This window comes from Scylla paramamosain, chromosome 8 (genome assembly GCF_035594125.1).
Source record: "Scylla paramamosain isolate STU-SP2022 chromosome 8, ASM3559412v1, whole genome shotgun sequence".
Taxonomy (NCBI): Eukaryota; Metazoa; Arthropoda; class Malacostraca; order Decapoda; family Portunidae; genus Scylla; species Scylla paramamosain.
The window spans coordinates 4,222,366-4,294,454 of NC_087158.1; the positions used below are offsets into that span (position 1 = coordinate 4,222,366).

At 40.4% G+C, this 72,089-nt stretch overlaps 1 protein-coding gene across 4 annotated transcripts; it reads right to left on the bottom strand.

The window, feature by feature from the left end:
• Window positions 1-3,328: 3,328 nt before the first annotated feature.
• LOC135102726 (protein sel-1 homolog 1-like) lies at window positions 3,329-43,006 on the bottom strand. Of its 4 annotated transcripts, none has more exons than XM_064008227.1 (14): window positions 42,847-42,989; window positions 39,670-39,793; window positions 36,070-36,150; window positions 34,763-35,210; window positions 33,524-33,747; window positions 33,140-33,335; window positions 31,137-31,291; window positions 28,213-28,338; window positions 25,092-25,320; window positions 12,930-13,078; window positions 12,476-12,718; window positions 11,454-11,627; window positions 11,241-11,363; window positions 3,329-4,057 (listed from the first exon to the last, which is right to left on the bottom strand). In XM_064008227.1, the coding sequence occupies exons 2-14, from the start codon at window positions 39,676-39,678 to the stop codon at window positions 3,923-3,925; spliced, it is 2,292 nt and encodes a 763-aa protein (XP_063864297.1). In that variant the 5' UTR covers window positions 39,679-39,793; window positions 42,847-42,989; the 3' UTR covers window positions 3,329-3,922. The 4 variants fall into 4 exon arrangements, with proteins under 4 accessions (XP_063864297.1, XP_063864296.1, XP_063864299.1 ...); XM_064008226.1 differs by having other exon boundaries at window positions 3,329-4,063; window positions 42,847-42,988; XM_064008229.1 differs by having other exon boundaries at window positions 3,329-4,063; window positions 39,660-39,793; window positions 42,847-42,988.
• Window positions 43,007-72,089: the final 29,083 nt, after the last annotated feature.

Sequence of the window (72,089 nt, forward strand, 5' to 3'; positions counted from 1 at the left end):
TTAGGAACCATGCATTCTATACAATTATATAGACAATGTGCACACATATACAGTATATATCTTATATACACAGTATGTACACATTTTCCAAAAGAACTTAATATATATGTAAATCATATACCTATAGCACAGAAAATATATATAAGATACATATAATAACACTGACATAGATAAAAATATATGTTGAAGTGCTGTTAAAAAAAAAAAAATGATTCATACTTTCCATCTTTTACTTTAGTGTTGGGTATTTCTATGGATAACTTAAGATACCAACAAGAGCTTCACATGCAGATACAGCTTGATCTTCAGTAAAAAAAAAAAAGAAAAAAAAAATCAGTGAAATGTTCTGCAGTATATTAAAATATTTGTAACATCCTAATTTCCATTTTCCATCTCATAATAGAAAAGAAAAAAATACATAAAATAAATAAAACTGATAAATAGATTAATAAATGAAAAATAAAATAAAAAAGTAAGAATAAATAAATACATATAAATACAGGGGCCAGTTTGACAAATTTATAGTCTGAGACAGAAAACCATTGGATACCTCTTTCAGAAGTTTCTTTAAATACACAAACCTTCCATGGCTTCATGGACTAGTTAAAAAAGAAAACACAAAGCATGAAAGCCCCACTTCGAGAACTTTCAACTTTCATGATTCCTCTCCTTTCTTTTTACCCTAATCATGATAAAAAGTTACATGAAATATCATTGAAAACCATACTGTATAACAAAGACTCCACCTCTTCCCATGTGCCATTTAACCTCTTGCCTGTAGATGCTGTTGATAATAATGTTGGTCTTCTCATCACTGTGGTCATGATTGAATAAGAAATAAAAAAAAGTTGCATAATATATATATATATATATATATATATATATATATATATATATATATATATATATATATATATATATATATATATATATATATATATATATATATATATATATATATATATATATATATATATATATATATATATATATATATATATATATATATATATATCTTAAATCATACATCAATTTTAATCACACACACTCACACAAGGCACACTAATGTGTGTCTTTACCTTGTTAACTAATTGTATTTACCTAGTTGTAGTGCAAAGGGCTTGAGCTGTTTGTATGGTTGTCTCTGTACACATGTTTGTCCAGTGTTTTCTTATAGTTGATGCACATTCCTTGACTTATCCCTTCAAATCTATTCCAGGTAGTATCTATATTTTTCTTTTCTTTTTTTCTTGAAGCAATTGAAACATGTCCATCCTCAATTTTTCCAAAGCATATATCCAGTCACTTTTCAACGGCATGCCCTTTTTGAGGCCACTTTCTAATATCAAAATTAGGCCTCTAACCTCTCTTCTTTCTTTAAGTGCTCATATTTCCATTTTTTTTAGGTTTGCATCACATTACGCTTTCTTATTCTGGAACTGTCTTAGCTGCTATTATCCTTTCCAGTCTCTTGATATAGATTTAATTCTATTTATTATTATGATCAATTTATCATTATAGTTATTTCATTTTTTCTTTTCTAAGTTGAAAAGACTGCACATTTCAGTTTTTGGCCCAATCAGTGAAGTGATTATGTACTTTCTTCACTTTTGTCCAGAAAATTAAGTCTACTTTAAGTTCAACACTCCATAAAAATCTCCAAATATCTTGTTTATATGTTTCTGTCTCATTCATCTACAGTTGTCTGCTGGTCAAGCAATCCGCTATTCCCCTACAAAAAGAGCTGAGCTCATACTGACTGATCTTTGGATAGGATTGAGACCACTCCCACACCATAAACTGGGACAGTGAGGTCACAACTCCTTGGGATACATCCTGTATCTACTTTCTGCTAAGTGAACAGGGGCTACACATTAAGAGGCTTGCCCATTTGCCTTGCTGTGCACAGGACTCAAACCTGGGGCCTACTCAGTTGTGAGCTGAGTGGGCTCACCACTACACTCCATGGTGTGTGTGTGTGTGTGTGTGTGTGTCACTTTGGTGGTAGATGTCCAGCATGTGGCAGTGTGACTGCAGCTCCCTGTCCCTGCCTCAGGAGGTGACTGTTAATGAGAGAGAGAGAGAGAGAGAGAGAGAGAGAGAGAGAGAGAGAGAGAGAGAGAGAGAGAGAGAGAGAGAGAGAGAGAGAGAGAGAGAGAGAGAGAGAGAGAGAGAGAGAGAGAGAGAGAGAGAGAGAGAGAGAGAGAGAGAGAGAGAGAGAGAGAGAGAGAGAGAGAGAGAGAGAGAGAGAGAGAGAGAGAGAGAGAGAGAGAGAGAGAGAGAGAGAGAGAGAGAGAGAGAGAGAGAGAGAGAGAGAGAGAGAGAGAGAGAGAGAGAGAGAGAGAGAGAGAGAGAGAGAGAGAGAGAGAGAGAGAGAGAGAGAGAGAGAGAGAGAGAGAGAGAGAGAGAGAGAGAGAGAGAGAGAGAGAGAGAGAGAGAGAGAGAGAGAGAGAGAGAGAGAGAGAGAGAGAGAGAGAGAGAGAGAGAGAGAGAGAGAGAGAGAGAGAGAGAGAGAGAGAGAGAGAGAGAGAGAGAGAGAGAGAGAGAGAGAGAGAGAGAGAGAGAGAGAGAGAGAGAGAGAAATTGAAGACTCAATCAACATTTGATTAAGAAAGCAGAATAAGTGGTATGATATAGTACATATACTTATTTTTTGAAACCTGGAGATGACACAGTATTATAATTCCATATTGTAATTGGACAAACTCTGTATTTACTAATTTACCCCATAACAGCATGGTCAATTACTGCAACTCTAAATCCTGAAAAGTAAAATGAAAAAAAAAAAATAAAAAATAATAATAAAATAAAATAAATAAATAAATAAATAAAAAAAAATTGAAATGGATCAAAACATGATGGCAAAAGGGAAGATATTAACAAATTAACCTGACATGCAGTTATCTGACCATCTCTCCCAAGGCAATGAAGCCTATTTCAGCACATTTATCTCAAAAATGACACTGAATTACTTTGTTAAAACTATTAAAACTATAAAGATTGTACTTATTGGATGAAATGATGAACTTTGAAAACAAACTGAACTGAAATATCATACCATTCTGTAATTGCATATTGTACTCCCAAAGGGAGAGAGAGAGAGAGAGAGAGAGAGAGAGAGAGAGAGAGAGAGAGAGAGAGAGAGAGAGAGAGAGAGAGAGAGAGAGAGAGAGAGAGAGAGAGAGAGAGAGAGAGAGAGAGAGAGAGAGAGAGAATTTTCACAATTTAAGTGTTTATTATTCCATATAAGGGTTATTTCTATCAACATATTTTCCTTAACAATATACAATAATTCTTGGATTGCATTATTAAGGATATGAGATCATGGTCAGAAAAATAACATTTTACTAAAAAGCTGTTCATTCAGGTCCCAAAGTGTAGGAGGTGCTGGGAGAACACATGCCATGGCCAGAATCACTAACCACGGCCTTTAAGCCAAAGGAGAGCAACTCTCTTATTTGCATAATTTTCAGTTACTTTCCATTAAATTTACTGAGTCAGTTTTTCCAGACTATCATGTCTTTCACAATACACACACAGCAAGATTATACATGGATATGTAATATGTATGGGGCTGTGGAACTGTTGGCCTGTTTACGAAACTGAGAGTTGCAGTAATTAATTTGTGAAATTTATACCTCATAAAACTGAAGACTCAACTGCTAAGTCTATGCACCACTTATCAATTTCTTTGATGACATGCATAAATAATCCATACTAAATTTTTAGTTATGATAAATCATGTGCTTTAACATGAACAATAAAAACCATAACCATCACCACAGATTGCTTGAATATTTGTGAAAACTGAAATGACCACAAGATATTGAGATGACATCTTCAGAAAATCAGAAAATACAAAACAGATTGATCCTTTTGACTATACAACCATCATACATTCTCTGTGTGCTAAGGCAATACTTTATATGGCTAGCCGAGGTGGAGGTCGGCGGAATAACATAAGAACAGCAATAAAAACAGAGAGGATAGCCATCAAGTAGATGTCCCAGTCTGGTCCTAGCAATTCCTCCAGGCTCCTCTCCTGAAGCTGAAGCCACTGAAACTTAGAATAAATGGCCATTAGTCTTCAAGTCATGCACTCTGATGCCTAATACACATCCATTAGTTTTGAATTACTAGTTTCTTCCTTTGTGAGTAATGTGATACCACAGAAAGAAAATTTAAGGAATACAATAATTTTTTTTCTTTTATCATGAAGAAAAAAATTACCATTCCTCCATCTTTTTTTTTCACCACCTTTAATAACAGAGAATAGTTGGGATGAAAGTGATGAAAATAGTGAAGGGGAATGCATGGCAGACTGGAAAAGGTTAAGAGGCAACATGCCAAAATAAAAGAAGAAATGCAAGGAGAGGATTATATAGAATGGAAAAGGGGAATGAAACAAAAACGAGAATTACAAAAGTGAATGAGGACCTTGAAAGATCAGTGAATTATAAGTATAGCTGGGTGTGATAAAAAAAAAAAAAAATCACAATAACAGATGAATCAATAATGATATCCTTATCAGCTATAACCGATAACTAATAACTGGTAACAAATTTATTGCCCAATAACCGACAACTGATAAATTAATAAAACCAAAATTCCAATACTAGCGATAATAATATTGATATTCTAAATAAAAAAAGTCAATAAATCCAAATCTTTATTTCTATCTTTATCTTAAAATTAGAAAAATCTTAGAAAAAATCATCAGATTCAATGATTATTCTGTTTCTTCACTAATGAAAAGTTCCATTTTAAGTAAAATAACTACATTTGATTTTGAAAATTTAAAACTTCAACATACTCACGTTCCAAAAACTAAAATTATTGATTATCACTAATTTGGAACCAAAAGTATCAGTGATACTGATGAATTGATAATGCAGGAAAAATAATTATTGGATAACCGATAATCTGATATTGTTATCGTGATGAATTACAGTAAAATCCCTCTTATCTGGCATCAACAGGACCGCCGACATGCCAGATACTTGAATATTGCCGGATACTTGAATAGAAGTGAAATTATGTCCACAATCACCACCCTACACTCACGCATCTTACCATAACAAAGATCAGCTGATCTGATCAGCTGCTTAAGTGTAAGCACAACACGCTTCCTCTTTTCTACAACTTTAGGCATGATGAAGGCGTCAGGTGATAAACAGTGCACACGCGGGACTGAGTCACTGAGTAAACACAGTGCAGTGGGCTGCGGGTGACACGAAGCAGTGTGCTCTGGTGGCGAGGGGACAAAGTATGCCTCGCGCGGGAATTTTAATCAATTTTATGAGTACACATTGATTTTTTATTGATTTTAAGGCTCGGGGAAAAATGTGCCGGATACTTGAAGCTGCCGGATACTCGAATGCCGGATGAGAGGGATTTTACTGTATTGTGATAATTTATCACAATAACACCCACCTATGATTATATGTATATCGTTATCAATGAGAGAGAGAGAGAGAGAGAGAGAGAGAGAGAGAGAGAGAGAGAGAGAGAGAGAGAGAGAGAGAGAGAGAGAGAGAGAGAGAGAGAGAGAGAGAGAGAGAGAGAGAGAGAGAGAGAGAGAAACACATATGGTGGCCAAGTGGAATCCCTAATTTCTTCTGTACAATAACTCATCACTGACTCATGTGACTGGAGCTTCCACTCTTCCCTCCTAGCTGCTCCAAGGTTGCCAAAATCACAAGGCTGCCAGACCACAGATGCTATGATGGTCTATACCAAACTGGCTATAATTTTTGGCAGAGTAAGGTTTGCACCAAGACTTTTTGCCAGTATTGTAGTCACGTCCAAGTTACATCTGACAGACGGGATCGCTTTGCCACCAAGTTACATTGTAACACAGAAACTCAAAACCCTGGTGTGAGCATGGGCCACAAGCCACAGAGAAGTTCATAACACAAGGCAGGGTAACAGTAACATTGGGGAAGAAAGTGGACCACCACCGCTGCCAACAAACTCTCCCTAGCCATCAGCAGTGATGCCTAACACTCTAATATTTACTTCCTTTACTGTAACATCCATATACAAGTTGAACAACCATGGTGATGCAACCTTTCTCTGATAGGGAAGAACTCATTCACACCATCACAACTCTCACACATGCCCTGCTGCTCACATAGAATCTCTTTACTTCTTCCAACAATCTACCTCACAACTCAGTATACTTTCAGAACATCCCATAGTCTTTTCCTGTCAATCTTATCATATGAGACACCCAGAGCCAGAGTGATGTACACAACCTCATGGCTGAAATTGTTATTTTATTGCATTGTCTTCCACTACCTTCCTACCGTGACAGGAGAGAGCGCAGATGTCAGAATGGAGCCCGCAATAGGGTTAAAAATCCATCAAGTAAAATTATCCATGGAACCTTCTTGTTGCACTTGAGGATAGTTATCAGTTGCTAGGGCCAGAGAGAAGTAACTCCCTTACCACAGCAGTGTGGAAGAGCCAGTCAATGACGACTCATGCTGCAAGTCACATGTCACACTGGGACACTTCCCAACCACCACAGCCACACACTTCACACTGTCCCTCCCTCCAGCCTGCTTGCTACCCTTAAATGACAAGCTGCTGCCTTGATTTTGCTTTTACACAACACGTAAACCTTTCATTATTATGGTGGACAACAATGTACCCCTGAGGAGCCAGAGGAAGAAAAATATCGCTAAAAGATGAAGAAGCATGGGGGAAGCCTATGTGAGCTTTGGAACCTTGGATGATTTTATTATTCCTATACATTCTATTATCCTTTATACTGGTATGTTTTCATAATGTTTATTAGTTTCTTTTGTTTTTGTTTAATTTTTTAAGCTTGTGTCATTCTCTTAGTATGTCATATCTTTGTATGTCACTGACATTTTTGCTTCATAAAATTGATAAATTCATTTAAAAAGAAGATCTTTCAGTACACAGAAAATAAAACAACTTGACAGAATAAAGGAAATAAACAATGTGTGGGCACTAGATACAATTTTAATATAGCTGTGTGATATCCTTAACAAAATCATATCAAAGAAAAACAGTCATTATTTATTTTCAATAAAGTAATTTAACTGTAATTTCATGGTGTAATTCAACTAAATAATTGAAGGGGCAAAACTTACTGAATATTTTGATACCAATCATTACTTTATCTCAATCCACTGAAGAGATATCACATTTTGAAACTTGCAAAACTTTGGCCGCGTTTTTCTCAATTTTTAAATTTCAGCACTTGCGTCACTCTGGCTCCTCATATACTTTCTCCAAGTCCATGAAAGCTCAAATGATTTCCTTCCCTTTTACAAAGAACTTCTTACACAACTGTCTTACTACAAAAATCTAGTCTACACAACTTTTTTTTTCTAAAGCTTTTTGGATGGTATTTTCTTTTTCTACTCTTAATCTCCTTACCACCAGCCTATCATACACCTTTACTACTACTACTACTACTACTACTACTATGATCCCTTTTTCCTTTATATAAGGAAATTACACATGCATTTGTTTAGTCTTCTGTCACCCTGCCAGCAATACAATACACATTTAGTAATCTTACCAGCCACAATATAATGCTCTCCCCACTACTCTTCAAATGCTACAGCACATCCATTCAAACTGCAACTTTTCCTTCTCTCATTTCCCTCACAGCCTCTCATACTTCTTTTCCCTTCAACAGTACACAGTTAAATTCTCTAATGCACTAACTATTTTCTCCACTAACTGTAACAATCACAGTTCTATCCTCTTTCTCTATATCTGACAATGCTTCCAAATTTCCTCCCCATTTTTTTGCAAACTGCATCCTTCTCACTCAGCACTGTCATATCATCTGCTTTCACATACTCTTCATTCCCAAATGTTTCTTTTCTTATCCTCTTCACTTCTTTCCAGAACATTTTCTTGTTTGCCTAAAGGTTTTCTGTCAACTTACTCTCACATCCCTCATCTGCCCTCATCTTTGCAGAGGATAAAAAACTTAGGTGGAAAAAAATGTTAAAGTAAAAATTTGAGCATTAGAACAAATGATGGGAGAGAAGTTGATAGAAAGGCATTATGAAAGGCTGTGAAGAGAAAATGAATGAAGGAAAAAAAAAAAAAAAAAAAAAAAAAAAAATATATATATATATATATATATATATATATATATATATATATATATATATATATATATATATATATATATATATATATATATATATATATACAAAAAAGTAAAAACAATGTATTAGAACATAAAAATGAGACAGTTGTGGTAAGCATGTGAATGATATGGAGTGGTAAGAAGATGCATGAACAAGAGATAATAAAAAACAAGTGATGAAAGCAAATGGAAATAAAAAAATAAAATAAAAACAGCAAAAAATAATGGGATTACAGCTGATATTTTAAAATATCAAAGAGAAACTTACTGAATAAATGTATAAGATATGTGGGACAGCATGAGAAAAAGGAGAAAATACCAGGAGATTGGATAATTACTGGGATTAATAATTCCAGTCTACATGGGATTGGGTACTAGAAGGTACTGTAGAGCTTCAAACCTCTTACATGCATATGAAAAAGACCTATGAAAAACTAATGAAACAATGCGGATCACTGATAGTAAAATTAGTAAAGAGCAGGAAAAATCTAGTAAGTTACAAAGTGTAAATAAGATTTTTATACTCATCAAATTTATATTATGTCTCGGAATATGTTCACATCTAAGAATGTATGATAAAACTTATGTTATTATTTAATAATAATTATCAGTAAGATACAGCTGTAATTAGTTGCATACTTGGTTTACAGTACCTGAAAAGGATATGATTTAAACTGCTGGCTAAGTAGAAACTATTAGGACGGACTAGTCTTTGTTCATTTGACACAGAATGTTTATATACTGAAATAAAAAAAATCAGACTGACTGTTCACTAGAAACTGAAGGCCAGGAATGTGCTTGGTTTATGTGAACATCTGTATTGGAAACACAGAACAAGCTATGACACACAACTGGCTATTAAAAAGTATATATATATATATATATATATATATATATATATATATATATATATATATATATATATATATATATATATATATATATATATATATACAAAAATCAATTTAAATAGGAAAAAAAATAAATTGGTGAGTATATAATATATATATATATATATATATACCGTATTTGATGGCTCATAAGACGCTACTTTTTTCTCAGAAAAAGGGTCAGTAAATTAGCCTGCGTCCAATGAGGCAAAGGTCCAACTTTGAGGCAGTAATAGGTTACAAGTCTACGGCAACAGAGGCTCTAAATTCAAACCACAGATGTCTTTGCACAACTAAATAAAGTCATGATTGGTAGTACGCCACAAAATGCTCTTTCTTTCAAGGTACCAATGTGTAGTATCTCATACTTACTGGTAATCCACATAGACTTTGACCAGTCAGGAAGAATTTGCTTAACCATGCACCACTTCTTCTTGGAGTTTTGTTGGGGCAGTGTAGGTTGTGATGTCACAGCCTTTGATGCCCCAAAGGTGAGGTATCCAATTATAATATTAGACTAGATGTGATGGAGCTGGTTGGATTTGTGGAGAAGGTTCTGGCAAGGTGGAGATGGTGCACCACGTTTTTCAAAACAAACGCGGTCGGTTGCGCTCCGACGTGACGTATTCGGTGACACCGAGTGTGACGCCGTTACTGATTGAGGTAAGACAATAGCCACACTTTCATACAATTAAAATTGAACCTATCTTTTTAACATTCTTGCTTTGCATACATATGAAAAAGATTGAAGCTAGAGAAACTTTTCTTTTATGAAAATAGACTAATACACCTTGAGAACGAATATTTCTTCTATAAAGGAATTGAGTGTCATGGGATAGGCTGGCTTGAGGTGATGATCTGCATAATATTCATGTAATAGCTTATGCAAGAGTGTTTAAAACTTCCAGATTTTATTACACAACATGATGGAGTAAAAAAAACGACACAATTACACAATTGCATACAAGCTACAAGTAATACAATATGCTAAGGAAAACGGCAACAGAGCTGCTGCTAGGCATTTTGGTCCACCTCCAACTGAGAAAATGATTCGTTTTTGGCGAAGAATTACATGTGAAAGATGCTAAAAAATAAAGTATGAAAAAATTTTATTATCACTGTAGTCCCTCAGTTAATGGTGCCGCCAAGAGCTAGGTGCAGTTAATGTTTACATTCAGCTGAACCGCATTAAGACTGAAACTCCCCTGCTTACCACACCTTTTGGGCACTAGAGGCTGTGACATCACAGTCTGCATGGCCCCAACTAAAATACCAATAAGAAGATTGTGTTTACACGTCAGCAGGATTGGTACAATCTTGTCTTTCAATACCCTCAACCGAACCATTACGTTCTGGCTTTCAAGGCCCGCAACCTTACCAAGATTTGACTCCAGAAATCCAACCAGCTCCACTGTATCTAGTCTGAAACACTACCTGTATACCACACCTTTGGGACGCCAGGCTGTGATGTCACGGCCATCACAGCCTCAACAAAACCCCAAAAAGAACAAGTAAGCTGCTAGCATAAATTAAACTTTTAAATGCTGAGTATTGGTATCTAATAGTGATCTAAATGCACGTGAGAGTCTTCAAATGTCGCTTGAATTCCTTGACTTCATATCGATAGCCTAAATCTGTTAATTTTTGTTTTTTTCTATTTCAATACATGCCAGAACTGGGTGCGTCTTATGAGCCCGTGCGTCTTATGAGCCATCAAATACGGTATATATATATATATATATATATATATATATATATATATATATATATATATATATATATATATATATATATTATTTTTTTTAACGTCTAGTTTTCCCTAGTCTGTTAGGGCTGAGACGGTGCCTCCTGATGAAGGACTTTTGGATTTGGCATTTGGGAACCGTTACCCCGAGTGGATGCCCTTCCTACCCTCGGACCGTAGCCAGGATTCGAACCCGTGCGCCTGATGACCACTTGGCCCCCAAAGCGCACGCGGGACCACTGTACCACGGCGGCTCCCATATATATATATATATATATATATATATATATATATATATATATATATATATATATATATATATATATATATATATATATATATATATATATATATATATATATATATATATATATATATATATATATATATATATATATATTAAAAAAAAAAAATGTAAGGAACAGATCCTCAAAATCCCACCTCACTGAGTTTGGAAACTTACATCTTCTAGATATTTGAAGGAGAAAAGAAAGGCCAGCTTAGCCAGTGCCAAAGCCACTGGAATCTGGGCATCCACATTTGCCTCGGCTGCCATGTCATAGAAACGCTTAGCCAAGTGCATATCCTGGTGAAGGGAGAGAAAGAAATATCAAAATAGAGCAATCACCCAAATAATACATAAAAAATTGGCAAAACTGCAATAATTCCTCCTTACTTGCTTGAGTCCCAGGCCCTGTTCATGCATGTACCCTAAGTTGAACATGGCCTGAGCATTATGCTGTTGCTCTGAAGCAAGTCGGTAGTGGGCTGCAGCTGTCTCGTAATCCACAGAGGTGCCGTAGCCATAATAATGGTAATCCCCCAACTTAACTCGTGCCACAGCATATCCCTGGTAAACATATTTGGAAACTTTAAGAATAATACAAGAAAATAATAATAATCATAATAATGACAATAATAACAATAATAATAATAATAATAATAATAATAATAATAATAATAACAACAATAATAATAACCACAATGACAATAAATTAATTAATAAATAAATTAATTGATCAAACAAATAAACAAACAGGTCAAAGCATCATCTATGTATTAAATATTATAACAATCTTCAATAACTAAAAAATTTTCACCATTTAAACAATAAACATTAACTCAGCTTTTTTTTTTTCTTTCTTAACAAATACAAAATAAATATGGCATGCAGTAACCCTTGTGTCCATCATTTTATGATGCAGTTAGTATGGATAATTAGCTATGTATCCAACTCTGAAGCATGGTATACAGGTTGTGTCTCTATTCTCTGCAGGTTATAGGAGAAACCAGAAGGGATAAGGGTGTAGGATTGTAGATTCATATCATAAACAAAGAACAAGGCAAAAGAATTATTTACATACATTCAATGGCTACAATGTTGCAAAGATCACAGTTTGACTCACTTCACAAGAAAACTTATGAAGTACATTTCTTGTTATGCTCAACATAAAAATGGCAGGGTTAATATGGTGGCATACATAATTTTCCATTTTATATATTTAATGTTACAAACTTTAAATCACAATATCATAATTACAATTTTAAGCCAATCTTTTAATAATGGGAAATTATGGCACTTCACCTATTGAGAATGACATAAAAATAATAAACAATGTGCAATTAAAATAAAACCAATGTATTAGTTTTACTTAGCAGAAGGTTAGGAAATAAACAAAAAAATCATTAAAAGCTTGCCTGTGAAGCAGCACGTCCCCAGTACATGAGGGCACGAGAGAAACCCTCACCACCCTGCCTAAACAGCTGAGTCTCATGACGATCAAGAATGAAGGCTGCATTGCTCTGTGCAACCTCATAACCAAGCTCTGCTAAAAGCATATAAGTGATGAGGGCCTGTGTATGACGGCCTGTCCTGTAAGCTGAGTGGGCTTCCATTAACCGTTCACCCCATCGACCACGCTCAGCAACATTTTTGAAGAGCTGCAGTGGGAAAAACAGTGAAATATACAAGAACTGGTGTACAAATCTCAAGTAAAATCTTTTAACACTGCTGAAGAACTGGTGTACAAATCTGAAGTAAAATCTTATACTACTGCAAGGTTCAAAAAGATTTGTCAGATACAATATTCAAATTTTTGACTAAAATGTTTGAGAAACTCATGCATACAATGAAGTGATCAGAATTATTTACCTCCACACTAGTATGGCATGAACGCACCATACCAGTTCCTGATGCTTGCATCTGAGCCAAGTTGTAGAATGCCAATACATGCCCTGACTGGGAGGCCAAGTTGAAGTACTTGATGGCCATTTTGTAATCCCGATGCACCCCCAAACCACCTGAAAAGTTGACCATTTGTCTTATGGTATTTCTCAAGCATATCACATATAAATAAAGTATGCAACATCTCATGTAATGAACTGTTTCCTAACTTTACTAAAGCAGAAGTCAGTGAAGTTGGGTGTGTGATATACTAGATAAATTTTTCTTATTCTCTGAAAACTTTCTCTTCAACTGTCTGTAGCAGAATAATTATACTTCTTCATATCTGGCAACTCATTCACAGACTGGGTTTTTATAAACAGGACCCTTTCAAGTTTCACACTTACTTTCTTTCACAGACATACCAGTAAACTTGAGAATCTGAAAACTTGGGATATTGAAAACACTGAAAAAAAAAAAAAAAAAAAAAAAAAAAAAATGCAAATTTGTTTCAGCTATATGGTCAAGAACTGTGTGTGTTTTGTCCTTACATCTGGTCTGATGCAGCAGAGCAGTGACACCAGATCTAAAACTGTGTGTGTGTGTGTGTGTGTGTGTGTGTGTGTGTGTCCTCACAACTGGCCTGATGCAGCAGCGTAGTGGCACCACATCTAGAACTGTTTGAGTGTGTGTTTTGTCCTCATATCTGGCCTGATGCAGCAGTTCAGTGGCACCACATCTAGAACTGTTTGAGTGTGTGTGTGTGTGTGTGTGTGTGTGTGTGTGTGTGTGTGTGTGTGTGTGTGTGTGTTTTGTCCTCACATCCAGCCTGATGCAGTAGTGCTGTACAGACATGGGCATGCTTATGAATACTAATCAAAAAACCATATTCCACAGCTCTGATTACATTATCATAGTCAAATCATAATAAAAAAAGTAGATAACTCATGTAATCATAATCAAATCATAATCATACTTTTCTTGTTAATAATCAATGATTAAAATGTGATTATTATGATTATTTCTTTGCAATTTCCATAAAGCACTTTGCTTTCAAGTCCAAGTATGTTTTGAAAGCTTAGCACTATCTCATGTTTTTACTTACTTGTCTCTCATGATATACAAGTATCAGTCAAATGCACACAAAGTCTACACATGTTTCAGCAGACTTGAAATGCAGTACTGGTAAAAATTATTACCGCCAGTCTGGTGTGGGAATGCACAGCCACAGTGTTACATATGAAACATGTTGTCTGTGTAATCACTGTAATGTGTGTATCAATCATGGAACTGTCTATCACTGTGTGAGTGACTGTGTGCGTGTGTGTGTGTGTGTGTGTGTGTGTGTGTGTGTGTGTGTGTGTGTGTGTGTGTGTGTGTGTGTGTGTGTGTGTGTGTGTGTGTGTGTGTGTTGTAGTACTGTATCACCCAACACCTTTGTACATGCACATGCTGCTGGCTATATAAGCCAAACAACATGTTTGTACGTGCACACACTGCTGGGGCGTGTGAAGAAGCATTGCCTGTATCAGGAGTCACTGGAAAAGACTCACGTCTAGTATCACACATTTGTCATTCTGCACTGGCATCTGACATTCTTGAAGGTGAATGCAGACCTCAGGCCAAAAATGCAACCCGATGGAACAGCAGTAACAAGATGCTTTGCTCCCTTCTGAGTACTGATCCAGCCAAGCTTGATCAGCTAAACTGTCCAGTAAAGCTAACCAAATATGAACTTAATCTCATCAATGAAATAACAGACATCTTGACACCATTTGAAGTAGCAACTCTAGAGTTTCAGGGAAAGAATGTTGTAATGTCAAGCAAAGTAATTCCATGCATTCGTAGACTGAAAGCTGAGCCTGAACAACTGTCGCAGACATACAAGTCAAAGATGATTACTACTCTCAAAAGCTCAATCAAGAAAAGATTGAAATCTATGAAGGCATGGAGATGTTTCAGCTGGCTTCACTCCTAGGTCCATGCTTTAAGATGGACTGGTGCTTACCAGAAGAAGTCATGTTCATGAAATCCCTACTGAAGTCTAAAGTAGATGAAATTATGTCTACAACCACTGAAGAAAAGGGTTCCCTTCAAGAAAATAAGGAGACCCCTACAAAGAAGTGCAAGCTGTTCAGACTCATGACACTATCAGCAACAACAAGCTCTTCCCTCTGTACATTAACATCAATTTTATCACAAGTAGAGTCAGCCAACAACAAAGGATAACAGTGATCCCCTTCTCTTCTGGGAGCAGAATCAGTCAACATTACCCCAACTAACTATACTGACTCTCCAATATCTGTGTATCCCAGCATCATCAGCTCCAGTTGAGATACTTTTCTCTACTGCTGGGAAAGTCCTTTGTCCTGAATGATGCAGAATGACTGATGTTCATTTTGAGGAGTTGATGTTTCTCAAGTGTAACCAACACATAGTAAATTAGACATTACATGAGAAATAGTCTAGCCTATAAGAAATCATGTGCATAAAAAGTTCTATATTTTTCAAAGAGAAATACTTTGTTTAATGTACTGTAAAGCAAAAACAAATAAAACCTCTAACACACAATGTATGTTTTTAATACCATTATTTAGTAAGTGACTCAAATGGTTATATTACTATGCTCAAATATGGAACAGTGCATCTAATAGGTGTAGTTTGCTACCTATTTAGGCATGGTACTTAATCACCACTAATCATTATCTTTTTATAAATAATCACAGTGAAATGTGATTATAATCATAATCTAATCCTCATCATGCGCAAAAAAAAAATAAATAAATAAAAAAAAAAAAAAAAAAAAATCATAATTAAAAAAAGCAAAACTAAAGTAATCATAATTTAATCACAATAAAAAAAGTATTCCAGACCATAATCAAAATCAAATCATAATAATTTTTATAATCATGCCCATGTCTGGTGCTGTGGTATGGCACTGCTGCTTTTGGAACTGTGGGTGTATTATTTGTCCTCACATCTGGTGTGATGTGGCAGTGTGGTACTACTGCAGCATGATGCAGTGCTTGTAGTGAATGAAGCAGAGCTGCAGTAATGAGATGCCTCTCATTTGCTTGCGAGTTGTTTTTACAATGAGGCAGAGCTGTGACCATGTAGTGTGACACTGGCCTTTCTCTCCTCCTTTCTTGTATGCAAGCTGGCATGACTAGTGTTGTGGCAGCATGGGTGATGCCAATGGTAGGAAGACATGACTCACACACAACAAAAACATAAAAACTAGGAGATAATGCTCTAACTAAAGTCTAAAGTCGTGATGTTAAGAATTTAGGACTCACTGCAAAACTCGAGCATCATGAAATTTGGACAGTGTGAAACTTGGGAGGGTACTGTAGTTTGGGTGTGGAAGATCAGTGTTCATTGAAGCGTGATAGGTGCAGAAACACATTTTGCTGTCCACATAGAATTTTTGTTAAAATTGACCATTAGATTGTGAGACATGGTTTCACTAATGTCATGATGGTAAATGAACCACAATCTATAAAAAGATCACACTTATCAATATCCCATAAAAGGTTGATAATAGCATGAAACAAATTGTAAGGATGAGAAGTGTCTGAATGAAGTGTTGTGTATAGGTTGAAATGAACACACTGCATGTCCAGTAATCACACATCATCTCATTTGATAAGGCCTGTTATTCAAAATGATGTTACTCAAAAGCCCTTACAGACTAAAGATCACTGGCTGCAAGTTATAACCCACTCCCTTAGCTTACAATCTGCATGGGTTTGTGGATAACTTTGAGTACCAGGCCCTATGACATTAAATGATATGTGCTCTTTGGGTGCAGAGCATATCTTCATTCTTCAGTCATGAGACAGCAATCTATGAATCCTGGTGGTGTCCTATGAAGTAATCATAGGCAACTGCCTCGTTTCCTTTAGGAAGGTATAGGTAAGGCAAATCATTGCAGACTGTTGTGAGCAGAAGCATGGGCACTGCAGTAGGAAGTGTTCTATGGTCTCCTGTATGTTTCTGCACCAGAGGCAGTGAGGGTCAAGGGCCAGACACAGGCAATGCAGTTGAGTGGCCAATGTTGTGTGGTCCAGGTAGAGGTGGGTGAGAGCAACATCCTGCACCTCACCCACAGCTGCAAGGAGTCTCTGCGGTAATACCCCATAGCAGTGATGCGGAGGGCGTTGCTGAGTGTGCTGTCCCAGGTGAACTTACTCACATGAGAGATGAAGTGTCTTGCAGTGAAGAGAGGGAGCTGTGTGATGTTACCTGACAAGACAATCTTGGTGGCTGTGTTGGTGATTTCATTGCCCTTGATGTCAGAGTGGGAGAGCACTCATAAGAAAATGATATTCAAGCCTGCTATGATGAAGTGAAGGAGAATCTTTTGAATGCTGTGAACCAGCACTGTCAAGGAAAGCAGGTTACAGGAGAGAAGATGTAGGGAAGACAGAATCCATGTAGATGATGGCTTTTTTTTTTTAATTGGTGGTATGATAGAATATTAAGGCTTGGTGGAGGGTGTAGTCTAGCTGTCATCACATGTTTCTTGGGAAGCCTCCATGTCTTAGTGACAGGGTTGTATATGACTGCAGCTGTGGAGAAAGCTGAGGGAGAGTGGGAGCCATCTGAGTATGTTTTCAAGTGGTGGTGGTACAGTGACCTGTCCAACTGCAGGTGTGCTGCTGCCATGGTGCCACAGGTCAGCTTGTGGAGAAGGCTGGGGATGTACAGCCTAAACCTGTGAGAGATGTCCACTCAGGGTGGTAGGGTAGCATGTATTTACCTAGTTGTGACACATGGGAGAGGAGTTAAGCTTATACTGTTCCATCTCCATAACTGTTTTTATCCAACTTTTCCTTAAAGTCATGAATATTTGTAGCACACACCACTTCCCCTTTCAGTCCACATTCCATGTCTCTATGCTTCTATGAAGGAACCTAAACTTTTTTATGTCCCTTCTGCAGGTGGTTACTTTTAGTTTTCTTCCATGTCCTCTTGTTTCTCTTTCGTTCATTATAAAGATATGTTCTGTATCTAGTTTTTCCATCCCTCTCAGCAATCTGCACAATGCAATCAAGTCACCTCTCTCTTGTTTCTTTTCCAAGGTTGGAAATTGCACTCTTGCTAGTTGCTCCTCATATGACAAATCTTGCAATTCTGTTATCATCTTTGTTGCTGCTCTCTGTATTCCTTCCAACTTTTTTTTATGTGCTTTTTTTTCATGTGGTGGCCAAATTACCGCTGCATATTCTAATCTTGGACGTATCATTGTGGTGATTATTTTCCTCATCATTTCTAATTCTAGATAAGCAAAGGCAACTCTTATGTTTCTTAGTAGGCTGAGAGTTTCACTTGTTATCTTGTTAATAAGTTTTTCAAGTGATAAATTCTCTGAGAAAATCACTCCTAGATCTTTTTTCTCTTGTCTTATTTATTGTTTCATTCCCCATCTTATAGTTATAGCTACACTTTGTTACTTTTTCCAAATTCCATCTTTTTACACACCAGAGTTAAATTCCATTTGCCATCTGTTGCTCCACTCCCACACCTTGTCCATATCTCTGTAATTCTTCACAATCTTCTGTTCCCTTCACTCTTCTCATAAGTTTTGCATCGTCAGCAAAAAGACTCACATAGCTGGATACATTCTTCACCATATCATTTATATACACTGCAAACATTATTGGTGCCAACACTGATCCTTGGGGGACCCCACTTAATTCTGGGCTCCACACTGATGTCTGGTCCCTAATTACTGTTCACATCTCTGTTTTTAAGGAAATTGTCCATCCATTTCAGCATTTTTTCATTTACACCACCTATCTTTTCCAGCTTCCACAGCAGTATATTATGTGGCACTTTATCAAAAGCTTTTCTTAAATCTAGATAAATACAGTCTGCCCAACCATCTTTCTCCTGTATGATATCAATCACTCTTGAATAATAACAATAAATTAGTGACACAAGATCTCCCTTTTCTAAAGCCAAACTGACAAGTTGTGAATATCCTTATCTTCCAAAAACTTGGTCCATTTGTTCTTTATTATCCTTTCACATATTTTTGCAACCACACTCGTCTATAATTTAGTGGATCTTGTGTGTTCCCTCCTTTAAATATGGGTACGATGTTTGCTCTTTTCCAATCCTGAGGAACTATTCCTTCATTAATAGAGGTATATATGATGGCATGTAATTTATCACTAAGCTGGTTACTGCATTCTTTTATTACCCATCCTGACACTCCATCCAGTCCTGTGGCCTTTCTCACATCTAACGTTTTGATGATTTCATCAATTTGCTTTTCTGTTACTTGAAATTCCTCTATTTTTCCATTTTCAGGTGTGCACAATGGCCTTATAAATTCCTTTTCCTTTGTAAAAACTTCCTTGAAGCTCTTATTCATCACTTCTGCCATCTCTTTTGGTTCTTCATAAACCACTCCATCTACCATTAGCTTTCCTATACTCACTTTGCTTTTCAGTTTACTATTCACGTATCTATAGAAGAGTTTGGGCTCATGTTTATACCTGTTATATCTTTTTCAAACTGTCTTTGTTCATCCTTCAGGATCTTTACATAATCATTTCTTGCTAGTTTGTAATTATTCCATAAGTTAATTCTTTTACTTTTCCTCCATTTTTTTCATGTATCCTCTTTCTTCCTTCCTGCTGCTTCACATCTTTTATCAAACCACTCTTTTTTACCAGCTATTACTGTCTGCATTTTAGGCACAAACTTTTTTTCACCTTTCTTATATATTTTAAGAAATTCATCCCACTTCTCTTGGACTCCTGTAGCCTTATGGAATCTATCCCATCTCTCCTCTTGAAAAAACTTCATGTTATCAAAGTCTGCCTTATAGTAGTTTAATCCCCCAGCATGGTATTCTTCATTCCTTTGATTCTCTATTTCCTCATTTATATTGAATTCTATGGTAGCGTGGTCACTTTTGGCTAATGGACACCCTATGTGAACATTCTCACTTCCTTCTGGTTCCTTACTAAATAACAGATCTAGTCTTGATGTTTCTCCATCTTTTCCAAATCTTGTATCACCTTTTATCCATTGAGTCAATATATTATCCATTGCCAGCTGCAATAACTTATTTCCCCAAGATGATTCTGTTCCCTCCATGTACCACTGTTCCCAGCACACCTCCTTACAGTTAAAGTCTCCCATCATGATCAATTTATCACCACTTAGCACTTTCTCTGTCCAGCTCACTGTGTCTTTTATCATTATTTCATATTCTTCATTTGACCAGACATTGGCTTTTGGTGGTACATACATCACTATGTATTGCCTCTTTTTGCCTTGTGTATTTTCCACTCCAATTTTTATTGCCTCAGCTAATCTGTTGCCATATTCTATTTCATCCACCTTTAAGCTTTTCTTAACTAGAAACATCACTCCTCCTCCTTTCTTGTATGTTCTACTTCTTTTCCATAAATTGTATTGATTTTGCCCAATGTTCTTTACCTCTAACCCACCATATAATTTTGTTTCTGTGAGGCCCATCATATCTGGACTTTCCTCATTTAAATAAACGTTTAATCCCCTTAATCCCGAGATGAGTCCATTAATGCTAGTGTAAGCTACCTTCAAAATGCCCTTTTTTCTCCTTAGCTTGTTTCCCTGTTCTCCCTCCTGTTCAGGTACCACTTCCTCACTTTCATGTCCAACACCCTCCAATAGAATATCTCCTTCTGCTCTTCTAATCTCTCCTCGTTTTTTGCCTTTACTTCCTCCCTCATTTCAATTAGCTCTTTTCTTTCCTTTTCATTTAAGTCTCTTCTCAGCCATGTTTTTTGTTACCTCATCTTTAGCTAATCTCCAGGTCCCTGTCAGAGCCTCCTCAGCTTCCTTCTGTGATTTATATATTATTCTTATGAGTCTGTGCACTTCACTTGTAAATTTCCCAACTCTGTGGTATTTCCACTTTATCAACCAGACATCTTCCCTCCTCTTGTACCTTTCCCACCACTTTGTTTACTATCTCTTTCAGCTCTTTCTTACTGCTTTGTTGATTTCCTTAATTTCCTTAGTCTCAAAGACAATTATACATTTCTTTTTGTCAACTGTCTCTCTTACAAGAGACTCATTTGTCTTAATAAAATTTACCACCTTTTGCGTTATTTTGGCCATATTTCATTGTTCTTCTATTATTTTCTCAAAGTTTACCGCCTCTCCTTGTATGATCTCTTGCTCACTCATTTGTTTCTCCAACTTACCAACTTTCCTCTCAAACTTTACCTTATCTCCTTGGAGCTTTTTCTATGCATCTTGCCTTTCACTTAATTGCACTACAGTTTTGGCACTTCCTTCCACTTTCTTACTGCATTCCTTAATTTCTATCTCCAAAGTGTTACATTGATTTCTCAGCTCTTATGTTTTCGGCTCTCAATCTCTTCAATTCTTTAATTTGGCTTACCTGGGTCTCTTCCATAGCTCTGAGTCTCTCCATCAGTTTCTCCAAAACTGATGGGCCAAAACTCTTCTTTGCCATAGTTTTGTGCTAAACTCACTGTCACTGGTGCAAAACCACGAGAAGTTGTTTTCTCCCACTGCCGACTCTTTGCTTGGTATAAACATACCTTTGATTCGGCTCCATTTTTCTCATTTCATTATGGAGACGGAAAAAGTACTGCTCCAAACTCCCTACACCACAACTGGCTTATCTTGCTGATCGCAGAGCTGCTACCTGTGCGTACTTCCAGCTTGGCTGTGTGTGTGTGTGTGTGTGTGTGTGTGTGTGTGTGTGTGTGTGTGTGTGTGTATGGACTAATGGGTTGTGCTGGTGGTGGAGTTAGGTTGAGGGTGCTGTGGGGAAGTTAGGCGTCTCACTAATAGGGGCTGCTGTGATCCTGAAAGCCAGACTGATGCTTATTGGTTCACAATGAAGTTAAAATAAAAGGTGGTGAGTGGATGGGTTGGTGGCAGGCATCTGACACAATGGTAATGATGGCATATCACCTCTACTGTGAGTAGCTAGGGATGGGATGCCATTCTCAGCATGAAGGGCCAAAACTGGAGGGGATCTAATTGTTCCATAGAGATCCTTAGAGCTGCATTTTGTATAATATCAAGCTTTGCAAGGGTGAAAGGGACAGCTGGTCCATAAATACTACTGCTAGACATTAGTTTATCCCTGATGGTGGCATGATACTATTAGAGGAGTAGGTCTCTATTTGGCTCCAGTGAATACCAGCTATCCCCTTGATGATATCAAGGCATTTGTTGCAGACAGTCCACAGGTGTTCTATGTACCTAGCCCAAGAGAGGCATGGGCTGTCCAGGTAATACTCTGTAGAGTAAGGGACAGCCATCCTGCAGTGTCATTGGGAGTGGGGCCTGAAGGTATTTTAAAGTGAAATACATGAGAGTGCTTTTCTGTGTGTTGCTTTTGAGGCACCATCTGCAGTATGGTGACAATCAGGAAAGACCCCTTTCATTTTGAGATGAATTTACCTCTCAGTGGCAGTCAGTTGGAAATCCTGGCAATGTCCAGTACCTCACCAACATCTAGGAATCTTAAACACTTTCAGATCTCTTCTGTGTTGGAGTCCCCATCCCTCTCAGCTCAGTAACAGATCACTTCCCAATCCCCCCAGGAGGAAGGGACATTTTTTCCAGAACTTCTAAATTGGGAATATTGTGGTATCAGGAAGTGTCTGAAAGTCTGTGAAAGTACGTGGGGTCTTTTTTCAACATTCTGTTGTAGGGAAAGGCACTCTCTCTCACTTTCCAGTGATGGTGGCAGTGAGATCTGAGAAGTTGGCATCCATATTGGAGACCTCAGTTTCACATTTCCCTGCCATGGCAGGGGAAAGAGAAAGTTACTGTGAGTCAGCCATTCAGCTGGTCTTCAGTGTTGGAGGGCAATTTGTTTATTCATTTGGTACTCATGAGTTGCACTATGGGGGGGAATAAACTTGCAGCACACCCACAAACTGCTGTCTGAGAGAAAAAACATAGCATCTTTACTCAGGAACAGTCAGCAAACGTCCCTACAATATGAGCACCAGGAGCCAAATCCCTCAAAGCATGTCTATTTCAACCATTATACAACAGTTCATTATAATACTCTTCAAATCCTTAGAGTTTGTTTTATGTTATTATCATCCATGTGTGAGGTGTGGATAAGGGTGATCTTTCTTTTAAGTTGTGGCTCATACACCACAACCTGCAGGATTGTAAAACTATGTCTCACTATCTAAGGCTTAATTTTGATAAAAATCACATGCAGATGGCAAAATGTGCCATCATATCTGTCACATTCCATTTAATACTTATCCTCTCACTTAAACCAAAGCAAAGCCCAGTCTGTGAGTGAGTAGCTAGATTTGAAAATAAAATGACTTCACCAAAGATAATGGAGAAGGCTGTTTTTTTGAGAAGAGAGAAAAAACTATCCAGTTCATCAGATCATGAATTTCATTGATTTCTACTACAGATACCATGAATGCATTAGTTATTGATTCTAAATTACAAATCCATTCATCCATGTTCCTTGGAGGAACTGGTATTGCACTGCACAATGGATAATTAATTTACATCCATTATTACTGGTGCACAGCCTTTTCATCACTTCAGTCTCAAGGTGTTGTATCTCACAGATCATCTCCACAATTCATTCACCACCACCATCATTAATCTTTAATCATCCATTCCATGACAAAGACTACCAAACTTTGTGTTAAGTGCCTTTCTATTCCAGGCTACCACAGAAAACTTCCAACATCATCCCTCCATCTAGTTCACTGTCTGCCCAGACTTCCTTTACAATCCCTATGTTGACATTTTGCTACTCCAGTTATCTTTTTTGGTGCATGACTTGTTCTATCCATATACATGTTTTATTATTTATCAATCCCAAAAAAGTCTTGAATTTGTGATATCCTCTTTTTATCTTATATTATCTATATACATATACCAGACTGACAATCCCAGATGGAATACCCCAGACAAAGCACCACACACACACACACACACATCATTCACAATCTTAGCCCCATCAGACACTGTTGGAAAGGGCTTAGTGAAGAACCCTACCACACTCTATGAGCTTAGGTATTGTGCAGCTGGCTACATATTTCCACATCAAGACCTGATAGCATATACTGATTTATCTCTGCCCCTTGATAGTGAGACTATTCTCTAACATCCTAACAGGATCCCTATGCCAATGGGACATGCCAAACATGCCCACATTCTGTCCCAAGTATCAACAAGATTGCATCATTCAGTTCTCTCTTCACACAGTTCATCCAATCCAGGTGTGGCCTTCCTCTTAACTTTTCATTGCATATATGACTTTATTATCCTTTTTACTAATTTTCTGTACACCACTCTCACCACATGCCCATACCATCTTAACACACTGACCTTCCATGTTACTCCACACATACTCCTAAAACACTTTGTTTCCACTGTATTCAACTGTTTCTTGTCCACTACTCCTATGTTTCATGTTTCAGCACCATACAACATTATAGACAACACTACCCCCTCATATAACTTTCTCTTTGCACTCACATCTTGTGTCCTATGTCTAAAGATCTTTCTCAGTCCACCAAGTACTTTTCCTACTTCTTTCACTCAGCACTTTACCTGTACCAAGTCTTCTGCCTACTGTAACTGCTATTCCCAAATACTTAAAACAATCCACCTCTTCCAGCTGTTCTCCATTCAATCTTACATCCATCCTTTCACCACCTGTTTCTCTCAAGCATTTCATTACTTTACTTTTACCAACATTCACTTTCAGCTTCCTCCTCCCAAACTTCAGCCATCAGAGTTGTATTATCAGCAGAGTGTAGCTGACTCATATCCCATATGCTTTCTTCCCCACTGATCAAACTTAAGCCTAAAACCCTCGTATTCACTTTCTTTACTATGCTATCCATGTACAAGTTGAACAATGACGGTGACATTATACAACCCTCAAACAAACCTATTCTGACAAGGAAGAACTCTCACATACTCCCTGTTATTCACATGGAATCTGTTCACTCCTGCCAGCAACCTGCCTCCAACTCTGTATACTTTCATATTATCCATATTATGTAAACTATTATTCTCTCCATCCTTCTTTGGATACTTTTAAGTTTTCATTCCAAGACATTCATGCAAATTTCTGATCCAAATACTGGTGGAGAAGGAGTTACTCACTGAAATACATGTTGCCCAATTGGAGTTGGCCATCCACCCAGCCCTGCTCAGCTGCTAGGGTGAAATACTTGAGGGCCAGCTTGTGGTCCTGAGGCACCCCTCGCCCATGTAGGTACATAAGCCCCAGTCCACTCTGACCCACAGCATTACTCTGTTCTGCTGCTCTCCTAAAATACTTGAGTGCTGTGTCATTGCTCTGCTTCACAACAGAGCTACCCTCAAGATACATCTGAGAAGATATAAAATACATCAATATATATGATAATGTCTTTACTCTTTTGTAAACAATAATGATACATATTAACACTTTCAAGCTTGTCCTTCTATCCATTAACTGAAATTACATCAAAATAGTCTACTCATTCATTCATAGCAATCTACATTAAAACAATCCATTTATTCTCCCTCACAACTTTCATGGTTCATGAAAACCACACAAGGTTTGTTTACTGCAGCAACTTGCTTCAAGAAAAAGGGAATTAACTAATAACAAGGGTAAGAAAGATGAAGACCAAAGGAGACAAGTGAATAAATTACAAAGACTGTATATAGAAAACGAAGATCAGATAATTGGTGAGCTTTCTGGCAACTGTCATTGAAACCAAAGAAATATTAATTTTTGTAAAAAAAAAGAAAAAAAATGACTTGAGAAACAAAAGACCAGATCAGACTGCAAAAAGAAACTGTAAACAAGACCACATCAGGGAGTTGCTGCTGCAAAGGCTTAACCTCCCAACCTTCAGCAAGAACCAGAACCAGAACCAGCAGTCCTCCCTAGCACAATGCCATATCATAAGCAGTAATCATTACTGTGTAGGTTATGCCAGGTCTGGTCTGACCTGACTCAGTTTAATTAACACAGTGCTGACTTACAAAAATTTTGCAAAAATCACCTTATTGGGCTTTATTTCATTTAATATTTTGTTACCTTGCTGATTTGTGCAGAATTCCAGCTTACAGAATGCCAAATTATGGAGGTTTTACTGTATTCATATTTGTATTCAAGTCAACAATACCTGTGTGTATTTGTAGGAATCTAAAATGTCTGCATTTATATTTGAATACACAACATAGCACCCCTGTCACTTGCAAGTACAGTTGAGAATCCCTTATCTGAAATTTCTGGGACCAGAAGTGTTGCGGATTTTGTATTTTTCCAGTTTTCAGAATATTTTTAATTAATTTGTAAAATGGGACAGCTTGGGAATGGCTTCCAAGTCTAAATGCAATATCCACTTACATTTTATAATATAACTTGTACATATATCCTGAGTGCAGTTTTACAATGGCTGCAAAAAATATTGACAAAGTGTAAACATGACAGTGTGCCCACAGAGCAAAGCTTCGATGCTTGATTTACAGCCATGGGAGGCATCAAACAGTAGCAAATTGTCACACATGGCAACTTACATGCTACTGTCACATATGCATGCAAATTGACACACATGGCAACTTAAGAAGCTACACTCAGTTTTTGAATCACAGAGAATGAGAATTTAGATTTTAGATTGTGCTCCCCTGCCCTTTTCCACCTTGCCACAACCTTCTCATTCTATCACTCACATTTAATTTTCCTTATATTATAATGGATCCTGATGACAAGTGTTTTGATTGTCTGTTTGAGAGGGATTCAGTAATTGTGAGACTGGAAGGAAGATAGGAAGAACAGAGACAGCCATGATACAGGTGGTGAAGGCTGTACTGGCGCTGGGAATAGCTGTCACTCCCAAGAGAAAGAAAGGCTCTGGGTGAAGAAGGAAGGAATAGTAGGTTGATGGGATGTACACCTTACAGAAACTGAGTTGCTGTGCCCTCTTCCTCACAGTAAAAAGAGGCTTGTGAGCTGCAAGGTGACAGGGAGTGACAGCTGTTCCATGTGCTAGCGTGGACTTTACCACCTGTGTGACAACTGCTTCTGATCTTCCTATCTTCCTTTCACTCAGACAATTACTGAGCCCCTCTTGAACAAATGCCATCACAACACTCTTTTCTTCATTGTTAACCTTGCTGGGACCCATTATAAAGTAAGAAGTATTAAATGTGAGTGATGAAATGAGAAGGTTGCAGCAAGGGGGAATGGGCAGGGAAGTGTCAGAGACATCTCCCACTGTGCCTAACAGAGTTGCCATGGGTGATAATTTGCTGTTTCTGACACTTCTATAGCAGTAAATTGAGCATAGGAGCTATGGTTTACGGGCATGCTGTCATGTTCACAATTCATAATTTTTTTGCAGAGTAAATCTTTCCACCACTTTTTGGAATTTTCCACTTATGACATGTCATGAACCCATTAAAAAACTTTCAGATTTAGGAGGATTTTGGATTTTTGAATTTTGGATAAAAGATTTTTAACTGTATTCTCTCACATCTCAACCTCTGTTGGGTGAAGACTAATCCTCAGGTGCAAAGCATACCTAGGTCTCCTACCATTATGGTATGACAGCTGTAATGGTTTATCCATGCTGTGCCATAACTGGCTCATTCCTACCAAACATCTGATCAGCTAAATGGGCCACATGTAGGCAACTTCCCACTGTCTTCCCACCAAACCCTTTCAGCCTGCATCACTATCTGTATATTCACAACTATTCTTTATGCATCCATACCATGCACAACCCCACTCCCTTATCCCACAAAAATCCCTCTTGCATCTAAAGGTTATGAAAAAGATAATTAAATATTTCAAACTGTAATGGGATGTATAAAAGTTTGAATGTATTCATGCATTCTTCTTTCTTCTTGAATGCTATTCCACTCATTTAGGACAAGACTAGAAAAAAGTTCCATGTGACCAGCCAGGAAAGGTTGAATTAAGCATTCATATTGTCTGGTAAAGATAATCAGGAGTCCATACACAGATATTGCAAGGAAACAATTTAAAAATCATACTATATGAGTCAGTGCTAGTTTTTTCTATCTTTTGCACAAACATTTTCTTTAACAAACTTGCTCTTATGATGAACAGCAAATTTTCTGTAACTAAATAATTTTTGTGTATATAGCAGATCCACAACAATACCTTTATTTAAAGCATTGTAAGAGCAAAAACCTTTGTACAATACCATCATATCTAATTTTATTTTCACTTGTAATCTTGTCAGATGAAATACCCAAATCTCACCTTTCCGAGAAAGGCCATGGCATTGGCACTGCCTGCCTCAGCAGCCTGCATGAAGTAATTGAGAGCACGCTGGTGGTCTTGTTCCACACCACGACCACCTTGGTAGTGAAGTTGACCCAATCCAACCTAAAAACATACATAAAACTTTATTAATGAGACACCAATGAACATTTTTTGGCTGTCACCTTATTATCCCATGATGTGGTCACAAACAATTCTTCATTCCACCTTGTCCCTTATGACTTACTGAGCATATCTATCATCATTCACTCATTTCCCACTTTATTCACTTCATTCCAGTCTTCCTCTTCCTCTTCCTCCTCCATTGCTCATTTAACTATAGTACACTTTTCTTACCTATCTTTCATCATCTGCTCTCATAATGAAGACCAAACCATATTACAGTATCCTTTCTCATAAAAAAAGAATAAAAAAACGTTCTCAATAACACCATCCTGCTTACATAAATCCATGTTCTTTACTTTACTTTTGTATAACATTGTATACACCCATCAGATAACTTGCATCTCTCTCTCTCTCTCTTGGTTTTTAGGTTGTATCTACCAAACAACATATCCCCCAGTTAAAAGTTGTAATCACAAAGCTATCATACAGGAATTTTTTACTTCACTATCAACTCTTCAGTTCCTTCTCACTGCCTTACAATTATGAGGCATACAGTGTAGAGGAGGCAACCTGCTATTTTCATAGTTTTGATAAAATCAAGTTTAAAGAAGTTTTCAAAATTATCTGTAACTCTGCTATTCACAGGTGAATTTTAGTGTTTTTGTGTTAATAAAAACCTTGAAACAAAACCCAATGGACTACATAAAAAGTGACCATGATAGGAATAATTACCCTTCATTCCTAGGTGAAAACATAAGATTGTTGAAGCTACACGTTCAGATATTGCAAGTTTGGGGGCATTCTCTTTTTTTTTTTATTATTGTTATTTACAGATTGGTTTTGATGTTTTTATTCACTAAAGATGACTTTTACCAAGGAACATTTGACTACGCAAAAGAAAAATAATCCAAACCTCATTTTCAGAGACCACCCAGTATACTATATATCTTTTCCTGCATAGTTTATAGACCACATTATAGTAATGCACTGTGTATTTAATAGTACACAACATTGTGGCAAAACAACCACAGTTACAAGGGAGGCCTATACTCTTGGCAGTGACATGCTGCTTTTTAAACTTGCTCTAGCACTCCTGGCCACAATTCCTCGTCTCTTTTGCAACATTCCATGGCCACTGTTCAGGATGCTTTGCTTGCTTCCTGTTGGGTCTGGGTTCATCAATGAATGAATCATTGTCATCGTCATTCATTATGCAGGTCTATGGCTGTATTAAATCTGTGTAAAAAAGGGAGTGATGCTACTAAAACCAATCTGCATCATGGGCTTATGTGAGGTGGAGGTTAAGCCTACTGAAAAGAAAGGGATTCCCAAGTACCAGCTCACACCCCCACTAGCTGACTGCATGCTGTCACAGTGATGTGAGTAGGGAATGACCACTCCTTTGGCTAAACTACAAGTCTCTTTTACAGGAACCACCATGGTCTACAGAACCTCTGTCGACCAACTTTGACAGAAAAATCATGCAACTTTAGGCTTATGAATCACCCACTATAAGGTTGGCTTTTCGACAGCTTGCTCCACCACATAATCCAGATGGAATTCAGTTACCAGATGCTGCCAAAACTCAGCACTGTCCAATCCCATTACATTAGGTTGCTCCTTTTACACTATACACCTCATATGTCCTCTTTCTGCTCTCTTCTATTATTGGGTGCCCTCTCTCACTCTCTGTATATTTCACCATCCTTCCAAAATACTTATATGTTCTCATACTCTCTTTTCCTGGTCATTTAACCTGAATCTGCACTCAGTATTTGAGGTTCCTTTAAATAACAATATCTTACTTTTTATTTTGATGCACCTTCAAATTACATTTCTTACAGAAGTTTTCAAATTCATTCAAATCTCCTGCTGCTCCCACTCATCCTTGCTCAGTATGATTATTATCTGCAACAAAAGCGCAACAGTTCCTCCTACTATGTGCAATCTTAATGTGTCTTTTCTTATTACACACTGCCCATGTGAAACTTCATTGTTACTGATTTTCAACAATTCTAAAGAGATTTTCTACAATGCATGCAAATTCCTCTCAAACTGCAGAAGTGCAATCGAGTGGCCCACTCCTAAGGAATGAGTTATCTACAATCCATAATGGCCTTTAGACAACCAAATACAACTAAGCAAATATGAGGCAACTTGCAAATTTGTGTTTGTGGTGCCTAGCTATGTTCACAACACATCTCATCAAAAGATGTAATGAACACAATCACTATGCTTTCTGAATCCATCACATTCCCCTCTCACCCACAGGTCCTCTTTGGTCTCCCTCATTATTTCATTACATATCCTAATGTAGAGAGAGAGAGAGAGAGAGAGAGAGAGAGAGAGAGAGAGAGAGAGAGAGAGAGAGAGAGAGAGAGAGAGAGAGAGAGAGAGAGAGAGAGAGAGAGAGAGAGAGAGAGAGAGAGAGAGAGAGAGAGAGAGAGAGAGAGAACCTTACCCATGATACTCAGAACATTATTTTGTATATCAGTGGTGTCTCCCTCCCCCTCTGGGGACTTTCCACAAGAGGATGGTCATGGCAGAAAAGTCTCTTATCTTTCTCCCATTCCAATGCTTACTCAATGCACTGTGATGGCTTGGCCTGTCATTTCTCTTTCTATCTCACTTTGTAATGAAACTCTTCCTAACTCTGTGATACACATGCTTCATTAATTCTTTCTAAGAACTCTTTCTGGTGGAATGGTTATAATTCAGCCCTCACATATTTCTTGAACCTTTCACATAACTTATTCATATGCATTCACAAGACTCAAGAGATCCTTGAACCGGAATACCTGAGCCTGGACATCTCCTTTCTTAGCCAGGAACTGATAGTACTGTATGAGGTCATCATCTAGCAGAGCTGAAGTTGAGCCAGGATTGTCCACTTCATCCAGCAGCCTCACTCTCTGCACAACCCAGTTCCCATTCAATGACACCTCATCTGCCACTGAATGTGAAAAAATTACTTGGTTAATTACTCAGAGTGATGTTAATTTTGTTGTCACATACATAATAGAGTGAGGCAGTTTAGCATTACAACCATCAAGAATTCTTCAATCAATGATTATATCAGGTTAAAATTTCAAACAATTTCTTGTCTTCAATTATTCTCATGAACTAAATATCACCTGATTCTTTCTTCATTGCTAGAAAATACTTCACCTTAGTTAACAAAAATTGAACATGGTTGATGAATTCCAGCTGGACATTAGCTATCATAATTTTAATACCTACCACCTTTCTAGAAATACAGGAAGATATTATTCATTCAAGTAGGTAGCTTACAAATGGGGGAGTTGGATAAGGTGAATGAATGATGTCCCCATCATTGTCATCCTCTATCAGAACTACTTCTCTCAACATCCTTTCCAGCATCTATGTGGGCTCAATATTTTAAACAGCTATTCTCCACCAAGCCTAGTCATATGCAGTCATTTGACAGTTGTTCTCTCATGTCCTTCCTCATATAGTCCAATCATCCCTGCTTTGGCCTTCCTTTTCTCTTGCACTGCACCTCCACCTCCATCACTCTTCTTCCCATGTATGCCTCTACCCTTCTCTTTATACAGCCAAACCACATCAGTCTGCCATCCTCCACAACAACTCTTTCACCATAATGAAGTGTATCCGGTAGCTTCAAGTATCCGGCACATTTTTCCCCGAGCCTTAAAATCAATAAAAAATCAATGTGTACTCATAAAATCAATTAAAATTCCCGCGCGAGACATACTTTGTCCCCTCGCCACCAGAGCGCACCGCTTCGTGCCATCCGCGGCCCACTGCACTGTGTTTACTCAGTGACTCAGTCCCACGTGTGCACTGTTTATTGCCTGACGCCTTCATCATGCCTAAAGTTGTAGAAAAGAGGAAGCGTGTTGTGCTTACACCAGCTGATCAGATCAGTTGGTGATTAAGATCAGCTGATCTTTGTTATGGTAAGATGCATGAGTGTAGGGTGGTGATTGTGGACATAATTTCACTTCTATTCAAGTATCCGGCATGTCAGCGGTCCCGTTGATGCCGGATAAGAGGGATTTTACTGTAGTTGTGAGAACTACTTAAAATTGTCAAAGCAATGAGAATCACACAAGTATACATTTACAAAAACATTATAAATATTACTCAAAAATTACCATAATATAACATTTGCCTGGCTAATGCATTTAGAATTTTTCAGAGGACAAGCAGACATCAAATGAAGTAATGAAAACTGAGGTATTAAGATGGACATGTACATTAGACAAAGGTTTGGTCAGTTGCCAGAGAGAGGTTTGCCTGGTGGACTTAAGGAAATGGAGCACATGGGTTTACCAGTGCCCTGTAATGGCAGACATAAAGTCTGATCCAGGTAGCTATATTGGATTTGAATTTTTTTTTATTTACTTATTACCCATGACTTGAGATTCATCCTAATACTTCCCTCTCCTATTTCTGAACTGATTATGAGTACACTCTCCAATAATAATAATTTTGGTGTGTATACCATGACATCTGACAATGCTGCTTTCCAACACTGCCACAGTGACCAGCCAGAGCTATGCACCACTATATATAGTCAGGTGGAGGCAGGTGACCAAGATCACTTCCTCTCTGGTCACCAATAATGGAAACTTACCCTCCCATGCCTGCCACACACCCTCCAGTGCTTCACTCACAAGAAGGAATATATATATATATATATATATATATATATATATATATATATATATATATATATATATATATATATATATATATATATATATATATATATATATATATAAATATAATCAGTTTTTACCTTGGCAGCACCTACCTGTGTGAGAGACTTTCCGGTAGTAAGTGAGAGCAGTTTCACAGTTGGAAGCCACACTGATTCCAGACCAGTATCGATAGGCTAAAGCCATTTGGGCAAGCTGGCTACCCCCTAGAGCCCCAAACGTGTAGTGAACCAGAGCTTTGGCCTGACTAGAGTTTTTACCAATGCCAGTGGCAAACATGAAGCCAAGGCCCTGTACAAAAAGAAAAAAAAAGGAGCAATTTCAAGATTTTATCTGAAAGGCAAGTTTGCATATAATCTCATGTAAACTCTTTTTTTCCTACACTGACACTAAATTTTCCTTTTCAAATTGTACCTACAGTATAAAAAATAGGCTAAAAACTGAACACTAAAAAAGTTTAAAACAGTAAAGTTACCTACCATCTGGGCATCAGCATGACCTGCCATGGCTAGCTTCTCAAAGATCTCAGATGCTCTGCTGACATTGGGGGAAAGGTGGTTGCCCAAAAGATGGGCCCATGCCACCTTCTGAAGGGCAAGGGGATGACCAAGTTCAGCTGCAGATTGTAGCAAAGTGTATGCCTGAGTGCTGTCTTGTTTGGTTTCATTGAGGAGGGTCATGGCTGCTTCATACAAATCCCTCCCTGGGAATGAAAAAGAAGAAAATGACTCAGAGGCCACGCTAAACTAAGCTCAAACAGTCATTTTACATCATTGATAATAAATGCTAACCTACATTTAATACAATGCTATGATATGAACATGTATATATGTATGGTACTAATTTAGAAAAGAATGCATGGAAGATCTGGTATATCTATTAAGGGTTAAGGAATGAATTATGTAGCAATGGAAGCGACACTAACACAATGATTTCTAGTGGTCTAGGCACTTCAGGACTGTAGGAAGAACAAACTACAAGAATGATATACAACAAAATTACAAGAACCATATACAAAAATGGAATGGCTGTTATTGGTGAAAGGAAAAAGTAATGAATTAAAATGTAAGGACAGTATTGAAATACTTGAACAAAGAATAGGAAATAGAGAGGGACAGAGAGTAGAAGAGAGGATGGGTAGATGTAAATAAGTTGTCTTCAGTGGTGGCCACTTCCTTGACGGAGTTTTAAGTAAGAGGCATCAGAAAAGACTAAATTAGATTATATGTTAAAGTGTAATAAACAACAAAGTATATATGATGTGAAAAAAAAAAATCTTCAACAATCTATGATCTTGATAAATAATGCCCAAGATAAGGCAAACCCCATTCAAATTTGGATGATAGAAGGAAAATGCATTATATTTCATTTACACAAAGCTATACATGAGTATAAAGAGGCAGTGTAACAAACCTGCCCACTAGTTTTCATTTTCTTCATTTTCATTTCCAGATGAGATCTTAGATTTTGGTAATGTATACCAATATAATAAGACAAAAGAAAATGTGATGGTAATATAATCCTTATGAGATGCATAACCAATAACACTTTAAATCATTGTAAAATTATATTAAATGACATATGGATACACAAATGCTAAGAAAGAGAATAGTTGCAATACTATAAGAAAACAGTAAGAGAAACTAGACTTTCAGTAGGAGGTGAGACAGAATTGTGCAGGAACTGTGATGACTGATGAGTATATTTTGCCAACTCACCTTGTATTTCCCCAGGGGAGGGCATTGGCTTGGCCTGACCTTCTTCAGTAAATTTCTCCTCTTTGCTCTCCCACTTGCTATCCACATCTGCACCACTCACTCCTGACTGGCTCTCTGCTTCCACTATGATGATGTGACCTGTGCTGCTGCTCTGGCTCTCCTCTGTATTGTCTCCATCACCAAGGGTCTCCAAGGTTTTGTCATTCTCTGTGCTATAATGACTTTCTTCTGTTGTGGTTTCCCCACTGCTTCCTTGACTTTCCTCAACAATATCTGCAAGATTCTGGCTGTCCTCTACATCTGTGACATCTATGGTCCTGTGGTCACTTTTACTGTTCTCATAGTCATTTGTGTCAGCTTGTCTCTCTTCTTTATCTGTGGACCTTCCTTCAGGAGCACTTCCTAAGTTGCTTGTTGGGTCTCTGTTTGTGTTGTCTTTCTCTGTATCCTTGATGGTCAGGGAACATTTATTAGAGTAAAAGTTTAGTTTTGTAAGAATTCAACAATAATGAACAAAAAATATCGTTGGTTTTCATTTTTTCAGACTAAAAGGGTGAAAGTTGTTCAAAAAGATCTGGATCAATAAATGTAGACAAAAAATATATATAAATAGATAAATAAGTATATATATATATATATATATATATATATATATATATATATATATATATATATATATATATATATATATATATATATATATATATACATATTGTGTATATAAATAAGGAAAAATTTTACCATTTTATAAACAAGTTTACAATAAAATAATACTGTATGGAAAAAAAAAAGCATGATAAGCAATGTAAATCTGTCAAGCATCCACAGTATGTAAAAAATGTCTAAGTGAAACTGGTAGTTTATGCAAATTTCATTTTTTTCCATATTTTCCATAGTTTTCAGTATCTAGGATATGGCAGAATGGGCAATCAAGGGACCAATGCATTAAAAAGCAAACCAAGCAACTTCTAACAGTTGTTTTCAAGTTAACTAGAGAGCATACAAAAGTTATTTTTGTATACTCTGAACACAATACAATATAATGAATCATGTACTGTTTAGAGAATAGGGAAAAGCACCAGAACTTCCCCTTCATGTTTTTTTCTTCTTTTCATGGCCATCACAGGCAGGAATGATTTCTTATACTCAACTGACAGGTGATTTACATCCTCCTCTATCTATCTAATAATCATCTAAATTATAATCCACCCAATGATGAAGCTATGCAGACTCTAGGAAAACAGTTGTCTTGCAGACACTGAAAGGTATGAGAAATGGAGTGAGAAACAAAGATGATTATGACTTACCAGGGTGAAACAGAGGGTGACACACAGAAAGAGGGTCCCCACCCATACCAAGCTTTGAAGGATTTTCATTTTCATTCCAATCTGAAAAAAAAAAATCTAAGTATATCAATAAGTTAAAAATTATTTTCAAATAAAATAAATTAATAAATAAATTAATTCACAATCTGAAATAAACCTAAAACTCAAGTAATGCCCTGAAAAGGAGTGACATAGAAATACTGCAAAATTAATCTAAGTAAAGGTTAGCAATGAGATGGAATGGCTGGACATCAACCTCTGGCAGAGAAAGCATGGTAATATGAATTTCAGAAGTTACTGATCACAAAGTAATCACTCGGGTCTAAGGGGATGTTGGTTGCCCTTGATTGCTTCACTAATAAATTTATACACATGTATAAAACAAAGATGGGAATACACATTGTGACAACATACTAATAGAAATCTTGAAAATAATCTATAGGTAATCATGAGTGACTGAATAATTACAGAAAGTTGCTTGATACTCAAAACCTTGGCAAGACTATGGCCATCAGAAGCAGCAGTCAATCTATCCTCGGCAATACTTAGGAGGCTATTTTACTGTGATGGCACACTCAACACAGGACAAATATTCTCTGGTGGCTGATGAAAATATATATATATATATATATATATATATATATATATATATATATATATATATATATATATATATATATATATATATATATATATATATATATATATATATATATATATATATATATATATATATATATATATATATATATATATATATATATATATAAATAAAATAAAAGAGGCAATTCTATCCTATAAAATCTTTAGTATCCCAGTGTCAGAAGAGGTCATTTAACTCTGATTTCTTGTCTCCTCTAAGGTCATCCCTTAGGGAGATGGCCAAAGCAGAAAAGTCTCCACCTCTTATCTTAATACTCCCTCTTAGATTATTTGAGTGCTCTGCCTCAACATGCACCTCTTTCACAAATACACTGCTTCACCCTATCTCACAAATATACTGTTTCACACTATCTGTTCATCTTTAAAGTGACTTTCTTCTCCTATTAAAACCTCACCCACCAAAGCTGTATTATTAGCCAATAGTAGCAGACTCAGATCCCAAAGGGGTTCCTTATCAACTGTGTCATAAGCTTTCTCTGGATCCAGGAGCACAGCATACAACTTCCTGAGTACTCTTCTGTTATCATTTTTACTATTGCTTTCTATACCTCCTTCCTACCAATTCCTCTTAGTATAAAGTCACCCTTCATCTGCTTCTATATCCATACTAAAGAGACAAACTGATGGTAAATACAATTTAATGTTAACAAATGAAAAGTACTTAGCATAGAAGAAATCCACACAGTAGGTACACAATAAACAATACAGCTCTGATAAGTTCAGGGAAAGAAAAGATCTAATAGTTATTGTTAGCTATGATCACCATCTAAGAAAACAATGCATAGAGGTCAGAAATAGGGGAAACTGCATATTAGGATTAATTTTTAGGAGTGTTAAAAGTGTAAGTCCAGAAGTAATATTGAAGTTGCATTTGGCGCTGGTCCCCGTATTACATGGAGGGTATAGGTCTATTAAAATCTGAACAAAGGAGAATGACCAAAAGGATACAGGGGATAAGGAGTATTTCTCATGAAATGAGACTGAAGCTATTACATTTACTTTCCTTAAAGAACGTAGGTTAAGAGGGGACCTGAAAGAACTCTTTAAGTGGTATATAGATTATAACAAAGGGGACGTAAACAAAATTCTCAGGATCAGTAATCAGAATAGAACAAGAAATAATGGGTTCAAGCTTGAAAAAATTTAGGTTCAAGAAAGAGATAGAAAGGAACTGGCTCCCAAATAGAGTGGTAGATGAATGGGATGGACTCAGTAGTCAGGTTGTTAGTGCTGAGTCATTTGGGAGCTTTAAAAGAAGATTAGACCAATTCATGGATGGAAATGATAGGTGGAAATAGGTACCGTAGGTATGTTTCATACAGGGACAGCCATGTGTAGGCCTAATGGCTTCTTGCAACTTTCCTTATGTTCTTATGCTTACTTTCCCTTCTGTCTTCCCATTCATTTATCTATCAGAATGCCTTTTCCACACACCTTTCCCTTCCTCTTTGTTGCCTATGAGAATTCCATCCTCTTTCTTCAATCCCACATTCTTACATTCCTTCCATACCATCTCTTTTAACTTTCTTCCAAAAGAATTTATTCTCAGTAAACTTTTCATTCATCTTCCTAACAAACTCTTCATCTACTATCCTTCTATTTTACCTGTTCTTTCACTTTCCTAGATTCATACTCAGTTCTCTCTTTAGTTTCCTTTGGCATACAATGTATTCTATAGCATTTTCTCATATGCTCTCTTCTCTTCCCTTTTATGGCCTTTTCAATTTCAGCTGTCCACTCATTCTACCTCTAAGCCTCCTATACATTACCACTTCTGCTACACTACTCTAAACACCTCCTTTACACTTGATTCCTTTCTAACTATTGCCTTTATCTTTCCCAGTCCCTTTCATATCCTATCTCTATTTCTCCTTGTGAAGTCTTTTCATTAGCCAGCAATATAATCACCTTTCTTCCAATGCCATTCCTACCATGCCGCTATCTATCACTTATCTTCATCTCAAATGCCACAACATAGTTACCTGAACATTTGAATATCCCTCTCACTACCTTGGCATTTTAACACATTTCTAGATTTCTCATTCACTGCTACATAATCAATAAGACTTCTGTTCACCATTCTCATCTTGTAATCCTCCAATCAGTGTGCATTGGGTGCTTTTGTTACATCACTACCACAACTACTGCTGCTCTTCCTGTAGCACTAGTAACCTGCCTCAAGTAACTCAGTACTCTTGTACTGCAAGAATTCATAATCACTGAACCTAGCCATGTCACCAGAGTTAATAAAACCAGGTGCTACAACAGGAGCATCATCACATGTTGCCAAGCCTTACTGTTCCTTTGTTTACACTGGTTTGTTTACACTAGTGGTGTAACTCTGCTGCCTGCAACAAATAAACAGCTGCAAAAAAACATGGCTAAAATAACTGTATAGATATTCAACAGGGTAAAGTGTAAATTTAATTCTAGGAAAGTTAATATATACTATCAACTCTTCCACGAAGTAGATAATACTTCAAGGCATGTTTTTTTTTTTTGTGTGTGTGAGTAGATATTAATTCAAGGCATGTTTTTGGGGATCTGAGTTAGTAGCTTTTGTGGCAGTAGCAGTAAAGGTACAATATACTAGAAAGAAGCCATTCACTAAGCCATTTTTAATGTTTCCTAACTAAAAGAGCTTTATTTTACTTTGGTGAAAATAAATTCAATACAATGAATATTAATAACAGGTCATCACATTCACTGATCAGTGTCTCATAGAAATTTGTGTGCAGACAACACCCAAGAAAAAAAGTGATTTCTAATGTACAAATAAAAGGTCATGTACAGTACCTTTATAAGGAACAAAAAATCATAACATAAGAAGTGTTGATGCTGCCACCATTGCAATAGTAACTACTCACTTGTCTAAGCAAAATACAGCAAAACACTTCTTAAAAACTAACTTGTTAATACCTCCTGCATACGTTCTTCATTGCATCATTAAGATCTGTGTCCTTGGGGGCTGAATATGTAGTACAAAGGGGATGCCACTACTCATGCAACATTGCTTCTGTTGATGGCTATGATGATGTGTAGGCTGGAGGAATGAGTTGGGATGAGCTGTGTTATAAGGTGAGTGAATCTAAACCCTTCCCTGTTCTGTGTGTCAGTCATAAATTTAATTTTTCATGTGACCTTCACTGGCAGGCATTTTGAGCATTTCCATACATATTTTTAAGTATAATGCTCATAGCAGAGTGACTATTAATCATAAAGAGCTCAATTAGATTTTATTTCAAAGGCTAATAACTGTACTATATAAAAAATGAAAAATCAGCAAAGTAAACAGAAATGCAAGAAGAATTCAACTGACATGCAATTTTTTTTTTATGTAGGATAGGCACAGGCAAGGGGCAATGAGAGAAAAAAAAAAAAAAAAAAAAAAAAAAAAAAAAAAAAAAGAGGCCCACTGAGGTGCTGGTATCCAAACACAGTAAAAAAGAGTTGTCAAAGACTAAAGGATCATAAGTGTCTTGAAATCTCCTGCTTGAAAGAGTTCAAGCCATAGAAAGGAGGAAATAAAGAAGCAGGGATGATTGATTGAGAATATTGGTTAACTCTTACATTAGAGAGGTGGGGAGGTTTGCACTTCATACTCAGAAAATTTCTTAAAAAAATAATAAATAAATAAATACATAAAAAAATATAATGTTTTTGTTTTCACCATGATGTAGATGAACAGGTTTTCTTTCCAATGATGTATAATTTGTTGCATCTTAATAGAAAAGAAAACAAAAAATTCTGAAAGATATCACACAAACCAATCCAACCACTACAATAGCAACTAAATAATAGTCTTTGTTTACCAATAATGAGGTACAAAGCATATTCACTGCATTCATATGTGGTCAGAAAATAGCAACTACTATCAAAACTACTTGTCATCCAAACTTTGATGATATGAATGATATTTCTTTTCTTAATATTCATCATTATTTTTTTCAATATGTGAAAAGGCATCATACTGACATCTGTCATGAAAAATCCCATGAAGTGCAACACTTTCAACAAAACATGAAGGAATCAATCATTATTTTCGGTAAAATTGCAGTTTAACGTGATACACCCTATCTTGTTTTACTCTTCCCCTATCCCTTACAAGCTTGGGGACCTTGTGGGAAAGCAGGGTTTTTGGATGGGGAAAGCCAAAATGAGGCATTTTTGACATTACACTCATGCCTCGGAACTATGGACTAAATGAGGGAACATCAGTCTGATGTAGTGCGTGGGACTTTCAAATTGGGTCGGCTGCTCCAGATTTTGTCTGCTGCTTTTAAAACCCATTAAAGTGAGGTCCGTGGGACCAAGGTATGAGCATACTGAAAAAAAACTAAGGGTGAGAAACAGCATAACTTGAAAATGGGAAATTTCTAGACTATCCTAATCTAACCTAACCAACCTAACCAAACCTAAACTAGCTGGGGGGGCTTTGCCTTCCCTGGACTTAACCTAACATTACCTAACTTAACCAAACCTAACATTACCTAACCTAACCTAACCTAAGCTAGCCTGGGGGATTAGCCCCCCTGGACCCCGCTTATGGATGCTAATCTAATCTAATATTACACCAGCACACTACATTAACAAGAATGTACAGATATCTGGGTTTCCCACTGTAGCATGGGAAAACAAGTAGATCCAAATTGCAATCCATATACCTGTCTGACACTTGATGAAAGCAGAACTGACGTGGCAGCTTCTCTGCTGCCTTTCATTCCTTTGTGGAGGACTGCACACGGACTAATTCCAAACTACACAGGCCATCTGAATTAGTGACACTACATGCAGTACAAATGTGTCACGCATAAAGCCCTATCAGATTACATATTAATATGACAATTAATTTTCTGTCAGTTCAACAAAAATATCAGTTAATAATACAATGGTGAATAAAATACCTGTGGAAAAAATGGAAAATCCAAAGGTAGTAGACATAGCGAATTTTCAACATGTGTGAGATGTGTGTTACCTAGTCCCCACACATGTTAAGGATCTATTGTAATATGACAATTAAGAAATTGTTATCTGACAGTTACAGATAACCTACACACGACATTATGAGACTATAATATAGCATTAAGGAGACAGTTGTGCGGCAGCTGTATTTCACTGTGTTGCATTTGGGAAAATCTTATGTGATCGTTGCCACTACCACAATTTTCTCTTTTGGGGTTGGAAGGCTTATGAGTCTCTCCCACCTTTTACAGCCATAGATGATCATCCTTCTCATCAGTCTTCCCAATGATCTAACTACCTCAACACCAGACACCCTTTTGAGCATATGGCCTTCCTCCATCCACCTGACATACCTGACCAGCTCAATCTCCACCCCCTTAGCACATCCATCACATCCTCCACTTCACACCTACTCATCATCTCAATAGACACCTCGTCTCCCCAACTCACTGACCCAGGTATCTCAAGATCCTGCACCTGAAAAGCCTAAATTCCCCACAGGCCCCAGTGTTTTTGCTGGGGTTATGGATATCTTGGATTGTATGAATTTGCAGTGAAAAATGACAAAATAATATGAATTGGATTAAAGTTTTCATGAAGTCTTGTAAAGCGGCAAACATTTATGAATTATGTAAACACAATTTCTAGTTTTGCCTTTTTGATAATGACTATCAAGGAACACTGGAGAATGATCAACATGGGGACCCTGCATTGATATCACACACAAATGCATCGACCAAAATGAGGAATACAAGGCCGTTGTATCACCAGTGTACTTGCCGACGTTGAACTGATCTTTTCTTTTCCTGCTGCAAACTAACAATTCTAGTGACGAGCATAAAAAAAATAACTTTGCCGGGTGAGTTGACCGAGTTAATTATACTTGCTTGTTTTTAATGAAAGGAAATGTTGTGGGAACATGACAGAGAAAGGAAATGTTGTGGGAACATGACAGAGTAGTATATGACGGTGTTATATGAATTAAATAATTAACGTACAACGAGAATACAGTGATAAGGCCACGTCAGATGGCACGACGCTGGTCACAAACCCAGTGCAGGTCATAGAGAGGTCACCTGGTGATAATACAACGATCTCCTTCGTTCTGCTTAATCCAGATATTTCTCCCATTACCTGCCGAGGACGAAGGATCACAAATATCGAAGTGGTGAGCGAACTCCACCACCACAGATCACATCATTCAGGCGGACGAGGAGCGGCAGCCACGTAGTGTTGACTTGCTAACTACTATAGCAAGGATCACTGTGCAGTGTACACCATCAAATCCATGTAATACCAACATTATCAAGTCACTCAGAATAACATACATATCTACAACAGATTAATTTTAAACGATGAAGTGATACATTATAAATCAGTTGCATATCAGATATTATATTTTGAAAAAAATTCCCTGGATCTAACATTATTTATCTTATGTAATATAGTATATTTTACTATAAATAAATAAATAAATAAATAAATAAATAAATAAATAAATAAATAAATAAATAAATAAATATATATATATATATATATATATATATATATATATATATATATATATATATATATATATATATATATATATATATATATATATATATATATATATATATATATATATATATATATATATATATATATATATATATATATATATATATATATATATATGAGGAGGCAATAGACACCTGCCGAAACGATAATTACTCTCAGTGAGGTCTAAAGCACTGTTCAGGGGATGCTGTGAACTTATCATTAAACCCAGCTGTGACCTCACTGAACGTTTCCCTTTGTGTCTCACAACACAAGGGGGCAGTCACAGCCTCCCCTCTAAAGACAACTCTCTTCCTCCACACAAAACTACAAGCACCTAATAACACACACACCCTTCACTCAAAAATTTTAAAATCATCATGGCGACTCCTACACCAGCCTTGGAGTCCCCATCTGGGGAGGGGACCATAAATGTCCCCAGGTCGGACTGCCTTTCTGTTGACGACCCTAAGTGTCTTGACACCCCCCTCAACTTTTTCTTCATTAACTTCTGCAACATTCGCGGTCTAAGATCTAATTTTCAATCTGTAGAACACCACCTCTCCTCTTCTAAACCTCATCTTCTTTTCCTCACTGAAACTCAGGTGTCTGAGGCAACTGACAGTAGCCCCTTTTCTGTTCCCTCCTACTTTCTCTATCCTCATTTTCGATCCAAAGCTGGATGCTGCGTTTATGTGCGCAATGACTTAACCTGCTCTCGTGCCCACGCTCTTGAATCTTCCGAGTTTTCCACCATCTGGCTACGACTACAGAGTCACTCTCATACTAAATTTATCTGTGCTGTATACCTCTCACCTAACTCCTCTGATTATAAGAAATTCTTTGACTACTTAACTTCCAAAGTGGAGCACATTCTGACTCTCTTCCCTTTTGCAGAGATCTCCATTCTTAGAGACTTCAATGTTCACCACCAGCTTTGGCTTTCCTCTCCCTTCACAGACCATCCTGGTGAACTAGCCTACAACTTTGCTATCCTCCATGACCTAGAGCAATGTGGTGCAACACCCTACTCGTATTCCTGACCGTCTTGGAGATACACCCAACATTCTTGACCTTTTCCTGACCTCTAATCCTTCTGCTTATGCTGTCACCCTTTCTTCTCCGTTGGGCTCCTCCGATCACAATCTCATATCTTTATCTTGTCCTATCACTCCAATCCCTCCTCAGGATCCCCCTAAGCGAAGGTGCCTCTGGTGTTTTGCCTCTGCTAGCTGGGGGCACCTGAGGAGGTATTTTGCTGATTTTCCTTGGAATGACTACTGCTTCCATGTCAGAGACCCGTCTTTGTGTGCTGAGCGCATAACAGAGGTGATAGTGTCTGGCATGGAGGCATACATTCCTCACTCTTTTTCTCGTCCTAAACCTTCTAAACCTTGGTTTAACACAGCTTGTTCTCGTGCTATACATGATAGAGAGGTGGCCCACAAAAGGTACTTAAGCCTTCCATCACCAGAATCTCATGCACTTTATATTTCTACCCGGAACCATGCCAAGTCTGTTCTCCAACTAGCCAAAAACTCCTTCATTAACAGAAAATGTCAAAACCTTTCAAGATCTAACTCCCCTCGTGATCTCTGGCATCTAGCCAAAAATATCTCCAATAACTTTGCTTCTTCTTCTTTCCCTCCTCTATTTCAACCAGATGGCACCACTGCTATCACATCTATTTCTAAAGCTGAAGTCTTTGCTCAAAACTTTGTTAATAACTCTACCTTGGACGATTCTGGGCTTGTTCCTCCCTCTCCTCCACCCTCTGACTACTTCATGCCACGTATTGAAATTCTTCGCAATGATGTTTTCCATGCCCTCGCTGGCCTAAACCCTTGGAAAGCTTATGGACCTGATGGGGTCCCTCCTATTGTTCTCCGAAACTGTGCCTCCGTGCTTGCACCCTACCTAGTCAAACTCTTTCAGCTCTGTCTGTCAACATCTACCTTTCCTTCTTGCTGGAAGTTTGCCTACATTCAACCTGTTCCTAAAAAGGGTGACCGTTCTAATCCCTCAAACTACCGTCCTATTGCTTTAATTTCCTGCCTATCTAAAGTTTTTGAATCTATCCTCAACAGGAAGATTCTTAAACATCTATCACTTCACAACCTTCTATCTGATCGCCAGTATGGGTTCCGTCAAGGTGATCTTCTGGCTTTCCTTACTGAGTCTTGGTCATCCTCTTTTAGAGATTCTGGTGAAACTTTTGCTGTTGCCTTGGACATATCAAAAGCTTTTGATAGAGTCTGGCACAAAGCTTTGATTTCCAAACTACCCTCCTACGGTTTCTATCCTTCTCTCTGTAACTTCATCTCAAGTTTCCTTTCTGACCGTTCTATTGCTGCTGTGGTAGACGGTCACTGTTCTTCTCCTAAATCTGTTAACAGTGGTGTTCCTCAGGTTTCTGTCCTGTCACCCACTCTTTTCTTATTATTCATTAATGATCTTCTAAACCAAACTTCTTGTCCTATCCATTACTACGCTGATGATACCACCCTGCACTTTTCTACGTCTTTTCATAGACGTCCAACCCTTCAGGAGGTAAACATATCACGCAGGGAAGCCACAGAACGCCTGACTTCTGATCTTTCTAAAATTTCTGATTGGGGCAGAGCAAACTTGGTATTGTTCAATGCCTCAAAAACTCAATTCCTCCATCTATCAACTCGACACAACCTTCCAGACAACTATCTCCTCTTCTTCAATGACACTCAACTGTCTCCCTCTTCTATACTGAACATCCTCGGTCTGTCCTTTACTTATAATCTGAACTGGAAACTTCACATCTCATCTCTAGCTAAAACAGCTTCTATGAAGTTAGGTGTTCTGAGACGTCTCCGCCAGTTTTTCTCACTCCCCCAGCTGCTAACTCTGTACAAGGGCCTTATCCGTCCATGTATGGAATATGCTTCACATGTCTGGGGGGGGTTCCACTCTTACTGCTCTTCTAGACAGGGTGGAATCAAAACCTTTTCGTCTCATCAACTCCTGTCCTCTAACTGACTGTCTTCAGCCTCTCTCTCACCGCCGCAATGTTGCATATCTAGCTGTCTTCTACCGCTATTTTCATGCTAACTGCTCTTCTGATCTTGCTAACTGCATGCCTCCCCTCCTTCCGCGGCCTCGCTGCACAAGACTTTCTTCTTTCTCTCACCCCTATTCTGTCCACCTCTCTAATGCAAGAGTTAACCAGTATTCTCAATCATTCATCCCTTTCTCTGGTAAACTCTGGAATTCCCTGCCTGCTTCTGTATTTCCACCTTCCTATGACTTGAATTCCTTCAAGAGGGAGGTGTCAAGACACTTATCCATCAATTTTTGACCACTGCTTTGACCCTTTTATGGGACTGGCATTTCAGTGGGCATTTTTTTTATTAGATTTTTGTTGCCTTTGGCCAGTGTCCTTCCTACATAAAAAAAAATAAATAAAAAAAAAAATATATATATATATATATATATATATATATATATATATATATATATATATATATATATATATATATATATATATATATATATATATATATATATATATATATATATATATATATATATATATATATATATATATATATATATATATACACACTCCCCTCCCAAGTTTCGAGCTTGCTTTCTTCTCAAGGTATAATGCTAATCGAGGTATAATGCTAACACGAGGTATTGAAAACACTGAAAAAGCGCTTATTCATTCCGGCCCGTGAAGATGACTTTTTTTTTTTTTTTTTCCGCCCCCTCGTTCTAAGCCCTTATCTCAAAATGCAGTACATGTGTGTGTGTTGTCCTCCCATCGCAACACTATGGCCGTGCACTACAATACCATCACATCTATAACAGTATGCGTGTGTGTGTGTGTGTGTGTGTGTGTGTGTGTGTTCTCTCTCTCTCTCTCTCTCTCTCTCTCTCTCTCTCTCTCTCTCTCTCTCTCTCTCTCTCTCTCTCTCTCTCTCTCTCTCTCTCTCTCTGAGAGAGAGAGAGAGAGAGAGAGAGAGAGAGAGAGAGAGAGAGAGAGAGAGAGAGAGAGAGAGAGAGAGAGAGAGAGAGAGAGTTACATAGTGTTACATAGAAATAGAGCTTGTGGTCCTCTCGAGGTGACCTGTTCTAAGACTACTAAGATGATAGTAGAAGAAAAGGACAGCAAAGCATAAGGCTCTCTCCCCGCCCTTCACTCCCTCCGGAAACTGGTCGAAAACAAATATCTTACAGGATTAAAGAAGTAAAAACTCAAAGGAAATTTTTATAGGAAAAAATGAAAATAGATGAAATAAGGTGCCACCATTTCCTGGAGGCAAGGAGTTTTTATTTCTAACAAACAAATGCTGTTAACTGCGGATTTGAAGCAAAATATTTCGCTTTTAGGTTATTCGATATTGTTACTCCTAAATCAATTTCACTGTCTATATTTTTAAATTGGGTACCATTCAAATTATACTTAGATTTTTTTTTTTTTTTTTTTTGATACCCTATATGCAACACTTATCTTCATTAAAACTCATTTGTCAGGTTTGTCCCCACTCTGACAACTTGTCTAGATTGTTCTGTATTTGTTTTAGTTGTTCATTTGAGACTATGGTGTTTGCTATTTTGGTGTCATCAACAAACTTCAATATTATACCAGTAACACCCTCATCTATGTCGTTTATATAAACAAGGAAGAGAATAGGTTATAAGAACATAACATAAGAAATAAGAGAAGCTACAAGAAGCCATCTGGCCTACAGGTGGCAGTCCCTGCCACGTGTAGGCCAGATATACATTCTTATTTCCACTTATCATCCCCATCCATAAATCAGTCTAATCTTCTCTTAAAGCTCCCTAATGACTTATTATTAACAACTTGATTACTGAGCCCGTTCCATTCATATTTATTAAGACGGCGTTTAAAATTCTCTACTGTACTGTAGTTTACCACGTCTGGAGGAAACCTACTCCATAGACTGACAACGCTCTATATGAAAACCAGTTCCTTTCTATCTCTTTTTAAAACCTAAAATTTTCAAGCTTGAACCCGTTATTTCTTGTTCTATCCTGGTAACTGATCCTAAGAATTTTGCTTGTCTCCCTTGTTATAACCCTTATACCACTTAAAGACTTCTATCAGGTCTCTTAATAACCCACATCTCTCTAAAGAATGTAAATTAACAGCTTCAATCTCGCTTTGTAAGGAATATCTCTCATTCCCTGTATTCTTTTAGTCATTCTCCTTTGTACTGATTCTAATAGACCTACATCCTTCCTGTAATATGGGGACCAGTGGCAGGACTGCACAGCGTAGTCTAGATGAGGTCTGACCAGCGCCAAATATAACTTTAATATTACTTCAGGGGTTCTACTTTTAATACTCCTAAATATAATCCTAATACCCTGTTTGCTCTATTTCTGCCCTCTATGCATTGCTTTCTTAGATGGAGTTCAGAGTTAATTATAACTCCTAAATCTTTTTCGTACTCTGAACCTACTAGAGCTTTGTTGTTTATTGTGTACTTACTCTGTGGGCTTCCTCTACCTACGCAAAGTACTTTGCATTTGTTGATATTAAACTACATTTACCATCTGTCTGTCCAATCGTTCATCCTATCTAAATCTGCCTGCGGGAGAATCGCACAAAGGGAAATGACAGGAACGATTTACCGGTACCGTGGACCTTCAAGGAGCTGAGAGAATCTCTCGTGAGGGAGTCTCTCAGGGAAGGGAAGAAATGTTTTAACAATCTGGCCTTCAGCTCCTTGAAGGCCTGTGGTACCGATAAACCGTTCCTGTCCCTTCCCTTCGTGCGATTCTCCCGCAGTAAGGTTGGTATGTCGGAAGGGAGTCCTGTGGGCGCATGGGGTGTCCCCACACTGCCTCGGGACGAGGGAGGGACAAAGAAGGGACAGGGAGATGATGTATGGCGGCCCACCACGCTCTCGCACTTTCCACAAGCTACTAGTTTGGTAGAAATAAAATGATTGATTATTTTCTAAAATTCACTAGGATAACACTACAAAGGCTAGCTGGGAACCGACTATGCCATCGTCATGGGCAACTCTATGGCTAATTAGTGTGAGACTGAAACTGAATGAACAACTAGAAGTAGGGTTAATAAATATGAATATGAATGACTGCGTGGATAGTTATACTAACTTGCTGTGGGCTAGTCTACTAGTCTAACCGCCAGAGATGTGTCAAATTCTCATCCCCAACCTGTCTCTCTTCTTTTTCTCCCTCCCATCTCTCTCTTCGCACACTCATTTCTCATTCAAATTACGCCCTGCATAACACACACACACACACACACAATATATATATATATATATATATATATATATATATATATATATATATATATATATATATATATATATATATATATATATATATATATATATATATATATATATATATATATATATATATATATATATATATATATATATATATATATATATATATATATATATATATATATATATATATATATATATATATATATATATATATATATATATATATATATATATATATATATATATATATATATATATATATATATATACGAGTATATATATATTCATACATACATAGTTGATTGAAATTTAAATATGTATGTTTATGGTATACCAGTAACCGTAGCAGTGATGTTGTGCAAGCCCCTTCCAGTTTCCAGGGACCTTCAGGTACACACTTACCATTGCAGCAGCCCAGGGTAGTCAGCACACACAACATGGATCCACAACTGCTATCGTTGTCGGATTCGCTTGGCTAGTGGGGGCGAGGCACTCACACACAGCACCTGTATGAACTCATCAGTCTACTGAGAGGGGGGTATGGGCAACAAAACAGTGTCTCACTGGCACTCCTATCTTTATTGCCCACACAGAGCAGTACCACACAGAGCAGTACCACAGGACACGAGGCACACTAATACGCTACAGTAAAGGATTGCACCACTGGCCTCGCTTAACAAAGCATCTACATCGTTGGGTGGCGTGTCCCACCTCACAGTACAGCAGCACACCACAGTCACAGCTCGCCAACAGCGTCGCAAAGCTGTCTCCTCCGGTGGTCCACGCCTTAACAGACCACACAGGTGTCACACACACGCCTTAGTGTCAAGTACTCACTGTCTTAAACTGCCATGGCACACAATCCTCACGGCATGCCCTGCGGCGCAGTCATATAGTGGCAACGGCGTCACATAAGGGGAGCACATTGCAGACTGTTGGTACAGGTGTTACGTAGGAGAGAAATGGGCTCTCTCTCTCTCTTGGGCTTCACTTCTATCTGGTGTTGCAGTGTGGCATAGGCGGGGAGCGGGCTCTCTCTCTCTCTCTCTCTCTCTCTCTCTCTCTCAGGGACTGCCACAACTCCTCATATAATGTCAGTCCCTTCGTGATTGGCCAGCACGCTGCTGCTCCCCTGACCAATCACCTTCCATGCCACTTCTGGTCTCTCCAGGCTGCCTCAGCTAGCAGCTGCTGCATTAATGCCAATGACTATCTTCACTACCTGGCGGCACAGTGCTACCGACGACACACCCAGAGTAGACGCCGTCACGTCTATAAGGGATCAGGATGACAAACGACCCAGTCGTTAACGCTTTAATGCGTTAACCTGTAGTGACAATTAATTTGACATCAGCACGAGTATTGAAATACAAGAAAACGTCCGCATGCACATAAGGCACATAAGCATCATAAAGAAGTAATATTCTATCATAACACTACCAGGAGGAGGCAGTAGACACCTGCCGAAACGATAATTACTCCCAGTGAGGTCTAATGCACTGTTCAGGGGGTGATGTGAACTTATCATTAAACCCAGCTGTGACCTCACTGAACGTTTCCCTTTGTGTCTCACAACACAAGGGGGCAGTCACAGCCTGCCCTCTAAAGACAACTCTCTTCCTCCACACAAAACTACAAGCACCTAATAACACACACACCCTTCACTCAAAAATTTTTAAATCATCATGGCGACTCCTACACCAGCCTCGGAGTCCCCATCTGGGGAGGGGACCATAAATGTCCCCAGGTCGGACTGCCTTTCTGTTGACGACCCTAAGTGTCTTGACACCCCCCTCAACTTTTTCTTCATTAACTTCTGCAACATTCGCGGTCTAAGATCTAATTTTCAATCTGTAGAACACCACCTCTCCTCTTCTAAACCTCATCTTCTTTTCCTCACTGAAACTCAGGTGTCTGAGGCAACTGACAGTAGCCCCTTTTCTGTTCCCTCCTACTTTCTCTATCCTCATTTTCGATCCAAAGCTGGATGCTGCGTTTATGTGCGCAATGACTTAACCTGCTCTCGTGCCCACGCTCTTGAATCTTCCGAGTTTTCCACCATCTGGCTACGACTACAGAGTCACTCTCATACTAAATTTATCTGTGCTGTATACCTCTCACCTAACTCCTCTGACTATAAAAAATTCTTTGACTACTTAACTTCCAAAGTGGAGCACATTCTGACCCTCTTCCCTTTTGCAGAGATCTCCATTCTTGGAGACTTCAATGTTCACCACCAGCTTTGGCTTTCCTCTCCCTTCACAGACCATCCTGGTGAACTAGCCTACAACTTTGCTATTCTCCATGACCTAGAGCAATGTGGTGCAACACCCTACTCGTATTCCTGACCGTCTTGGAGATACACCCAACATTCTTGACCTTTTTCCTGACCTCTAATCCTTCTGCTTATGCTGTCACCCTTTCTTCTCCGTTGGGCTCCTCCGATCACAATCTCATATCTTTATCTTGTCCTATCACTCCAATCCCTCCTCAGGATCCCCCTAAGCGAAGGTGCCTCTGGCGTTTTGCCTCCGCTAGTTGGGGGGACCTGAGGAGGTATTTTGCTGATTTTCCTTGGAATGACTACTGCTTCCGTATCAGAGACCCGTCTTTGTGTGCTGAGCGCATAACAGAGGTGATAGTGTCTGGCATGGAGGCGTACATTCCTCACTCTTTTTCTCGTCCTAAACCTTCTAAACCTTGGTTTAACACAGCTTGTTCTCGTGCTATACATGATAGAGAGGTGGCCCACAAAAGGTACTTAAGCCTTCCATCACCAGAATCTCATGCACTTTATATTTCTGCCCGGAACCATGCCAAGTCTGTTCTCCAACTAGCCAAAAACTCCTTCATTAACAGAAAATGTCAAAACCTTTCAAAATCTAACTCCCCTCGTGATTTCTGGCATCTAGCCAAAAATATCTCCAATAACTTTGCTTCTTCATCTTTCCCTCCTCTATTTCAACCAGATGGCACCACTGCTATCACATCTATTTCTAAAGCTTTTTTTTTTTTTTTTTTATGTAGGAAGGATACTGGCCAAGGGCAACAAAAATCTAATAAAAAAAAAATGCCCACTGAAATGCCAGTCCCTTAAAAGGGTCAAAGCAGTGGTCAAAAATTGGTGGATAAGTGTCTTGAAACCTCCCTCTTGAAGGAATTCAAGTCATAGGAAGGTGGAAATACAGAAGCAGGCAAGGAGTTCCAGAGTTTACCAGAGAAAGGGATGAATGATTGAGAATACTGGTTAACTCTTGCGTTAGAGAGGTGGACAGAATAGGAGTGAGAGAAAGAAGAAAGTCTTGTGCAGCGAGGCCGCGGAAGGAGGGGAGGCATGCAGTTAGCAAGATCAGAAGAGCAGTTAGCATGAAAATAGCGGTAGAAGACAGCTAGAGATGCAACATTGCGGCGGTGAGAGAGAGGCTGAAGACAGTCAGTTAGAGGAGAGGAGTTGATGAGACGAAAAGCTTTTGATTCCACCCTGTCTAGAACAGCAGTATGAGTGAAACCCCCCCCAGACATGTGAAGCATACTCCATACATGGACGGATAAGGCCCTTGTACAGAGTTAGCAGCTGGGGGGGTGAGAAAAACTGGTGGAGACGTCTCAGAACACCTAACTTCATAGAAGCTGTTTTAGCTAGAGATGAGATGTGAAGTTTCCAGTTCAGATTATAAGTAAAGGACAGACCGAGGATGTTCAGTGTAGAAGAGGGGGACAGTTGAGTGTCATTGAAGAAGAGGGGATAGTTGTCTGGAAGATTGTGTCGAGTTGATAGATGGAGGAATTGAGTTTTTGAGGCATTGAACAATACCAAGTTTGCTCTGCCCCAATCAGAAATTTTAGAAAGATCAGAAGTCAGGCGTTCTGTGGCTTCCCTGCGTGATATGTTTACCTCCTGAAGGGTTGGACGTCTATGAAAAGACGTGGAAAAGTGCAGGGTGGTATCATCAGCATAGGAGTGGATAGGACAAGAAGTTTGGTTTAGAAGATCATTAATGAATAATAAGAAGAGAGTGGGTGACAGGACAGAACCCTGAGGAACACCACTGTTAATAGATTTAGGAGAAGAACAGTGACCGTCTACCACAGCAGCAATAGAACGGTCAGAAAGGAAACTTGAGATGAAGTTACAGAGAGAAGGATAGAAACCGTAGGAGGGTAGTTTGGAAATCAAAGCTTTGTGCCAGACTCTATCAAAGGCTTTTGATATGTCCAAGGCAACAGCAAAAGTTTCACCAAAGTCTCTAAAAGAGGATGACCAAGACTCAGTAAGGAAAGCCAGAAGATCACCAGTAGAGCGGCCTTGACGGAACCCATACTGGCGATCAGATAGAAGGTTGTGAAGTGATAGATGTTTAAGAATCTTCCTGTTGAGGATAGATTCAAAAACTTTAGATAAGCAGGAAATTAAAGCAATAGGACGGTAGTTTGAGGGATTAGAGCGGTCACCCTTTTTAGGAACAGGTTGAATGTAGGCAAACTTCCAGCAAGAAGGAAAGGTAGATGTTGACAGACAGAGCTGAAAGAGTTTGACTAGGCAAGGTGCAAGCACGGAGGCACAGTTTCGGAGAACAATAGGAGGGACCCCATCAGGTCCATAAGCCTTCTGAAGGTTTAGGCCAGCGAGGGCATGGAAAACATCATTACGAAGAATTTTAATACGAGGCATGAAGTAGTCAGAGGGTGGAGGAGAGGGAGGAACAAGCCCAGAATCGTCCAAGGTAGAATTTTTAGCAAAGGTTTGAGCAAAGAGTTCAGCTTTAGAAATAGATGTGATAGCAGTGGTGCCATCTGGTTGAAGATCTGGCTCAAAACTTCGTTAATAACTCTACCTTGGACGATTCTGGGCTTGTTCCTCCCTCTCCTCCACCCTCTGACTACTTCATGCCATCTATTAAAATTGTTCGCAATGATGTTTTCCATGCCCTCGCTGGCCTAAACCCTCGGAAGGCTTATGGACCTGATGGGGTCCCTCCTATTGTTCTCCGAAACTGTGCCTCCGTGCTTGCTCCTTGCCTAGTCAAACTCTTTCAGCTCTGTCTGTCAACATCTACCTTTCCTTCTTGCTGGAAGTTTGCCTACATTCAACCTGTTCCTAAAAAGGGTGACCGTTCTAATCCCTCAAACTACCGTCCTATTGCTTTAATTTCCTGCCTATCTAAAGTTTTTGAATCAATCCTCAACAGGAAGATTCTTAAACATCTATCACTTCACAACCTTCTATCTGATCGCCAGTATGGGTTCCGTCAAGGCCGCTCTACTGGTGATCTTCTGGCTTTCCTTACTGAGTCTTGGTCATCCTCTTTTAGAGATTTTGGTGAAACTTTTGCTGTTGCCTTGGACACATCAAAAGCTTTTGATAGAGTCTGGCACAAAGCTTTGATTTCCAAACTACCCTCCTACGGTTTCAATCCTTCTCTCTGTAACTTCATCTCAAGTTTCCTTTCTGACCGTTCTATTGCTGCTGTGGTAGACGGTCACTGTTCTTCTCCTAAATCTATTAACAGTGGTGTTCCTCAGGGTTCTGTCCTGTCACCCACTCTCTTCTTATTATTCATTAATGATCTTCTTAACCAAACTTCTTGTCCTATCCACTCCTACGCTGATGATACCACCCTGCACTTTTCTACGTCTTTTCATAGACGTCCAACCCTTCAGGAGGTAAACATATCACGCAGGGAAGCCACAGAACGCCTGACTTCTGATCTTTCTAAAATTTCTGATTGGGGCAGAGCAAACTTGGTATTGTTCAATGCCTCAAAAACTCAATTCCTCCATCTATCAACTCGACACAACCTTCCAGACAACTATCCCCTCTTCTTCAATGACATTCAAGTGTCCCCTTCTTCTACACTGAACATCCTCGGTCTGTCCTTTACTTATAATCTGAACTGGAAACTTCACATCTCATCTCTAGCTAAAACAGCTTCTATGAAGTTAGGTGTTCTGAGACGTCTCCGCCAGTTTTTCTCACCCCCCCAGCTGCTAACTCTGTACAAGGGCCTTATCCGTCCATGTATGGAGTATGCTTCACATGTCTGGGGGGGTTCCACTCTTACTGCTCTTCTAGACAGGGTGGAATCAAAAGCTTTTCGTCTCATCAACTCCTCTCCTCTAACTGACTGTCTTCAGCCTCTCTCTCACCGCCGCAATGTTGCATATCTAGCTGTCTTTTACCGCTATTTTCATGCTAACTGTTCTTCTGATCTTGCTAACTGCATGCCTCCCCTCCTTCCGCGGCCTCGCTGCACAAGACTTTCTTCTTTCTCTCACTCCTATTCTATCCACCTCTCTAACGCAAGAGTTAACCAGTACTCTCAATCATTCATCCCTTTCTCTGGTAAACTCTGGAACTCCCTGCCTGCTTCTGTATTTCCACCTTCCTATGACTTGAATTCCTTCAAGAGGGAGGTTTCAAGACACTTATCCACCAATTTTTGACCACTGCTTTGACCCTTTTAAGGGACTGGCATTTCAGTGGGCATTTTTTTTTTATTAGATTTTTGTTGCCCTTGGCCAATGTCCTTCCTACATAAAAAAAAATAAATAAATAAAAAATAACAGAGAGCAATATAATAACCAAATACATGATACATGAATACGCCTTAACAAGCCGTCAGAACAATAAAGACATAAATACAATACATATAATAATATTCAATATTCAGTGTACTTTGACAACCAGAATGCAACACTTACGATTATGAGGGTCGGCGTTTGATGGTCTAGGGTTTATGGAGAAAGCAGAGTGAGTCACGACACCTCTCTCTCTGAAGTCTGGACACAATCTGCCCCCTTCTGAGGCCGTTGGGCCAGATATGTGATCCCAGGTGACCCGTTCCCCTACAGAGGTCCCTCTGTGTCTTATCTACCCTGCGCGCCATGTCATCAACTTTACCGCGTAAACACAACCCTCACTACCTCTCTACAGCTAAGCTAGTTCCTCCCACACAATTTCACTACTGCAATTAACTACTATAATGAATGCAGTTTCCTTAGTTTCTACTCTTTCCTTAGTGTTACACATGCTTCGTATTAGTCTCTCGTCACCAGCCTCAAAGGACCTTGTGGGGTGACACAGCTGGCGACTACACTCCCCCTTTGTTTGTACGCGGAGCGTCGCAAACAACCAGAAGGTAACGCCCCACATTTAAGCAGTGCAAGGCGGTGGAGAGGGAGCCATGGCATCACCCTCCAGGAGGCAGAGTTTGACGATAGGACGAAGAAGCTCCCCAGAGCCAGTGTGGAGGCGGACCTTACGGACCAGGCCATCCATGCCAGGGAATGTCTGCGTGACCCGCCCAAGGCGCCACTAATTCCTTGGAAAATGTGGGTCAATGACAAGGACCAGATTCCACGCCCTAAGATTCCGAGAAGGGGCAATCTGACGTTGACGCATCCTGAGAGTGTGAAGATATTCTGCACTCCAACGTTTCCAGAACCTATCTGCCAGGGCCTGGGCGTGGATCCACCGGCGGCGGAGGGAGTCGTTGAGAGACAGACAGGTGCCCACCCCAACATGCAAGAAATGGTCTGGTGTAAGAGCTTCCGGTTCTAAGGCAGACCCGGGGGTAGCTGTTAACGGACGACTGTTGAGTGTGGCCTTGACCTCGCGGAATAACGTGTGAAGCCTGTCATCATCAATTTTCTGGGAGCCAATGATGGAGGAGAGGATCTTCCTTATGGAGCGAATTTGGTGTTCCCAGACACCACCCATGTGGGAAGCCAAGGGGGGTTGGAAGACCCACTCAATATCATTCCTTCGCAATGTCTCCTGTAACGTGACATGCGTGTCCCTGTGCCAGAGGGCTACCTATAGGTCCTTGTCCGCTCTCCGAAAGTTGGTACCCCTGTCAGAGAACAGTCTCGCCGGAGGGCCATGTCTGGCGATGAATCGCATAAGGGCGTTGAGGAAGGCGTCTGCATCAAGTGAAGGAAGGACTTCTATGTGCATCGCCCTGGTGCAAAGGCAGGTAAAGATACATCCAAACCGTTTCACTGATCATCGCAAACAAGTGACAATGAAGGGACCAAAGCAGTCTACTCCCGTGTAAGTGAATGGGGGCTTGCCTGCAGCGATGCGTTCCATGGGTAATTCGCCTTGGCGCTGCGTCATTGGTCTGCTGTTGACTCGGCGGCACACGAAGCAGTTTCGTAGGATACAATCAATCAAGGGGCGACCTGCAACCACCCAGAAATGCCTCCGCAGGCTAGCCAAGGTGAGTTCCCGGCCCGAGTGCCTGGCCAGAAACATGTGTGTATCCTGTACAATAAGGGAAGTCACCGGGTGGTCCTTACGGAGTAGCATGGGGCCACAAGGTGGCTCGCCGCCATCTGTATCCACATGACGTCCTCCCACCCTGAGCACGCCCTGGTCATCAAGTGCTGGTTCCAGACAGTAAAGGAGGCTGGACTTCGCCAGGGTGCCCACTGTGAGGGCTTGAATGGCGTCTTTGAAATAAATCCGCTGGATGTAGCAGACAACAGCAGTTTGAGCTGCCTGGAACTCAGGAACAGTAAGCTGAGATCCTGAAAGGTTGGGGCGGCCATTCATGATCCAGTCCGTGAACCTACGAAGCCAGGCTACCGTCCTCCGCAGGGTGTACCAGGATGAGTATCGTAATAAGAGCGTATCCACTATGCTGACTTCTTGTGTTTCTACTGCTAGAGAAATGACCTCCTTTTTGACCTCAGGATCTCCTTCTAGGTCACTCCTGGGACTCAACAGTGGTGGCCAGGAGTGTTCCGCTAGGTACAGAAAGTTGGGCCCACTCTTCCATCTTCCTCCTGCTAGAAGCTCTTGGGCTGTGAGTCCTCTGGTGGCATCATCTGCAGGATTGTCTTCTGAGCTCACGTGTCGCCATTGTTGGGGTGAAGACAATCTATGTATGATCCCTAATCTGTTTGCCATGAAAGTATGGAACCTCCTCGTGGGGCTGGCTATGTATAGCAGGGCAATCATACTGTCCGTCCAAAATACAGACGTGGCAACTGGAATTGAGATTTCCTTTCATAGTTTTGCATCAGAACCAACTGCTAAGACAGCAGCACATAGCTCCAATCTTGGTATGGAAGTCGTCCTTATTGGTGCTAATCTCGTGCATGCCATGATGAAGCTGTTATGCACAAGTCCAACCTCATCTAGGATCCTTAGGTACGATACAGCTGCATAGGCCTTCGATGATGCATCACAGAAATGATGAAGCTGAGCACTCACCAGGTGCTTGAACCGAGATGGGGATATACAGCGTTCAATATGGAAGTTGTTCATCTCCTCAAGCTCCTTCAGCCACACTGTCCATCTTTCTTCATTCTCCTTTGTGAGCCTCTGGTCTCACCTTGTTTCCGTCGTACCTCATCTTGAAATAACATTTTTGCCCTTACAGTGAAAGGTGCCATGAAACCCGGTGGATCAAATATGGAACTCAGTACTCAACATGCCTCTTTTTGTGCTTGGCTTGTTGGGCTTGGACACTGCAATCTTCAAACAATCATCCTCCAGACTCTATAACCCTCCTAGTGCTCTGTCCACATGTAATTTGTTCCTTGCAAGATCAATGGCTTTGATCTGGGTGCTTCTTTCCTGTCGAGGTATTGTACCCATGACCTCCTTTGAATTTGACATCCACTTGGTGAGGTGAAAACCCCCTCTTTCTAAACAGTTCTGTAACTCCTTTCCACACTGAATCGCCTCATCCGTTGAGTTGGTGGAGTGTAAAAGATCAACATAAAAGCTTCTCTCAGCTCTTCTAGTCATTACTACCCCTTCCTTTAGGGTCTGGCGCAGAGCAAAGGTAGCACAGGCAGGGCTCCAAACTCCTCCAAAAAGATGCCTCGTCATACGATATGTACAGGGCTGCTTCATGAAATCACCTTGTGGCCACCAAAGGAATATCAAGACATCACGATCCCTGGGATTGACCAGAACTTGATGGAACATGGCCTCTATATCCGCAGACAAAGCAACTCTTCCTTCCCTGAAGCGGATCAAAATGCCTAGCAAGTTGTTGATCATGTCAGGTCCTTGCATGACTCGTTTGTTGAGAGCAGCCCCTTGGAATGTGACAGCACAGTCAAAAACGATGCGCGTTTTTTTCTGGTTTGTTGGGGTTGAACACCGGGTGATGAGGAAGATACCACGTCTTACCAAGTGGTCCCCTTTGTTGGGTAACTTTCTCGGCGTACCCCTTGGATATTAATTCCTCCATTTCTTTTACATAACGTCTCCTGAGGGCTTCATCACGACTCAGCCGTGTTCTTAGCCCAATGAGGCATCTGAGAACCATTTGCATGTTGTTAAGCATCAATGGTGTATCATCCCGAAAGGGTATTGGTAGTTGATAATGGTTCCCAATCTTGACCTGCTTTGTCTCCCATAAACCCAAAACTTGTTGGTCTTCTACTGAAATCCCCATTCTTTCTGGGTCTTCACGGTCCTCTATCTCCCAGAATCGTCTCATGATTTCCTCCAACAATGGATCTTGGAGACCAACTGTTGCTGCCTCTTCCACAAAGGTATTGAAACTCATAGTTCTTTGTTCCGTCAGCTTCAAGGGACCATTTATTGCCCAGCCTAATCTTGTCCTGATTGCAAATGGGTCTCCATCTCAGCCTCTCCGGATCTCCAACGGTGTCATCACTGTTGGGGCGTCTTGTCTGATCAATAGCTCTACTGTCAGCTGTTTCTCATGCTTCCCATATCTGTCTAAAGGCGTCAAGCTTCTCAAATGAGGCCAGTGAGCAGCCAGAAGGGGTTCAGCTTTCGTGTCCGTGTCCGTTAGACCATCAGGAAAGGACTCTATGACACTGATCCTTGTCAGTCTCATAGTAGCTGATCTCCTAGCGTGTAGTCCTGCGACCATAAGTGTAACGTAGGTGGATTCCCGCTGTTCCGTCCCCACAAGGGTAGAGATTTCTCTTCGTTTCATTCTCCAGGAAATGGAGCAAGTCCTTTATGTGTTGGGTGCATTTGCTTCTTTTCCCAGTCCATCGGGCAGTCCATCGAGCCTGCATGGGTTCATCGAGTCTCAGCAGAATATCCCTCATTGTTGGGGTGTTGTCAACCTCATGCAGTTTGCCAAGATTCTCGGCAAAGGAGATGTAAGAAGTCAATCGGCCACACAAGGTGGAAAGAGCTTGAAAGTCGTTATCCCCGATTGTGGGTCCTCCCATCACAGCTTCCCTTGCTTGGTTCATATACATCCTCTCATCACTGAACCTTTCATCCAGGATCCTTAGAGCCACCTTGAGGCCCCGATCTGCTGGTAGAGCCATGCAGTGCTCTATCAGGTCTTGTACCTCCTCGGAACAGCTGGTGAAAAGTCGGTTGAGCTTGTATGTATCTGAGACTGATGAGTAAAGATAGAACTCCTGGAACTGCCTCTTAAAGGTCCAGTAATTCTTGACGCTCCCTGTCTGGAGATTGGGTAATTTAGCATGCATCAGCCCTACCGTCTCAAGTAAGACATGACTGGAGCCATACCCCTCCTTTTGGGTGTGTTTCCTACCTGTTGGTTTGGTGTGGAGCTCTCTGTGTTCACTCTTTGTTCTTAAACATTTAGCGCGCCTTCTCTTCTTGTTCGGGGACTGAGCCTCGTCACTCGAGGACCCATCTCCGTGTCTGTCTTCACTTGTTAAAGCCCATTTGGTGTTTCTATCCTTGCTGATCAAGGCCCGTTTGGTGTTCCTAGTCCTCGGTTTCTTGTGTCCTCGGGTTCCCTTCATGTTAAATGTGGTATATTTGCTCTCTACATCCTCACTAGAGGAGGTGTTTCCGTACTCGCTGATCGAGGTCCATTCGGTGTCACTGTCCTCACCGGATGTGGTATGTTTACTGTTTCTGTCCTCGCTGACCGAGGCCCCGTTTTGTATTTCTGTCTTCGCTGCTCGAGGCCCATTTTGTTTTTGTCCTCGCTGCTCGAGGCCCATTTTATGTTTCTGTCCTTGCTGATTGAGGCCCATTTTGTGTTTCTGTCCTTGCTGATCGAGGCCCATTTTGTGTTTCTGTCCTCGCTGATCGAGGCCAATCCGGTATTGCTGTCCTCGCTGACCGAGGCACGTTTTGTATTTCTGTCCTCGCTGCCCGAGGCCCGTTTTGTGTTTCTGTCCTCGCTAACCGAGACCCAGTTTGTATTTCTGCCCTCGCTGCCCGAGGCCCGTTTTGTGTTTCTGTCCTCGCTGATCAAGGCCAATCCGGTGTTGCTGTCCTCGCTGATCGAGATACCTTTTGTATTTCTGTCCTTGCTGCTCGAGGCCCGTTTTGTGTTTCTGTCCCCGCTAACCGAGGCCTGTTTTGTATTTCTGCTCTCGCTAGACGAGGCCCGAGGTCCTTTCCACACCCTCTGTGCGTCCACGTTACTTTCGTCACTTAAGTACCGACCGACATCTGCGTCCTCACCACTTGAGGCCAGAGAGTCGATGCAGCGCTTCTTTGCTCTGCAGCGACCGCACTTCATATCTTGAAGTGATTCCGCAACATCTCCCATGAGCGCCAGCAGCTCTGCCATAACCTTAAGGAGCTCATTCATAATGGGTGTATTACCTGCCAAGGGTTGGAAATCTAAGGCGGCGTTCGCCTCTTCTGGCCCTTTCGTATCACAGTTCTCATCAAAAGATTGAGCCTCGGCGTCCGCCAAGGTGAGGTTACCAGTGACGGAGCCTGTTCCGTCCGTTGCGTCATGCGTGTCAGCTAACTCAAACAGATAGGCACTATTTACACAGTGAGGTGCGACCTCCCCCTCCCCCTCTTTGTTGTGCGCATGTGGAGGCTCAGACATCTTGCTACGCTGCACCTGCTTCCTTCAATCGGCTTGCCAATACACCACTTCGTAATGAATACACAGACTTACCTCGTTGTTATGTGTCCTTCACACGACACACCTGTACACCTGCGCTAACGAACGAATATTCCCGTTCGCCCCGATGTGCCACAGTACGCACACAATGCACTTGTACTCAGTATGCGGGCTCTCAGGCCACCTCATGCCCCGTCTGCCAGACAGCAGAACGCACACATGCACACACGCACTTCTTTGCGAGACGTCCCCGTGGGCAGACCTCAGGCCACCTTACGCCCCGTCTGTCAGGCAGCGGGATGCACATACGCAGACACGCACTTTTCTGCGATTCTGCGAGACGGCCCCGCAGGCAGACCTCAGGCCATCTTATGCCCGTCTGTCAGGCAGCGGAACGCACACACGCACTTCTCTGCGAGACGGCCCCATGGGCGGATCAGTGTGCGAGGCTCCTCGAGCTGCCTTAAGCTCCGCCCACCGGGCAGCGGAACGCACAAACGTTCACACGCACTCACCCGCTGAGTAATCCTGAAGACGCTCCGCTCCGCTGCGATCCTCGCCTCTCTTCTCCAGCATGTGGCAGACCGCAGTCGTTAACTGTAGATGCTGTCACGTCTATAAGGGATCAGGATGACAAACGACCCAGTTGTTTACTCGCTTTAATGCGTTAACCTGTAGAGACAATTAATTTGACATCAGCACGAGTATTGAAATACAAGAAAACGTCCGCATGCACATAAGGCACATAAGCATCATAAAGAAGTAACATTCTATCATAACAGAGAGCAATATAATAACCAAATACATGATACATGAATACGCCTTAACAAGCCGTCAGAACAATAAAGACATAAATGCAATACATATAATAATATTCAATATTCAGTGTACTTTGACAACTAGAATGCAACACTATGAGGGTCGGCGTTTGAGGGTCTAGGGTTTATGGAGAAAGCAGAGCGAGTCACGACACCTCTCTCTCTGAAGCCTGGACACAATCTGCCCCATTCTGAGGCCGCTGGGCCAGATATGTGATCCCGGGTGACCCGTTCCCCAACAGAGATCCCTCTGTGTCTTATCTACCCTACGCGCGCGCTATGTCATCAACTTTACCGCGTAAACACAACCCTCACTACCTCTCTACAGCTAAGCTAGTTCCTCCCACACAACTTCACTACTGCAATTAACTACTATAATGAATGCAGTTTCCTTAGTTTCTACTCTTTCCTTAGTGTTACACATGCTTCGTATTAGTCTCTCGTCACCAGCCTCACAGGACCTTGTGGGGCGACACAGCTGGTGACTACACCCTGTCGCAACACTATCCTCCCCTTCGAAATAGTCATCCCGACTATTCACTGTCACTATCACCAAACTGATATTCTTGCCACCATGATGGTCTTTTCCTTACCTTCCGAGGGCGGCGTGGTGACGGCACACACACTGCTCCCTCCACAACGTCCACGTCACTCACTCCTTCGGCTGCTGGAGAAACAGCATCGCTGCCCACCGAGTCGGCTGCTGCTTCCTCATCAGCGCTGCTGTCCTCACTCTCCGGCGGCGAAGCAGGTCTTCCTGGGCCCCACGTAAAGCGGCCTTCTTCCACGGCTGCCCACAAATGGTCCACGTGTACCACGCAGGGCCGCTTACGTGCGCTGCCACTGATCCCGTAGATTACTACTGAAAGTGGCTGCAGGACAATGTAAGGACCCTCCCAGCGACACTGGAGCCTCGAGGCGAGGCCTCGCTTCCTCCAGGGGTTAAACACCCAGACGCGATCCCGCACAGCATAATGAGCGTCCGTAGTGCGCTGCTGATACCAGCGGGACATGGATTGTCCTGCTAGCCGGAGATTACTCGCCACCTGTCACCGCGCAGCGTCCATCTGCCCTCAAACTCTGCATCAAACTCAGGTGCTGTCCCTGGCAACTTCTCTCCCGGTGGTCGTCCTGTAGCCAAGTCCAGCGGCAAACGCATCTCATGGCCAGACATCATCCGGGCCGGAGTGTTATCTGTGGCCTCTTGTTGCACCGACTGGTTCGCCATTAGGGCGAAAGGCAGCCACAGGTCCCAATCTTGCTGATCTGAACTCTGCATCGAATTTCACTCCGAGGCCCTTGATGTGGTCCTTAAGTTGGAGGGTGACGGAGCCAAACCTCACCTTTCCCTCAACAGCTTATGAGGCTGCTGGGGACCAAGACACCACCATAGCCTGTGTCTTCTCAGATGCAAAGCTCACCTGCCAGCGCCCTCCTCACCTCTGTAATGTTTGCAGTTGCTGGTTGACATCAACAACTGCTCGCTAGCTGTCCTGGCAACAATAAGAGCGGGAGAGTGTGCAGTCATCACTATATATGAAGACTGCTGACAGGGTCCTGAGAAAGTCGTCAATGTACAGGTTCCAGAGAACCGGTCCCGGCACAGGTCCGTGAGGAACTGAGACCCCTACTGGGAGGTTCCTGGACTGCTGCTCACCGATGACAACATGGGGTGACCTGTCGTGGAGATAGTCATTCATCACCATCAAAAGGTGACCTTGAATGCCTTTGGCATGGAGCTTTTCCAGCAATCCCACGTGCCACACACAGTCAAAGGCCGTTATCCAAGGAGTCTTGCCAGTCCCTGGAGAGGAGCATAAGAAGGTCTGAGGCGGAGTGGCCAGATCTAAACACGAACTGATGGTCAGACAGGAGGGATTTGTCATCAAGGTGGTGGGTGAGGCTCTCCACCACTATCCTCTAAAAGACTTTTCCGACCACAGACATGAGGGCGATAAGACTGCAGTAAGCACGGTTAGAACTGGACTTCTTCAAAAAGAGGAGGCAGCAGGCACCTGCTGAAACGATAATTACTCCCAGTTAGGTCTAAAGGACTGGATCGGGGGGTGCTGTGAATCTCAATGAACGTTTCCCTTTGTGTCTCACAATACAAGAGGGCAGTCACAGCCTGTCCTCTAAAGACAACTCTCTTGCTTCACACGAAACTACATGCACCTAATTACACGCACACCCTTCACTCAAAATTTGAGTTATCATGGCGACTCCTATACCACCCTCGGTGTCCCCATTTCGGGAGGAGACTATAAATGTCCCCAGGTCGGACTGCTCTTCTGGTATCTTGACATCCCTCCTCAACTTTTTCTTCATTAATTTTTTTTTGCAACATTCGTGGTCTTATATCTAATTTTCAATCTGTAGAACACCACCTCTCCTCTACTAAACCTCATCTTTTCCTCACTGAAACACAGGTGTCTGAGGCAACTGACAGTAACTCCCTTTTTGTTCCCTCCCACTTTCTCTATCCTCACTTTCAGTCCAAAGCTGGATGTTATGTCTATGTGTGGAACAATTTATGTTTAGTATGTGTATATATATTTATATCTATATCTGTATATATATATATATATATATATATATATATATATATATATATATATATATATATATATATATATATATATATATATATATATATATATATATATATATATATATATATATATATATATATATATATACACACATACCTCTTAGGGAAGTGTTTAGTATGTATATTTACGAATCCGTTTTTCAGCCATGTTACGGTCTTCAATTTTGTTTGTATATATAAGACTTGTCACTAACAGTAACAAATAATATTTTGACAAGTCAGGAATGAATGTTTTCAAATACATGCTTATCTTTGGGGCTCGGAGTTATTATGGACTGAATACTTTTTTAGGAGCTGAGACATATTTGGGAATTATTTTCTTTTTTCGATGCCTATGTCAACATGCATATAATATCAAAGCAATAAAGTGCAATTGAAAGCAAAGGTATTGAAGAGTGTAAAAGATTTTGGTTATAAATGTTGCGGAGTTGGCTGCACAGGGCAGGATGTTGGCTGTACAAGGCAGGATGCTGTATTTCCCCAAAAATCATCACATAAAAGTGTAATTTGTTTTCTAAGAAATTACTTCTCAAATCTATTATAAGTAAGGCATAAGAAATAGGAAACGAGACTTCAGAATAATCAGAAAGGAAAACTGAAAGTCGTGAAATTCAGAGTATGTTCTGTTCTTTGAGGACTGCGGTTGTGTTATAGTAGTCAGAACTTTGAGACGTTGAGACGTTGGGTGTTGTCAGATGCACATCCAGCCATTTTCTTGAACGTACAATTCTTGTTTATTTATAGATATTTGTAATATAAAGAAGTATTTATTTATTACACACACTATAGGATTGTGGAAGGTGTATGTAAAGGTGAGAATTAAAGCTTTGAAAAATATATAATAATAAAATTCCGCATCGTGAGCTCTGAAAAAGAAAAAATCCAAGGATCAAAATCGTGTGGTAGCCACACTTCCATTCCATTCATACTATGAAAATAATATATATATATATATATATATATATATATATATATATATATATATATATATATATATATATATATATATATATATATATATATATATATATATGAAACAATTTATTTTTTTCTCATTTTATGGCGTAAATAAAAAAAAAATAAAAACTCCAACCTGACAAGACCCTCTAACAAAGCACCACACTGTATAGGTTAACCTGCTCTCATGCCCACGCTCTTGAATCTTCCGAATTTTCCACCATCTGGCTACAGAGTCATTCTTAAACTAAATTTATCTGTGCTGACAACCTCTCACCAAACTCTTCTGACTATAAGAAATGTCTGACTACTTAACTTCCAAATTGGAGCACATTCTGACTCTCTTCCCTTTTGTGGAGATCTCTGTTCTTGGAAATTTCAACGTTCACCACCACCTTTGGCTTTCCTCACCTTTCACTGATTATCCTGGTAAACTAGCCTTTAACTTTGCTATCATCCACGATCTAGAGCAACTGCTGCAACACCTTACTTGTATTCCTGACCGCCTTGGAGATACACCCAACATTCTTGGTCTTTTCCTAACTTCTAATCTTTCTGCTCATGCTGTTATTCTATCTTCTCTGTTGGGCTCCTCTGATCACAATCTCATATCTGTATCTTGTCCTATCGCTCCAATCAATCCTTAGGATCCCCCCAAAGCGGAAGTGCCTCTGGTGTTTTGCCTCTGCTATTTGAGGGGAACTGAAGCGATTATGCTGATTTTCCATAGAATGACTACTGCTTCCATGTCAGAGACCCATCTCTGTGTGCTGAACGCACAACAAATGCGATAGTGTCTGACATGGAGGCATACATTCCTCACTCTTTCTCTCGATCTAAACCTTCCAAACCATGGTTTAACACTTTTAACCAAACATGGTTTTTCATGCTATATATGATAGAGAGATGGCCCACAAAAGGTACCTGAGCTTTCCATTACCTGAATCTCATGCGCTTTATATTTCTGCTCGGAATCAAATGCTATATAATAAGCCTCTGTATATATTTCAACTAGGAGTTTAGTTAGTTATGGTATTGTAGTTAGATAGCCACACCTGAAATGACAGGATGTGCCAGCGTGTGAGAACCAAGCTTCAGTTACCTGGATGGTGTACAGATCGCATAGGACTTAAATAGCACTGGATGAACGATCGGGCTAGGTGTAGGGCACTAGATGCATCCCATATTTCAATGTGCTTTGATATTTTGTACAGTTCGGTGGTAAAAGGATAATCCCTTGGCCTTTAATCATATAACACAAGATGTCTGCCAATAATCCATTGAGTTGCCTTACTAAAACTGACTGGAGGAAGTGTTATCTCTGTCAGATAGATATGAAAGAAGAGTTGAAGTCTCCCCTACCTGTTATGAGTGTAGTTCTGATGGTTATTCCATGATAGCCAAAAACATACCATAATTTCAGGCAATTAATCTATTGCCCATCAGATTAGACCCAACCAGATTGTATGATGGAGGTGATATTGAAGATATAGTGAGGTGAAACAGTGCAAAGTATCACCAAAATTGTCGCCCAATGTTTAGCAACTGCAGACGTTGCCACCAAAGACGCGGTTACACTAGTCAACACAGTTGAGTTGGATTTCGTCCAAGTTCAGATGAAATCCAACTCTATCAGTGGTGGGGTGAGAGTTTCAAGAATAAGGTTGGTTCTGTTCAAAGGAACAGCATCCAGAGGAAGACAACCGAAGATATATATTATATGACAATGAAATTTACAATGTATATAAAGATAAAAACTTTAGCACATTAAAGTATTGATGGAAACCTATTTAAATATATTTTGAATATTGAAATAGGACTAGAAGCGTACCATCTTATTAAATATTATAAATCATCCGATTTCCATTTGACTATCATTGTTTTAGCACCATTTTCAGAAACATCGCTGAAAACTCGTCTCTATGGAGTGGCCTAGTAATATCATTTACTCACTATTAGAAAAAAGTGAGAACCCAAGAAGTTCTGTGGGACGTCAGACATGTAAATTATCCTCCCACGACATCCTGTGGTGGTCGTAAAATCCTTGCTTGTTCTCCAGACACATCTCTTTCACCAGGTTGTTTTAGAGTGTAGACACTCTTGTGTTTTCTAGTCATGCATGGCCTCACCCAGTATCTTCTGCGTTTTTTCTTATGGGTATTAATCAAGGTCATCATATTATAGTGGAACCAGACTAACTTGATACATGGGGTGTTGGCTCTACCTCTCCACGCTATTGCCACCTCAGCCCCGGAGTGACCTGACCTGATAATGGCCAGCAAGGCATGGCCTGGGGTATTCATGTGTCAAGGACATTGGGGCGGCAGCACCACACTGCCTATACTATACGCATTGTCAAATGTACCTGAAGATATACATTGTCGCTGTTCCATCATTAAATTGAAAGCCATTAAAAAAAAACATGCAGTCATCTATGACAACTTAAGCACCATGCCCGCCGAGGATTTTCTCATGGTGGAAACGGCTTAGCTTCCTTGGAAGACATGGACATTGTTGAGGACCCTCATCCCGCACCATCTACCCAGGGCAGTCAACAGAATACTGACACTACTGACCAGCCTTCACTTAGACGCGCCTCCGTTCCTGCCCCAGACTCCAGACAAAGATGCCACCTGCTGTTCCCCCCTGGCCATGGAAAGACCACCAGTGAATTGTTCAGCTGGTTTGCAGCCTTGCTTAAACAACACCCGGACCTGCAACCGCTCTACAAGGAGGGAAGGAAACAGCCCTACATCACGGTGAGCTCTGAATCCTCCTTTATACCACCCTGGTGAGTGAAGGCTTCATGGACGTTGTTACGGAGTGCCCTGGTGAGGAGGGCACTCACATGGTCATCATACATGGTGTGTCGACCCACATTAATGTTAACCTTATTGAGGTACCAGCTGACTTTCATGGCCTCAAGAGGAGGATGCTGGGGCAGAAGCCAAGGCCTCAACTGTTGGGCGTGGTGACTGGGAAGGTGCCAAGTTAAGTGCATCTCCTAGGCCTTGGACGTCGGCGTGTGGAGCGGTACACGCCAGAGCCGGACCTATGTCACCACTGCAGTCGCTGGGGCCACAAGGAGTGGCGTTGCCAGTCTGCTCCTCTGTGTAGGTATTGTGCTGGTTCCCACAAGTCAGTGCAGTGCCTGGACAAGATCAAGGAGGGCACCAAAATTCCTCCTCACTGCTGCAACTGTGGGGGTGATCACAACGCCCACTCCATCCTCTGCACTGTCAGGCCTTGGCCCCACAGGGAGCCTGCCACTGATGAGGTGACTCGGCCCAGACTCGTGTTCCGCCAGGCTCCACCTCAGACCAATGCTTGGACGAATAGGCCTTCATTCCTGTCTGCTGCCCCTCACCTGCCCCAGCCTTCCTACTCCACCAGTGGCACTTCCGCCGCATCTGCAGTGTTCCCGCCTCTGCCGCAGTACACTGCTACAGTGCCCTCTGCATCTGCCACAACAGTGCCCCAGCTTGGGGGTACTCGGGAGCTGCCTGCCACTAACTCCACCCAGCAACTCATGGTAGTGGTGAACGCACTAGCTGCTAAAGTGGACAATCTCTCTGAAACAGTCTCTGCCCTCAGTAATCAGTTTGCCACTTTTAAGAAGAAGCAGCAACAAACAGTGCCTGGTGGGACGCCCTCTGTGGCCCCCACCCCATGTCCAGTCAGTGATGCTAAGCAGGACCAGGGAGACAGTGATGTGTGCCTGCAGAATGTGTGTGACCCACCCCAGGTAGAGGACAATACTGCAGGGCAGTGTGCGGGTGCCGCTGCACCCTCTCCGAGGAAGGCTGCCCCACCAAGCCAGTCACAAGAGCCACGTGACAACCCCGGGGCCCCTCAGGGATGGCTCCTGCTTCTCCTGTCTCAGAGGACAAGTCATCTGAGGCAGACCGTGATGGGGATGTCGCCAGTGGTTTGAGGAGCAGACTGTTATCATGGGTGGCCTTAATGCCAGGCATAAGGAATTAGGAAGTCATCTCACCACCAGTGCTAATGGTGTGCGCTGGAAGGCTTCCCTTGACACCACAGACACAGCAATGTTCTCTGGGGAACATGCACCCACACATGTACAAGGAGGCAGACTTGACTATGTAGCCCTTATCAATATGCCAACATATACTGCCGAAACCCTTCTTGTCAGGTCTTTGCTAAGTGACCACTTTACCCTGGAGATGACCTAACCAGTGCAGTCCGCCCCGGCAGTGCCCAGGAAGTGCCTGATGGTGCCACCATCCAGGATGGTGGGCCTCATTGTCCATGTGGTGGCGTGGTACTCTGCTGTGAAGGGCTCCTTTGCCGATGCAGAGGCACTGTACGACAGACTGCTACACACCATCGACGGATTCATTGCGACTCCAAGGGATCTGGCAAGAACCCACGCTCCACGCCGCTGGACTTACACTACCGACCCTGTGATCCTGAAATTCCAACAGACGCTCGCTACCTACCAGAGACATTGGCAGCTTAACCCAGCAGACACAGAGTCACGGGATGCTATGGTTACAGTGGCTCGACACCTCACGGATCTGAGACAGCAGGAAAGAAAGAAGTACTGGGTCTCCTTCCTGGACCTGGTGTGCAAGACCCGGTCCCTCCGGGAGGTGTGGCACCATGTCAACAGTGTCCGGGGTAAGCCCAGGCGGTAGGTGTGTGACCCTGATCCTGCCAGCAGGGCACGAAAACTCGTCCTGCAGTGGAAGGAAGCCTCATCCTTCTCTGGCCTTCCTGTGGAACACCAGGAGGTACTCGACCGGCAAAGACCACAAAGGATGGAGTTGATTCGCCACAGCGTTTCTCTGTCAGATGACACCTGTGTTCCTATCACACATGATGAACTTCTCTCAGCAGTTAAATTGGGCAAGTCAACAGCTCCTGGCAAGAATGGCATCACCTATGACATCCTCAATGCCCTTTTCGAGTTAAAGGTAGACAACTCTGTCTTAGACCTATTTAACATGTCTCTCACTGCAGGCAAGCTTCCCCACTCCTGGAAAACAGCCATTATCATCCCAATCCCCAAAAGGGGGGTTGCACCTTTCGCCCACTTCTCTCGCCGGCTGTCTGTGTGAGATGATGGAACAGGTAATATTGAACAGGCTTATATATAAGGTGGGCCATGTACTCTCTGGCAATGTACATGGCTTCCTAAAAGGTCATTCTACAAGTCATTGTTTTGTTGAGTGCCTTATAAATAAGGATGCTACTTGCAGGGCTTTTGTTGATCTGAAGGGTGCCTTCGACAGGGGCAACAAAGATGTTATTATGGAGGAACTCATTCTCAAAGGTGTTAAAGGTAGATTATTAGGATGGATCAGGGACTCTTTGTACAGTAGAACAGCACAGGTTTGGTTTCAAGGTGCAGTCT

Excerpts from the sequence above, each read along its gene's own strand:
- LOC135102726 (XM_064008226.1), bottom strand. Across the intron at positions 13,079-25,091 it reads ATTGGGCAACATGTATTTCA|GTGGTTTGGGGGTGCATCGG; the intron begins GTGAGTAACTCC and ends TCAACTTTTCAG. Across the intron at positions 4,064-11,240 it reads CCTTCAAATATCTAGAAGAT|TTTCAGTGGCTTCAGCTTCA; the intron begins GTAAGTTTCCAA and ends ATTTATTCTAAG.